Source organism: Leucoraja erinacea, chromosome 2 (assembly GCF_028641065.1).
Source record: "Leucoraja erinacea ecotype New England chromosome 2, Leri_hhj_1, whole genome shotgun sequence".
Lineage (NCBI taxonomy): Eukaryota > Metazoa > Chordata > Chondrichthyes > Rajiformes > Rajidae > Leucoraja > Leucoraja erinaceus.
The window spans coordinates 100,602,846-100,674,934 of NC_073378.1; the positions used below are offsets into that span (position 1 = coordinate 100,602,846).

Genomic DNA, 72,089 nt, shown 5'->3' on the forward strand with positions numbered 1-72,089 from the left:
GCTAAGGTTGATACAGGCACGAAATGCAACATCATCTCGTTATCAGAGTTTTTTTTTTAATTGTAATGCTGAACATATTGAAAAGGCCTTGGCCATGCATCGGGCCTACGGGAGAGATGTTCTACACCCACTTGCACAAACTAATTTAAAATGCACCATAGACACACAGCCCCATACCCTAAGGTTTTATATCATCAAGGGGGATTCAGAGACTTTGCTCGGTATCAATGCATGCCACGATCTAGGCCTGGTATACTTTGGCCGCGCTGTCCATCAACTCTTTCTCGCTGATGGACCCACTCAGCAAGTACTCTCTCAATACAAAGAACTGTTTAACGACAAGCTTGGAAAGTTGCCCCTCAAATACCACATTGCCGTTGATCCCAACGTCACCCCTGTGGTCCGAGCTACACATAGTGTTCTGCATGCCATGGTGACAGAGTACGCAATGAACTCAAGAGGATGGTCTCCATGGGTGTTATTGCTGAAGTTACCAACCCACCTGACTGGGTTTCCACCATGGTGGTTGCAACGAAAAAAACCCAAGGAGGAGATCCATATCTGCATAAACCCCAAAGATCTTAACACTGCTATCAAACTCCCACACTACCCTATGCGAACAGTAGAGGATGTTGCTGGTCAAATAGGCAACGCATCAGTGTTCTCCGTTCTGGATGCCAAAAGCTCGTTTTGGCAGATTCCACTGGAACCGGACTCGTCCAATCTTACTACGTTCGGCACCCCCTTCGGCCGCTACAAATTTCTGACTCTGCCCTTTGGCATCAACTCCGCGAGCAAAATTTTCCAGTGCACGATGGAACAATTGTTTGCTGAGTATCCCTGCGCCATCATTTTTGATGACATTCTCGTCTACTGACACGACTTGGCTGAACATGATGCCAATCTGAAGAAAGTACTAGACTGTGCCAAAGACATTCAGCTCAAACTCAATCCCAGAAGTTACCTACGTCGGACATGTTTTCACAAGTGGTGGTCTCAGACCAGACCCATCAAAAACTGTAGCTAACAACGAAATGCCGATTCCTACTGACGTTGCGAGTCTACAAAGGTTCCTTGGAATGGTCAAATTTATTCCCAACCTTAACGACATATCTGCCCCCCTGCAAGAACTGACACACAAACACGCTGCATGGTCGTGGCATTCGCTGTACCAAAGAGCTTCTGACACTCTCGAGTTGCAGCTGGCTAGCGCACCTACTCTCGCCCACTTTGCTTTGGAGTTACCAGTATCGCTTACCGGCGATTTATCCCAGTACGGACTTGGCGCTGCTTTCCTGCAGACCGCTACCAATGGCGAATGCAAGCTTGTTTCTTACGCCTCTCACACTAACTGACACTAAACGTTACGCCCAGATCGAAAAATAATTGCTCGCAGTGGTTTTCGCCTGCACAAAATTCAAGGACTTTATTTTTGGGAAGTCTGTGACTATAGAACTGAAGACCAGCCGCTGGTCACTATTTTGAATAACCCCATTCACATTGCCCCAGCCCGCCTACAACGAATGATGATGCAGCTGCAGCAGTATGATTTCCACATTGTCTTTAAGAAAGGCAAGGACATGCACATAGCTGACACGCTATCAAGAGCCCCACGCAAAACCAACGAAGCAGCCTAGCAGAACACACGGCTGCTGACGAGACTTTACAATTGCTGTCTGCAGTCATCCGGCGTGGCTGGCCAGATAAACAACACAACACCCCACTCGCAATCCGCCCATACTTCCTGGTTCGCGACGAACTGGTGTCACTGGACGGAATTATTGTTAAGGGCCACAAGGCAGTTGTCCCAGCTGTCCTCCGGGGCAAGTACTTGGATGCCGTTCGCACGGGGCCACCCCGACGTGGAGGCAACCTTACAACGGGCACAAAGAATGTTTCACAAAGCACCTGGTATGACCAAGTATATACGCGACAAAACCGAAGACTGCGCCGTCTGCAAAAACATCAGCAGAAGCAGCCCTTACTGCCGCACAGGAGGGGGGAGGGGAGAGGAAAGGTGAGTGGCAACTAACATCCCTACCCCCTCCTCTCCCTCAATCCCCTTCCACTACCTCCTCACCCCAGGATCTTTCCCCTCTCTACCCCACTCCGCACCCCATCTCCCTCCTATACCCACTCCCAATCTCCCTCTTCCACACCCCCTACCATCTCCCTCTACCACCCACTCCCCCCCCCCCCCCCCCCCCCCCCCATCCCTCCTTCCCTCATTCCCATTCCCTGCCCCAACACCTACCCAGGTCAGAGCAGCGCCAGGGCATGGAACTCAGCCTGGTTCTCGTACTCAACCCGGCCCTGGCTGTAAACTCCAGCCGTCAGCTCGGCCATCGCCTGGACTCCAGTCCAGGTCCCAACTTCATCTCCGGGCTCGTCTCTGACGCCGGCTCGTCGTTGGTTCCAGCTGCGGATTCTTTATTGGCCCCAGTCACGGCCCCATCCCAAGCCCTGGGCTCAACCCTCACCAGCTCTAGCAGCAGGCTCAGCTCCAGCACAGGCCCAGTCCCTGGGCTCAGCACGTGGCACACCCCTTCCCAGGCGGCCGTCGGGCACGGGCAGCTACCGCCACTACTTAGAGCACTGGAGTGCCGCTCCCTCCCAGAGTGTCCCGTCCTGCCTTGCGAGTGCATTGTGACATAATTCGGATTTTGTTCCCCCAAAAAGGGAGTTTTTGGGGTTGATTTTATAATTTCAGGGATTAATAAATCTAGAAATATAGGTGGCAATACGACGGGGAGATGTTTATCGCCACCACAGGAAAAATGTGAGTAGAATGTGTGAAAATAGGAAGGCTGTGGCCTAGCGTTTGGAAGAAGATAGGAAAACCAATTGACACAGAGACTCAACTTGGGCAGGTTGTGGGCACAAACAATAGGAAAATGTTTAATATTATAGAGATTACTAATCTGTACATTTTCCAATCAGTCACTATAGGTGCACAAGAATAATGTCAAATCCTTTTTGAAAGATGAAACAAAAATTCCTGACTTGGAAATTTTGTATACAAAATATTGCAGGAATATTCAGGGTACTATAGAACAGAACTACTCCTGAATTGTGCTCATCTTCTAATCATCATATCTATCTATTATTCCAGTCTTAAAAGCAAACTTAATTAATTCAAGGAAGAATTGATTATGATATGAAGTATGACTCTAATGGTTTTAGATAATGGTCTGCATGGGGAGCTACACTCTGGGAGAAGAATCCCAGAGATCCATAGCCTTGGGGGAGAATCATTCCAGAGATCCGTAGCCCCAGGAGAGGATTCCAGAGATTCACCGCTACCTCTGGCAAAAGGACGACTGCCCCTCCCCCATCACCAGTTTAAAGACTCAAACAGTGCCTCGGCCCCGACTCTTGCCTCCCAGTTGCATAAACCCCTCACACACAGACCCCTCCCACCATCCCCCATTGTTGACGCAGCACCTCCCTCACACCACCTGAACTCACCCCCTTCCCCCGGCACCTAACTTCCTTCCTCTCCTGACCACCACCTCAAATCATTAGATTCACATTTCATACTTCGTATCATAGAAAATAGGTGCAGGAGTAGGCCATTCGGCCCTTCGAGCCTGCCATTCAATATGATCATGGCTGATCATCCAACTCAGTATCCTGTACCTGCCTTCTCTCCATACCCCCTGATCCCTTTAGCCACAAGGGCCACATCTAACTCCCTCTTAAATATAGCTATCATAATCGATTCTTTGTTCAATTACGTTTGCTGAACTTTTAAGACTGGAATAACCAAGTTAGGATGCATGCATTGCTGGTATAGCAAAGACAAGATAGCTAGTAGATGTACAATATAATGTTTTTTTGGACAAAGCACAGGACCATTTATTGATAAATTATAATCAAATAGAAAAATGGTACTCTTGGTTAATAAGGAGTAAGAATCTGTAATTCAAAGAGACAGCACAATGAAAAATGGCACCTGAGATAGTAACATCTAAATGTAAAAAGTTACATAAGTGTTAAGCAAAGTTTATCTGTGGTAGTGGTGAGGTGTTACGCAAAAGAAGAATGGGCGTTCAAACACATTAGACTATCAGAAAGCACCAAATATTAAAACAAAAATACTCTTGCTACATGGCGTCCTACAATAGAGCCTACTTTCTTAGTAATAACTTGACAGAATTTCAAGTTAACATGAAAAAGTACCCACATTTCAAAGATGAAATGCAATAATAAAGACATGCTAATATACTCAAATAGACTCAAAATGAAAAAAACATGTATTTTTGGAAAGTAGTCTGTAAAGGGAAGAGATTGAACTTTTTTTTTGCTTTCCATCACAATGAAGAGGAGTCAATGTGGTGGGTTTTCATGTTAAAATGTATTTGGCTTGTTGCTTTTTATTGATATGACTATGGCAAATCAAATCCCTCACATTTTGCAGAACATACTTGGCTAATAAAGTATGATTATGATTAAAACAAGCCAATATAAATAAGAATGGAATATTGTTTTTGATGGACAGAAGAAACCCAGTGGCCTGTTAAAATGGCTTAATCAAATTCATGCAATGAAATAAAAAGTCTTAATTTATTGGCACAGGAAACATTTATTTTGGTCACAACCATCACAAATGAGCTTCAGATAAAGATGCAAGTATTCAAAAAAAAAAAACAGTAAATGTGCAACTGTCACATTGTGAACACAACTTTGCATGAATGGCAAAATATTCTACTTTGAAAGCAAAGGGGGAGAAAAAGGTCAGTCACAGCGTGGAAACAGGCCCTTCTGTTCAACTTGCCCTCACCACCAATATGTCCCATTCACACTAGTCCCACTTACCTGCATTTGGCCCAAATCCCTATAAACCTGTCCTGTCCACGTACCTATCTAATTGCTTCTTGAACATTACAATAGTACTAATTACCTCGCCCGGCAGCAGCTCGATCCATACACCTACCAGCCTTTGCGTGAAAAAGTTATCCCTCAGATTCCTATTAAATTTTTCCCCCTCAAACCCATGCCCTCTGGTTCTCGATTTTTTGACGTTGGGCAAGAGATTGTGCGGCCACCTGATCCTTAAGTCTATCTGCCAGAGCCATCTCGTCCCCCTTTTGCCTTTCCGATTTCCTTTTTTTGTTTGCTCCTTGGTCCCTAAAATTCCTTTGGATTCACTTGATCCCAGCTGCATATACCTATTCCATGCCTCCTTCGTACTCTTGACCAAACCACCAATTTCCCTTGTCATCCAAGCTTTCATACGCTAGCCTGCCTTGCCCTTCAGTGTATGTGCATATCCTGAGCTCTTGTCAGGATTCTCCTTAACCAATAATACAACACCCTCACCTCTTTTATCCACACATCTGTACTGTGGAACATGGAGCTGCCAGTCCTGCCCCTGCCAGGTTTATGTAATAGCTACAACATCCCAGTCACACATACCTATCCATGTTTATTGTTGTTTTATTGTATGGTATTATATGTATGACTGCTGCAATTTCGTTCAGACTTCGGTCTGAATGACAATAAAAGGCTATCTATCAAGCTCATCTGCCTTACCCGTCAAGCCACTTGCATTAAAATACATGCAATTTAAATCAACATATCTTCCATGCTCTCTGCCTTTCTCCTGTTTATTCTGTCATCTACTTTCTCTTATCATGGGTACCAGTAGTTTCTCTAACTTCCCAAATCTTGCAGGAGCGCTGCAACAACTTGCCTGCCATTAACACCGCAGGCAAATCAAAAGTCTTATGACCAGACCAAATCGGATCCACCTCTATGATAGCCTCCTTGCCTCAGTGCTGCACACCCACAGCGTTGCTCCCAACTAGGCTGCTCCACTAGACCTTGCCTTATTTTTGTTACTCAATTTGCTCATTTGCATGCTGCACCAAGTCCAATGGTTAACTTTAAATGGTCCCGTCTCACCATAACTGTCTTCAGCTGACTTCGCTAATGGCTGTTTTCCAAGTCTCCCGCTCATTTCATACAGGAGGTAGCACTAGAACCTTACAATGAAGAAATTAGCTTTCACATGTAATGCAGCAAAATTTGTTTCCAATCAGAACACTTGCCATAAGTTGTGAGATCACTACATTATTTTTTGTAAACATGTATTTTAAAGCATTTAAATTAGGAGGGTAACAAGTTCAGAGTCCGCATATTGCCAAGAATTGTAAAGTCCTATTTGGCCTTAATTTACATTTGGACTAAGTTGGAGTTTTTTGAAAAAGAAAATTACACTAAACGCTTGATATAACATAGGTATAAGATCTAGTCATAAATACACAGTGGAAACAAAATCCAACACCAATCAGGTTATGAATTATTCTTTAAAAGCATTTTATTTCGAACAATGGATGCAAAATATCCCTTTTCTAAATTTAGAGATCTTAAGTCACAATTGCAAAATTCAAGCTTAATATTAGCACAATATTATCAAAGTAGTACTATTCAGATGTTTATGTTGGGAATCCAGGCTACCTGCATGTAAATGTGACAAAGCACAATAAGAAATCAGTGTAAAGAACTATCAATGTGCCAGAGGAGAAAGTGCGACATATGCAAATCATTCACAACCCAATATGAATATTAAAACTTGTAATTTAAGAAAAGTTTCAATCAACAGTTAAGCATTTTCCATATTACAAGTTTGGATTTCTCTAGACTAGTGGTGACAAGACTGATGGATTTATTTACAAACATGGTTTTCAGCAAATTTACTGCAAAATAATTACCAATGAAAAGAATGGGATAATTTTTAATACGTAATCCAGCAATATATAATGAACATCATTTATAATTTTAACAGAAAAAACAGCAATTAAATCAGTGGTTACATGGCACTCATATCTCAGTGATAAGTCATTAAATTCAGACGGGATGCAAAACAAAAAATCAGAATGCGTCTAAAATGAGCATCTTATCCCCAATGGTAGTTTATTCCCTTCTCGGATGTTAAAAGTTACCTGCCTTGAACTCCTTAATTCCTGTTCAGAGATTAAAACATGGCTGTATAGCATAATGCAACAAATTAAATTTAACCTTGCACTCATTACCCACCAAGCCATTATATGGTTGGCTTTACTCAAGAGTCTTAGTATCGATAATTTACAATTTACTAGTTTCATCACTGGTGACTGCTGATATATAGGATCCTCAGTTATCATAAGTTGACAACAAGAATAATTAAAGTGCGCAGTGTATTAAATAACTGGAGTTTGTTAATGGATTTAGAAAAACAGTAAATTCACTTGTACAACTAGGAGTCAAGGATCCTTATATTCAAATGTTTGTTCAGATATAACAAGTTATGCAAATCCCCTTTACTGCAAAATCACAAATTAAATTGCAAAAAGGATGTTTAAAAGATTTCAAACATAATTCCAATTGACCTTTCAACATCCAAATTATTTACTTGCCTCTAATTTAAAGCAGCAAAACTATACACTGTGTGGTTATACAAGTGGTCGTGAGGGGGGGGGGGGGGGGGGGAGGGGGGTAAGAATGGTGCATGACCAATTAGAAATTTGTGATGCATACAAGGTTTTTTTTGTTGATTATTAAATGAAGGTAAGTCACAGTGTCAATAGCAAAAAGTGTCTGTGTCCATAATACATTAAAAAAGATAATTTCAATTTGAATTAAAAGTAAAACAGTTGGTATTATTTACACTGAACTGAATCATCTTTAATGTGACAATTTAAGTAGTGTGAGTGAATAATAGAATTTAAGCAAACATGACAACTAAATTTACAAGTTGAGATATATAACCATAGTTCTCTTTAGCCAACTCACATCTACATCATGACCCATCTGCAGTTACATTGGCTATTTTCAATTTCAATTAATTTAGTTTTGAACACTTTGCATACCTAATATTACTGCAAGGTGTTGTACTCTAGGCAGACAGACAAGGCAAGTTGTGCAACTGTGCAAGATTGAGATTTGATCGTTTGTGATAGGTGGTATTCTTTCCACAATCCACATACTGATATCTTTCTAGTGAAACTTGCTCTGTGTGTCCAAAATAAGACGTGGTAACAGTTGCTCTGAAAGGAAGACAAATATTGTTTTAATAATTTACATTTCCAAGGAAAAACATTGACAGCCGCAAAACACAAGCCATAATGAAATAGAGGAGCAAAGTCAGATACAAGAACTGAAGTAAAAACCAGAGTGCTGGGATTACCCAGCAGGTTAGGCATCATTTGTGGAGAGAAATATAAAATAGCCTTTGATCAGCCTGGAAAGACCAGAATAAAGTTTGTAATATGTCAGAAACCAAAACACTGTTGGTGCAGTCCACAAGGTGATGAGTGCTCATAAATCACGGGAGATGAACGTGAAGTAAACGTTGACACTAAGAGATGTAAATGTCCCATTAGCTGCCAGGAATAGTCAAATATATAAAGCTTAGTGGAAAGAAAGAGAAAAAAAAATCAAGTTAATATTACAGGTGGATAACCCGATAAATGACAAACAGAAGAGTCTTAATTTCAAATTGTTGAATATAGTCCTAAGAGTTAAAGTATCTGAGGCAGATGAGGCGCTATTCCTCAAAACATTTGTTTAAACAGCATAAGAGGGCAGAGGTCTGAGTGGGATGAAAAGTTGGTAAAAGTTCATGGCTAGATTTGTAAATTGATTGGGGGTTTCCTGCAAAATTATCATCAATTTCACATTTGTTTTCTTTAATGTATATTAATGTCTAGGCCATCACATTTTGAACACACAATCCAATACAATCAATTGGCAATTCATGTGAATTGTTATTTTATTTCAAATATTGCAGAAAATTCAAAGTGCCAAGAGAAGAGGAGTGGTTGATGGGAAAAAGGAGAATGAGCTATGGAGCTGAAAATTGAATTTTCCTTTGAAATGCTGAAAGGGGAGGCAGAGAGCTGTCTGGTAATCTGTTATTATTGAGGGTAGCAAAAGTCCGATGATTAGCCATAGGATTCTGAGACATGTGGGGAGAAAGGCAAAGACCAAAAGAAACCTTCGCTGAATAGGGAACGTCAGCAGAAATTCAAGTTGCAGAGCAGCCAGTCATGAACACTCAATTATTGTGACACTCACAATTAAAGAAAGAAACCGATGCACTGGTGAAGAAAAGATCACAGTTATTATAGATTTGATGGACTTAGATGAACTAGAATGAAATGGAACCCTTGCATTAAGCAGGTTGCGAGATGTAGTTGTCCATGCAGTTAAGAGCTTGTAATGGAAATTGGTTGCTGACCTATCCCCTTTGATAAAATAGTTAGAGAGAAAAAGAGGGAATGCCAGATATGACATTTGAGTTCTGTACGGCTGCAATAAGCAGCACCATTGCAGCCAAGTATTGCAAAGTAAATTAGGATGGGGCATGAATTAAAGCAGAGGTGGCTAAACCATGCATCCCACAGAGAAGGGCATAGTTTTGGCCCTAGCAAGTTGTCTAAAGTACATCTTTGACAAAAATAAGCAGAATACACTGCATTGGCATAGTATAACACTACTTCTTGAGATAGTAATTTAGCATTTACTAGTCACAGCAGCCAGCTGAAACATGTTTATTGATCTAAAGTGGTAAACAGAAACATAATTCTTTTTGGCCTCCAACTCAGCCAAAAGCCAATTTACTACATTTAATTTACCCCCTCTTGGGATTAACACAGCCTCCACTGCCATATGCAGTGGAATGAATAGCCTGGAGTTGAAGTCTAATGGGCCTGCCCCACTTAGGTGATTTTTTGGGCGACTAGAGGCGACTTCTGCAAAGTTTTTCGGCAATAGTGGCGACAATTTTTGCTGTCGTAGGTTGACGTAGGTGATGTCGTAGGTGCTGTTGGAGGTTGGCGCAGGTGAATTCCATTAAAACTGGTCCCTGGCAGTCGCCTAAAGAGTCACCTAAGTGGGACAGGCCCTTTAGGCTCAAGCACAATTTCAAATTGTATGTACAGGTATAACGTTTGAGCTTGGTAGGAACAAATGCTGCATTAACAAAGATGTAGCGTTTTGGAAGAAATGAACAATCACAAGGTAGAGCCAAAAATCCCATGGAATAATCCAGTCATCTTTTATTGTTTAATACACATCCTACAACTAAAAACAAGGCACATTTTGCCCATTTAACATACTGGTGCTTGAGAATTGTGATAAATGATGTGGCACTTTACCTATAACACAATCATGCTGACAAGTATGAGTATAGAAGCTGGGATGTAATGTTAAAATTGTACAGGGCATTTGTGAGACCAAATCTGGAGTACGGTGTACAATTTTGGTCGCCCAATTATAGGTAGGATGTCAACAAAATAGAGAGAGTACAGAAGAGATTTACTAGAATGTTGCCTGGGTTTCAACAACTAAGTTACAGAGATAGGTTGAATAAGTTAGGTCTTTATTCTCTGGAGCGCAGAAGGTTAAGGGGGGGACTTGATAGAGGTCTTTAAAATGATGAGAGGGATAGAGTTGATGTGGACAAGCTTTTCCCTTTGAGAATAGGGAAGATTCAAACAAGAGGACATGATTTCAGAATTAAGGGACAGAAGTTTAGGGGTAACATGAGGGGGAACTTCTTTACTCAAAGAGTGGTAGCGGTGTGGAATGAGCTTCCAGTGGAAGTGGTGGAGGCAGGTTCGTTGGTATCATTTAAAAATAAATTGGATAGGCATATGGATGAGAAGGGAATGGAGGGTTATGGTATGAGTGCAGGCTGGTGGGACTAAGGGAAAAAAAGTTGTTCGGCACGGACTTGTAGGGCCGAGATGGCCTGTTTCCGTGCTGTAATTGTTATATGGTTAAGTACATCAAGATCCTGAAAAGTGATATTTAAATTATTCATTTCCCATCTTCAGAGAGGCAGATTTAGTTTCTCACACAAAATATCCTAACCTTTCAGTGAAAACTGCACCATCTCTGCAAATTTAAATTCCCCAAATTATAAAGATGTGCATGCTCAAACTCAAAACAAAATTCACAATTTGTTCCTACCTTTTTCCTTTAAACATTCATATAGTGCAAGCACATGCCAATTCACATTTTTTAATATACTTCAGGGCTTGAAATTAACGGTTGCCCGGGTGCCATTGACCACTCAAAGCGCCGCCGGGCAACTAAACACCGAATCATTTTGCCCAGCTTGGCAACCAGATACTGGTTTGTGCCGAAGATAGACACAAAAAACTGGAGTAACTCCGCGGGTCAGGCAGCCTCTATGGAGAAATGGAACGCAACGTTTTGTGTCGGCAGTGACGGCTGTATTGCGTGAGAAAGATACTAGGTGCGTGGTGACGAAGGGTCGCAGCGAATGACTGGTCCCGCACAGCAACAGCAGCAGCCGCGACAGCGGCTCCATCTCTTCCTCCCCCCGCACCGTGCCCGCCCTGATAAGGGCCGCTGCTTGCAAATCCACTACCAGGCGCTTTTAAAAAAAAACTCCCGCACGCCGAGGCCGGGGGAGGGAGAGGCCTCGGCGTGCGGGAGGGTTTGTTTTGACAGCAGTTATCCCGTTAGCGGGTTTGTAAGCGGTGGCCGCTATCAGGCAGGAGTTGGTGATGGAGCCGCTTCCGCTACCGCTGCGCGGGACCCGTCATTCGCTCCGACACTTCTGAAGCAGCTGCACCAAAGATACTATAGCTATAGGATCTTTGAATTGCACCGCTCGGCACCGTTGGCTGGCGGAGGAGGGAAGCGTTGGGTAGGAATTCCCAACGGCCAAGGCAGCGGGCGATGTTGTCCGAGGAGCGCTGACCTTCCTTCCTCCCTCCCCACCTTGCCCCCCCCTTCTCTCTCTCTCCCCCTCCCCTTATCCTGGAACATCTCCTCTACATCCCACACAGATACCCATTCCCGCCTCCATTCAGTCCTCACTGACATCCCCTGTGCTTCCCCCCCCCCAATCAATTCATCCTGCGCTGATCACTCTATCCACCTCGCATTAATTCTCCTGCCACCATACCCCCCCCCCCCCCCCCCCCAACACTGGTTTCCCAATCCACCCTGTACTTACCCCTTTCCCATCCATCCTGCACCTCCTCCATCCATCCTGTACTGATTCCCCCATCCATCCTGTACTAATCCACGCATTCATCCCGTGCTGACACACCTCCATTTACCCTGCACCTTCCCCATTCATCCTGTAGTGAAATCCCATTCATCCTGCACCGACCCGCCGATCCACACTGTACTGAACCCCCATGCATCCTGCGCTGATCTCCCCCCCCCCCCCATCCATCCTGTACTGATCCTCCCATTCAAGAATAATGGGGGTGGAACAGTCTGAAGAAGGGTCTCGACTCGAAGGGTTGCCTATTTCCTTCGCTCCATAGATGCTGCCTCACCCGCTGAGTTTCTCCAGCACTTTTGTCTACCCCCATCCATCCCGTACTTAACCCCCCCCCCCATTCAACACCACTGACATCCTCCGTGCTCTCCCCTCACAATTTTACCTACTTCAACCAACACGTACTAATTCACCTGCCTCAATCCGTCCATTCTGCACCGACTGCCTCCTAACCACCACCCCCCCCCCCCCTCCCCGCCATCTATCCACCCCGCACTGATTCCCACACATCCCCTTCCCTGACCCTACTGTCCTGGAAATGTCTTCAGAGCGAATATTGACTATGCTTGATAACAGAATGTAATCAAATGTGTTTTAATTCCCAATGTTATTATTTGTTTTAATCCATGAAGATGGATTAATTAAATTGTGAACACGTGAAACATTAAAACCGCAGTGTTCGATTGTCACTGCTACCGTTGACATGTTATTACAGAATTCATTTTAACGGCTCTTAATATGGAGTATCAGCACTGTAGTTATTTAATGAGCAACATTCACGACTATACGTACGCGTATATGTTACCATGGTCCAGGATTTATTGACACAGGTTGATCATACGCTGACTAATCCAATCACATTTTTGTTTGGAAGTGGAAAGAACTAATAGAAATTGCATTAATTGCAATATGTAAAAAGAGTTGAGATACTGTCTTATAATTTTGCTGCATGTCATTGTGGGATATATCATGTCTTGACTGGTGAATGTGTAGTTTGTGACTTTATTTGAAGCAGAAATAATATCCGACTGGTAACTACGCGCTTCGCACGCGTCATGCAAGCCATCTTAAATTACCACTTAAACCTTCATTTGGCAACCTAAAAAGCTGCCAAGGTTGCCCGATTGGCAACAAGGAAAAAAGAGTTAAGCGAGAGCCCTGTGTGTGGGGGGGGGGGGGGGGGGGGAAGGGGGAAACTAATTTTCAGGGTCCCTACCTGGTCGGAGATGCAGCTTTTCTCCGGGCTGCAGCTTCGACCCGTCCCCGCGGCCTACCAGCGGGCCTGGAGCGGCGTCTCCTGAGGGGACTGCCTGGAGCTTCGGCATCGGCTCGGCGGCGGCACCGACACCAGTTCAGAGGCGGCACCGGCTCAGCAGCGGTGGCGGCATCAGCTTAGCAGCGGCGGCAGCACTGGCGGCAGCAGTACCGGCTCGTCATCGGCGGCGGCGGAGCTGCGGGTCGGAGGACGACGGTGCAGCGCTGGAGCGCCATTGCGGGGCTGGCGGTGACTTCGCTGAAACTCCGGTAACTGGAGGTGGGTCCGTTGCGGAGCTGCGGGTCTGTGGAGCGGCTGTGGGCGGCGGCGCTGAACTTTCCATTGGGAGCCTGGGATCTCCTGATGAGATCGCCAGTTGAGCTCCATTAGGCGCGGCCCTGTCGGCTCCGGAAGCCACGGTCTTGAGTAAGGAGGCCCGACTATGGGTGGATATGGGGATGGGATTGGACTTTGTGCCTTTGTGGGAACCATTGTGGGGGGATGTTTTGATGTTGAAACTATCTATTACTGTCATGTTGTATTCTTTTTTAATGTGCTGCATGGCAAAAAGAATTTCACTACACCTAGGTGTATGTGACAAAATAAATTTGAAATTTGAATTTGTACTTACTGCATCATAATCACAATATTATGTACTTTGATTGATGTCAGCGTGCAGTAGTCACTGTAACAAAAACAGTAAAACAGGTATGTTTGCATATATTTCAGGTAAATGTTATCACAATACCACATTCTAAAGTGAAACAGAAGTGTTTGTTTTCTAATTGCACTTCTTTAGTACTGACTCAGCTCGTCCAAATTGGACTAGTATGCAGCCAAATCCAGGATCATGTTTATTGCATTCCATCACTAGCTAATAGTTCCCATTTTATAGCATACTAGACCAAGCGCAGACCCGTTGGGTCTGCTCCCCCAATGGTGTGATTCCCCCAACCCAATATTCCACCATGCACCCGTCTCCTCCAATGGACCTGATGCCGTTGCCAAATGTAAGTTTCCAGCACTCCCCTGCCTCCCTCAATTGCACCTCCCCTGCCTGCTGCAGCAGTGAAAAGTTCAGTGTCCCTGTCTTGCAACTTTGTTTCGAAGTGTGTTGGAAGCCTGCTGCAGCAGTGAAAAGTTCAGTGTTCCTGTCTTGCAACTTTGTTTTGAAGTGTGTTGGAAGCTGAAAGGAAGGAGCAGCCGTCAACGAATCAAAAGGCAGGAAGGGATCCGTACTGCAGGCGGACGTCGGATGGATTTGAGTTTTATATATTAACTAGACCAAGTGCAGACCCGTTGGGTCTGTTTCCCCAACAGCGTTTGCGGGGGGAGGGGGAGCACTCATATTAACCACCGCCCAAACTCACAGGTGGGGGGGGGTGAGAAGAGGGGAGGGAGGGGTGAGGAGGAGGAGGAAACGGGACAGATTTGGGAGGGAAAGAAGAGAGGGGGTAGGGGGTGAGAGAGGGGGATGGGGAGAGAGATGTGTGGGGGAGGGGGGATGTGGAGGGAGGGGAGTAGGGAGGGAGTGGGAGAGGGGTGGGGGGAGAGGGGAAAGAGTGGGGAGGGAGAGTGGAGGGGGGGGGGGGGAGACATGGAAGAGTGGGGGGGGGGAGGAGGGGGGGGGGGGGTGAGAAGAGGGGAGGGAGGGGAGAGGAGGAGGAGGAGGAAACGGGACAGATTTGGGAGGGAAAGAAGAGCGGGGTAGGGGGGGGTGGTGAGAGAGGGGGAGGGGGAGAGAGATGTGGGGGAGGGGGGATGTGGAGGGAGGGGGGAGTAGGGAGGGAGGGGGGGGGGGAGGGGTGGGGGGAGAGGGGAAAGAGTGGGGAGGGGAGAGTGGAGGGGGAAGGGGGAGACATGGAAGAGTGGGGAGGGAGGAGGAGAGTTGTAGGGGGAGTGATGGAAGAGGGACAGAGGGGTAGGAGGAAGGGGGTGGGTGGAGAGAGGGGGGGTGGGTAGAGAGGGAATGGGGGGGGAGGAGAGTGGGATGGGTGGGAGAGGGAGAGGGGTGAGGAGAGGGAAACATACAAATTAAGTGCAGTAGTAGGCCATTTGGCCCTTTGAGCCTGCACCACCATTGAATATGATCATGGCTGATCATCCAACTCAGTAACCTGTACCTGCCTTCTCTCCATACCCCCTGATCCCTTTAGCCACAAGGGCCACATCCAACTCCCTCTTAAATCTAGCCAATGAACTGGCCTCAACTACCTTCTGTGGGAAAAATTCCAGAGATTCACCACTCTCTGTGTGAAACATGTTTTTCTCATCTCCGTCCTAAAGGATTTCCACCTTATCTTTAAACTGTGACCCCTTGTTCTGGACTTCCCCAACATCTGGAACAATCTTCCTGCATCTAGCCTGTCCAACCCCTTAAGAATTTTGTACGTTTCTATAAGATCTGCCCTCAATCTTCTAAATTCTAGCGAGTACAAGCCGAGTCTATCTTGTCTTTCTTCATATGAAAGTCCTGATATCCCAGGAATAAGTCTGGTGAACCTTCTCTGTACTCCCTCTATGGCAAGAATGCCTTTGAGCATTGGACATTGTGACATCACACGATGGAACGTTCAGCGGGTGCTGGTGCTGATTCTATGGGTGAGATGCCAGTTTTGTATTTGAAATATATGGGGGGGGGGGGGGGGAGAAGAATTTGATTAAAAATGTGTACATAAATACGACAAAATGTAATCAGGAGTTTCTATAAGATCCTCCCTCAATCTTCTAAAATCTAGCGAGTACAAGCCGAGTCTTTCTTCATATGAAAGTCCTGACATCCCAGGAATCAGTCTGGTGAACCTTAACCATATAACATATAACAATTACAGCACGGAAACAGCCATCTCGACCCTTCTAGTCCGTGCCGAACACATAATCTCCCCTAGTCCCATATACCTGCGCTCAGACCATAACCCTCCATTCCCTTCCCATCCATATAACTATCCAATTTATTTTTAAATGATAAAAACGAACCTGCCTCCACCACCTTCACTGGAAGCTCATTCCACACAGCTACCACTCTCTGAGTAAAGAAGTTCCCCCTAATGTTACCCCTAAACTTCAGTCCCTTAATTCTCAAGTCATGTCCCCTTGTTTGAATCTTCCCTCCTCTCAGTGGGAAAAGCTTCTCCACGTCAACTCTGTGTATCCCTCTCATCATTTAAAAAAACTCTATCAAGTCCCCCCTTAACCTTCTGCGCTCCAAAGAATAAAGCCCTAACTTGTTCCACCTTTCTCCGTAACTTAGTTGCTGAAACCCAGGCAACATTCTAGTAAATCTCCTCTGTACTCTCTCTATTTTGTTGACATCCTTCCTATAATTAGGCGACCAAAATTGTACACCATATTCCAGAATTGGCCTCACCAATGCCTTGTACAATTTTAACATTACATCCCAACTTCCATACTCAATGCTCTGATTTATAAAGGCAAGCACACCAAAAGCTTTCTTTACCACCCTATCTACATGAGATTCCACTTTCAGGGAACTGTGCACAGTTATTCCCAGATCCCTCTGTTCACCTGCATTCTTCAATTCCCTACCATTTACCATGTAATTCCCTACCATTTACCATGTAATTCCCTACCATTTACCATGTAATTCCCTACCATTTACCATTTACCATGCAATTCCCTACCATTTACCATGTAAGAGGAGAGAAGTGTGAGAGTGGGGAGGAAGGGGTAGAGAGACTCGTGGAAGAGGGACAGAGTGGTAGGGGAAGGGGGTGGAGTAGGGAGGGAAGGGGGGTGGGGGAGAGAGAGATGGGTGGCAGAGGGAGAGGGTTGAGGAGAGGGAAACAGAGAAACATAGAAATTAAGTGCAGGAGTAGGCCATTCGGCCCTTCGAGCCTGCACCATTCGCCATTCAATATGATCACGGCTGATCATCCAACTCAGTATCCCGTACCTGCCTTCTCTCCATACCCCCTGATCCCTTTAGCCACAAGGGCCACATCTAACTCCCTCTTAAATATAGCCAATGAACTGGCCTCAACTACCCTCTGTGGCAGAGAGTTCCAGAGATTCATCACTCTGTGTGAAAAATGTTTTCCTCATCTCGGAATGACAGTGAAGAATTTGAATAATCGCTGAGCGTTCTCTATGGCAACAATGTATTTGAGCATTGGGCATTATGACATCACACGATGGAACGTTCACCATGGGCTGGTGCTGCTTGTGTGGGTGAGAATCCAGTTTCTTTTTGAAATATTGAGGTGGTGGGGGGGGGGTGAAGGATTTGATTAAAAAAGTGTACTCACACACGCCGAAATGTAATTAGGAGCGGATACTTAGAAAGAAAAGCGAAATCTCTACCGAAATGGAAAAGACGTCGGCGATTCTGCGTCCGGTTTCGGAGTTGCGGAGAATCAAAGGAAGAAACGCGGCCGGAAAGCCGTACATGCAAATGGATCCATTCCGATTGGACGTCCGCGAGCATCGGGCATTGTGACATCGCACGGCGGGAACGAATCGAAAGGCAGGAAGGGATCCGTACTGCAGGCGGACTGATTTGAGTTTTATATATTAATAGATAGATAGATAGATAGATAGATAGATAGATAGATAGATAGATAGATAGATAGATAGATAGATAGATAGATAGATAGATAGATAGATAGATGAAATCTAGTTGGATTAGGATGCAATTGTCTTTGGATTTTTCTAATTTCTTAAAGGCCAAAGACAATATTGAAGCACTCTTGACAATCTTTGAACCGTAACCTAGTGCAAGTCGTTTCTTCAACACTCGAACTTGAGCTTGGAGTTTGTCAAGCACTTCCAGAATATTATATTTTGGTTGACAAAACAGTAGGATGTAAACTGAAGCTAGTAATTGGTTAACTCACTTCACTTTACTATGTCAGGAAATCACTCTTTATACAGAAAGTATTATGTGTTGAAACCTTAAAGCAATTTACTTACAAGGACTTAATCTATATTAGCTATAATACTCAGATCAAAGTAGTTTGTCTGATAAAAATCAGAATTGATAAATTATGTAAATATTTATGAAGTTGACTAAAAAAGTTATGAATGTGTTACTTACTACATGTAACTCATTTGATCTCCTATCACAGTATGAACCGAGTAGTCAATCTGCAAAATAATTAGATAGTCAATGCTTAAAACACAAGAACTAGTGCAATGCTTATACAAAAATTCTGCCATAACTGGCTTTAATCTTCAATAGGTTAATTTACACACAGAGAATTAAACAATGCAAACAGATCTCACCTCAGTAATTAAAGAAAATGCCTTTAAACCCCCATCACTACCTGCGAACTCCTCCCTACCCCCACTGTCCTAGGTTCAAAAATGCATTTAAATTAACTGCAAAAAAGCTGAAATTGCCCATTCATTAGTTACAATTACCTGCTTCATATCCAGAGGTCCAATTTTTGTAATGTTGCTTATCCGTGATTTCCCAATGACAGTTTTAGAAAACTGCACCTGAGCACTTATGTTTGCCACACTGACTGAATAGAGGTTGTTATTTGTGATATTTAATGTACTCTGCAAAAAACAAAATAATGGCCAGAATGAAAAGCAATTTCTTTGCAGACACCAAAACACATTTGTATTACAGATTTCCACACACAAATGCAAATCTATTGCAATACAAATATTAACTTCTACAATTAAGTAAAATTACAACTTCACCTTCAATCTCTTTTATGCCCGTCCCACTAAGGAAACCTGAACGGAAACCTCTGGAGACTTTGTGCCCCACCCAAGGTTTCCGTGCCGTTCCCGGAGATTCCCAAAGGTTTTTGTCAGTCTCCCTACCTGCTTCCACTACCTGCAACCTCCGGCAACCACCTGCAACCTCCGGGAACCGCACAGAAACCTTGGGTGGGGCCCAAAGTCTCTAGAGATTTCCTAAGTGGGACAGGGGCATTAGTCTTCTATTACAAAAAACACCCTTCCCCAACTTAATATCACCTGATCAAGTACTGACCCAACACTTAAAATTAAAATCTCTGCAGTCATTGCTTTTGTAGAGTATGCCATATTTTCAACCTCTTCAAATGCAGAGTTTTAAACGTGCCACTTTTTTCCCCTCATACAATTTCCCACCTCCTCCAGACAATTGAGCATTGCCACATATCTCCACCCTAGAGTTATCAATTCTGAACAATCTACCACACAAAACCAATCCTTATCATAAATGTGAGCAAATCAATGAGCAACTATTATCCTTTACATTAATTGACAATGAATGCACACCATTTCCAACCAGCGGTGCTTCAACATCATTCAAATGGGTGGTATTGTAAATACACTCCTAAAGCTTACCCCTAGACTAGTTCAGATAAAACACCGAGTCAAGCACTGGAAAAACTAAACTTTATTTTTGGTCGAACAACAAATCCCCCTATACGATACCTAAACCACCGCGGGTTCGATCCTTGCCTCTGCCTGGCCAAGACTTTCAGCCTTGTGCAAGCAGACACTGCCCAAAAGGACACGCAGTCCCAAGCGCCCTTCCAGAAGATCGACACCAATCTAAATGGGGGCTACCTTTTATAGGTCTACGAACCTTGAGGGGCCGAACTACATAGGGGTTGTTCCCCTTACAAACCAATCAGACATATCTATTACATCAAAGTATTATTGACAGTTCCCAAACCCAATTACAAAGAGTCCCAAACAATATTTCTTACAGAAGTTTCTGGAAGGAAGTCAGTTTAACTGAATAATGCAACTTTTACCCTGGAACACAAACAATTCAGCCAGGACTTCACATTGGCCAATCAACAAACAGCAGGGTAACTCTTGCAACATTTACATTATTTACAATCCCTTTGCAGTAATCTAATCAAACTCATGCATTTACAATACCATATAGTTTCCTTCCAAAGTTCTCATACATACTATCAATTGCAAAGACATTTGGACCTTCCTTATCTGAGATATTGATCTGGGACCTAGACGTCCCAGCACCAGCTAGCAGCCAGTATCCCCATACACAGAAAGGGGCTAACAGGCCTTGTAAATGCATAAATCCTCTGCTTTATTTTGGCTCTATTTTGGCCAGGGTTTACAGTATCAGTGTCATCTGGTTCTAATCAAACATAGCTCAGATGCCAAATCTCTTCCTGTTTACAGAGTACTATGTTTACATATTCTGTTGTGCCGCTGCCAGTAAGGATTTCATTTTTCTAACTGGGACGTGAGAGAATAAAACACTCTTGACTCACATCGCTAATGTGTCGTATAGAACGAGTGTACGGGTGATCGGTGGTCAGCGTGGACTTGGTGGACCAAAGGGCCTGTTTGTGCTGTATTTTTAAATTAAACTAAAAACACTTAAACCAGAAGGAGTCAAAAGAAAGGTCTCTACCCGAAACGTCGCCCAATTTCTTCTATCTAGAGATGTTGGCTGCTCCATGGAGCTTCCCCACACAATTAAAGCATGGAATAGTCTTCACCCTACCATAGTTACCCAACCAGACGCAACTAAATTTAAGATGGACAAAAATCCCGGAGAAACTCAGCAGGTGAGGCAGCATCTAAGAAGGAAATAGGCGACGTTTCGGGTCGAGACCCTTCTTCAGACTGATGTGGGGGTGGGGGCAGGAAGAAAGGAAGAGGAGGAGACAGTGGACTGCGGGAGAGCTGGGAAGGGGAAGGCAAATAGGAGAAAGCAGGGACCTCCTGAAATTGAAGAAGTCAATATTCATACCGCTGGGGTGTAAACTACCCAAGAGAAATATGAGGTGCTGCTCCTCCAATTTACGGTGGGCCTCACTCTGGTCATGGAGGAGGCCCAGGACAGAAAGGTCGGATTCGGAATGGGAGGCAGTTGAAGTGCTGAGCCACCGGGAGATCAGGTTGGTTATTGCGAACCGAGCGGAGGTGTTGGGCGAAGCGATCACCAAGCGTACGCTTGGTCTCACCGATGTAGAGTAGCTGACACCCAGAGGAGTGGATGCAATAGATGTGGTTGGAGGAGGTGCAGGTGAACCTCTGCCGCACATGGAAAGACTGCCTGGGTTCTTGGATGGTCAAGGGGGGAGGTAAAGTGACAAGTGTAGCATTTCCTGCGGTTGCAACGGAAAGTGCCAGGAGAGGGGGTGGTTTGGGTGGTAAGGGACGAATTGACCAGGGAGTTACGGAGGGAGCGGTCTCTGCGGAAAGCCGAAAGAGGAGGAGGGGAAAATGTGGCCAGTGGTGGGATCCCATTGGAGGTGGCAAAAATGTCGGAGGATTATCTGTTGTGCTAGACAAAAATGCTGGAGAAACTCAGCGGGTGAGGCAGCATCTATGGAGCGAAGGTAAAAGGTGACGTTTCGGATCAAGACCCTTCCTCAGACTGGTCTGAGGAGCAGTCCAGACCTAAACGTCACCCATTCCTTCTCTCTCGAGATGCTGCCTGTCCCGCTATTACTCCAGATTTTTGCGTCTATCTTCGGTTTAAACCAGCATCTGCAGTGCCCCCCTACAGGTTAATAGCCAGTGCTTTATAAAGCATTGAATTTATCCAAAGACAAAACTAGTTAATTAATCCTGACCAATATTAAACCCACGATACGACCACATATTAAAAAGATCACACTGCAAAAGCCTACTATGGCAGTATTTTCACCACCAATTTTATTAAAGCAATTTCATACAATGGACAATTTGAATAAATGGGCTGCTGCAACAAATTGCTTGAATGGTAGAATCAAGACACTAATGAATAATCTTGAGCATGTGCTCATTTATCTATATTACTAAAAGTAAAATCTTGACCGCTTTTGGCTCGCTGTGCTTTGATCTCCGAGAGAACGCCGCCACCTACGGCCATTATTTTTGGCCACCTCACTCAGAGCCCCCCTCCGCCTGCCTGGAACAGAGATCTTTTCTCATCGATGAAAAATCAGAGAGATATTAATGTCTTTTTTTTTTAATTGCCTTTCTCTCTGCTGCCCCTGCTGATGGGAGGGGGAGGGACTATAAAACCAGGAAGTGGTGTGCCTCACACAGTCTCTGCAAGATGGAGGAAGCCAGAGGGTCACGTCTCTGAGCTCTGAATAACACTGAACACATGTCTACTCATCTGTGAGTGCCCTTAATGCGATTTGAAAATGAAAATATGGTTGGTTTGAAGTAAAAAGGCACTGCATGCAAATGGTTGTTTGGGAGGTTTGGGTTGAAGTAAAAAGGCACTGCATGCAAATGGTTGTTTTGGGGTTTTGGGTTGAAGTAAAAAGGCACTACATGCAAATGGTTGTTTGGGGGGTTTGGGTTGAAATGAAAAGGCACTGCATGCAAATGGTTGTTTGGGGGGGTTTGGGTTGAAGCGAAAAGGCACTGCATGCAAATGGTTGTTTGGGGGGTTTGGGTTGAAGTGAAAAGGCACTGCGAAGGGTTGTTTGTCTAAACGTGACAGCTTCCAGTTTGCACTATATTGATTTTAGATAAAACGCTACCACTTACGGCTGTGATTTTTGGCCATCTTACTCAGTCCCCCTCCACTCATCAGGTGCAGTGGAATCTTCCCATCAATGAAAAACAAAAGTGTTATTAGTGTCTAAAAATGTTGAGAATCTCTCTGTCAATCACGCCATAAAGGCCACATCTTTTCTGGTGGGAGGGGGAGGGATTATAAAACCCGGAAATGTGGGTGTGCATGCAGTCTCTGCATGATGAGGGAGGAAGAGGTCACAACACCGTCTGAGCTGTGAATCAACTGAACACACCGAATGTCTACTGAACTGTGAGTGTGGTGTTTTATGTGGTTTTATGGTGGTTTCACCCTGCTGGAAATAGTATGAAACTGCATTTCAATGTGGTGGCCTTGCACGAAATGGTATGAAACTGCATTTGAATGTGGTGGCCTTGCAAGAAATGGTATGAAACTGCATTTGAATTTGGTGGCCTTGCACCCTGCTTGAAGTGGTATGAAACTGCACTTGAATTTTGTGGCCTTGCACCCTGCTTGAAATGGTAGGAAATTGGATTTGAATTTGGTGGCCTTGCACTCTGCTTGAAATGGAATTTCAAGGAATAGCCGTGAGTCAACTGCCAGCCCACCAGCCGTGAGTGAGCTGCTAGCACATCAGGCTTTGAGGGACTGAGCTGCCACCCCAAGAATCCATTTGCCCCACAATGCCCATACTAGCCCTCTGGAGACCAGCAGTCCCTGCAGCCAACACCCATACCAACGGGTCCTACAGTCTAGTAAAGTATATAAAGCTGCAGATCATGGATATAAATGAATGTCAAACGGAGCCAGCTCCATCCGAATGCAGGATCCTTATTGCTGATCTCATACAATAAACAATGCAATTGATTCAACATATAAACCTTACGATGCATGATCCACATGAGTTACACTTGGCAGTCGCTGATCATTATCCGGACAAAATTATGAGAGTGCCCTTATCCCCCAAAAAAATGTGGCACCTAGGCCGGGTCTCAACCTCATCGGGACTTCCGCAAAAAACAGGAAGGCAGATTACTATCTAAATGGTGTCAAGTTGGGAAAACGGGATGTATAATGGGATCTGGGGGTCCTTGTTCATTAGTCAATGATAGTAAGCATGCAGGTACAGCAGGCAGTGAAGAAAGTGAATGGTATGTTGGCTTTTATACCAAGAAGAGTTGAGTATAGGAGCAACGAGGTTCTTCTGCAGTCCTATAGAGCCCTAGTGATATCACACATGGAGTATTATGTGCAGTTTTGGTCCCCTAATTTGAGGAAGGACATTCTTGCTATTGAGGGAGTGCAGAGTAGGTTTACAAGGTTAATTCCCGGGATGGCGGGACTGACATATGCTGAGGGAATGGAGCTTGTATACTCTGGAGTTTAGAAGGATGAGAGGGATTCTTATTGAAACATATAAGATTATTAAGGGTTTGGACATGTTAGAGGCAGGAAACATGTTCACGATGTTGCGGGAGTCCAGAACCAGGGGCCACAGTTTAAGAATAAGGGGTAAGCCATTTAGAACGGAGACGAGGAAACTCTTTTTCTCAGAGAGTTGTGAGTCTGTAGAATTCTCCGTCTCAGAGGGCGGTTCTCTGGATACTTTTAAGAGAGAGCTAGATAGGGCTTTTAAAGATAGCAGAGTCAGAGGATATGGGGAGAAGGCAGGAACAGGGTACTGATTGTGGATGATCAGCAATGATCACATTGAATGGCAGTGCTGGCTTGAAGGGCCGAATGGCCTACTCCTGCACCTATTGTCTATTCAGCAATCTAGGAAACAAAAATCAGCTTACACAACTGGAATCATAACTTTAGCTTTTGAAGAAAGGTTTCGACCCGAAACGTTGCCTTTCCTTCGCTCCATAGATGCTGCCTCACCCGCTGAGTTTCTCCAGCATTTTTGTCTACCCTTGATTTTCCAGCATCTGCAGTTCCTTCTTAAACATCTTAACTTCAGCATTGTCTCCTGAAAAGTCCAAGTTGTCAGACTACATTTCCAATATGAAACCAGAGTAGTTTCCTTCAACTAACAAAGTCTTCAGCCCTGTCATTTGTCCCATTCCACAACATTGTCAAATCTCTCATGGAGAATGGAAGTTTGACATATAGGTTGCAAACTCAATGTCATCTGATTTAGTGATAAACACGCAATGACATTCTTACCATCACCAAAATGGCCTCTTGCATGCAACTATACTTTGCATATCTGATAAAGTTCCCATTTTCCACACAAATTTCAGATCTCAAATACAAATATCTTAAATTCCTTCCCACAACTTCCTACCTTTTTCCTCAAACAATATCCTTAAAACATACCAAAGTTAGTCCCAATATGGCTCTCTGGCAAGTTTGACTTGGTAATGCTGTGGTGCAACTTAAGATTTTCTTATTTTTAAACGTACAACTATACGGCATTATAAAAATGCAAATTGTGTAAGAAATTCAAAAACAAAGCTAAAAGTAACTTCAAGATTACATGTAGAATAATACAACTGTCAATCTGTACAGTAAATCAATTGCAAAACCTAGCACCAATAACAAAAGATTGTAATGGGTCATAGACCAACGTTGGAAAATCTGTAACAGTTATTAGATTGATTGTTTGAAGATGTTGGTCTCTATTCCAAGTTGGCTAATCATTTATTGATATAGGCGGTTCTGCAAACCCGATTTGGTAAGTTACTGCAGTTTACTTTGCGGGGAGTTGACATTGGAGCCAGTGATGAAATTAGCAAAATAAATAAATTCAGGGCACCAAAATGTTATCTCTATTCTGGGTGTGAACAGGATTTTCAGCATTGGTAAAGAGCATGGCATTACAGAGTTAACATACTCTCTATAGACGGCTTTGCGGAAGTTGCAGATCATTGGCTGAAGGTTAATGGTGAACCCCCTGATTTTAATGCTGCGCAAATCAATCAGGGTAATTCCATCAAATGTCAAAGAGCAGTGGCTAGATTATTTTTCATCATTGTCTGTCCTCTGTATGGCACAGAAGGTGATTTGCCACCTATCAGCCAATTTCCCCCCATCATGCTGGGATATTGCCCATTGTTTCTAAATGTACACATGCACCACATTATTAGGGCTATAAATGGCATTTGGTACCAAGTAATCAGCAAAAACTATTTCCAATAATGGCATTAAGAAATCAAGGACACCTTAAATTAAACACCAGTTAAGTTGTAGTAGTGACCAGGTTTGACAGTTGGTACATCTTTCACCAGGAAACAGCTTACAAAAAAGCCTTCAATACTAAAAGGAATGCAGTACTTCAAGGCACCAGAATTTTATCAATCTACGTCAGAGTAGATTCAAGGGAATGGCTTTATCTTCTCTATAACTAAAACTCTCATCTTGTTATCTGCAGGTTTGCATTGTTTTTCCATTTGCGCAGAAATGGTACACAATAGTGCTACAATTTTGCCCCACCTTAGTCACCATTGTCCTGTGCTGTAAGTGGAACACGTTTTGTTCAGATCAAGTGGTATATTTTAAAATTAGGTTTAAAATCCTTAAAAACCACGTATACGCAGTTGGGAGGCGAGTTCCTAAGCGCGTCTTTACTGGCGTCGAAAATGGCACGCAATGGGTCCCCAGACATGCCTGCGCAGTTCCAGAATTGAGGTCGCGGCGGCGACAAGAGGCCACACCAACGATCCGTGGCCTGGGCGCCAAGGCTGGCGGCTGAGGCCGCGCCAAGGATCAGAGGCCTGGGCACTGAGCCTGGCTCTGAGGCCGGCGGTGCTGCTGCCTCCGGGCACACAAGGGAAAGCTGCAGCACTCTCGAGATCCTGGGGAAGTCAGGACTGAGAGGGGGGGGGGGGGGTTTGAGGGAGAGGAAAGGGTAGGGAGGGAGTGGGGGATGTGGGAGAGACGGAGGGGCCAGGAGGGGGCCAGAGAGGAAGTGGGGGGGGAGTGTGGAGGGTAGGGAGTGGGGAGGGGGAATACAGGGAGAGGAAGGATAGGAGGGGAGTTGGGATGAAGGGGTTAGGTGTGGGATAGAGATAGGAGGGGGGGTAGGGAGGGAAGAGGAGTTGTAGGAAAGGGGGGAAGGGGGAGTGACGAGGGTAGGGAAAAGGAAGAGGGTGGGATGTGATGAGGGAAGGGGAAGGGAGGTGTTGGTGAAAGATTCCAGGGAGGTGAGTGAAGGTAGATGGAGATTGAGAGATTGGGACGCGCGGGGAGTTAGGGGTAGGGAGGGAGGTGAGGATGGAGAGTGGGGAGGAGGGTGAATAGAGGAAGAGGAGGAGGTAGGGTGTGGGGAATAGAGGGACAAGGGGCAAGAGGGGCAGTGGGGAGGAGAGGAGAGATAGGGGGGGGGGGGGGGAGATAGGAGGTGGATAGGGAGGGGGAGAGAGTTAGGAGGGAGGGAGGGAGTTGACTGAGGGATGGAGGGGTGGGGAGGGGAGGGAGGAGAGGGGAGAAAAGAGGGCTTGGGGGTGGGGGGGCTGAGAGTGAACGGGAGTTGGGAGGAGAGTGATAGGGATGGGGGAAATGAAGCCACGCGCGAGAGTGAAACAGGAGATATGGTGTGAGTTGGTGGAATATTGCGTTGAGGAAAGGGTTGCTTTGGGGGCAAGGGACGAGTTGTGAGTGGTGAGGAATGTTGGGTGTAGGGAACCGGATCTTGTGCAGGTGGTTGTAATAATTGTGTTAGGAGCATACCCAACAGGTCTGCACTTAGTCTAGTTACAATTAAGAGCAAATTGTTAAAACATGTTCACTGTTAAAATAGATAATCATACTTGCAATAAACAAAATTGGGAAGGCCCTCATATAGATAGCTCTGCTGCAAGTCATGTTTCCATAACATAATTGGATATAATGCAAGTGATGAATTGGGGAACACTATTTGCATTACGCGAGTCAAATTGGTGAAAATGTATTTTCGATCAGGAAACAATCACTTAAGTTACGTATGAAATATGGCAGACAGAAATGTGCCATCTTTGATTTAAAAGGTATAGGGGATAGACATGCTTCCCTTACGAGTTCTCTGTAGTATTCAGTAACTTTAACAACAGGCAGTAATTGAAATTAACAAGCAATCACTTCTATTGACACGTGCAACCATTGTTAAACAATGTAACAGTCTGTAATAAAGAAAAACTTATTGCTATTGAAAAGCCCATAATTTTTTTTAATCTTGTGGGGAATTGTGGATAAATTCAAGGACAAAGCTGAATCAAGAGGATTTTTTTCTAGCAATTGCCTGGACGAGCACAGATAATTAATTGAGAAAATTTTACTAAAGGGATGTCCCACTGCGGGGACCTACTTTGCGAGTTTAGAAGAGTTTGCCCTCGACTCATACTCGCAGCAGCAGCAGCTGCGTGCTTGCGCGTGCGTCCGGCTCGCGGTTTCATCGCGTCGAAGACAGTCGCATTAGTGGGAGAGGCCCTTTATTTAGTGAAATGCCGCAATCCTTAAGGAATGGTCAGCGTTCTAATCAATCAATTTAACAGTTCAGAGTTTTCTGCAATGTTGAGATAAACTACTTACCGTGATGTTGAGATATACTACACGATTGCTTTGGTCATAACTGACATAAATGGATTTCACACCAACGTAACTCACATCAATAGATCGTGGAAAGAGAAAAAATACTGCTAATCCAGAAAGCAGCAAACAAAGAATATTACTGATGATGGTTTCACGTAAAACTTCAAAAAAAACAACACAAATATTCAAAATGCAATTAAGAAAAACACGGTGTTCATAATTTGATAGTTGTTTTCATCAAATCCGTGAAATTTTGTTTTTTTTCAGTTTTGTCTGCCAAGTTGTTTTTTTTGTTGTTATAAACTTTCAACAATGGCAGTGGCTGTGGTCATTTATAAACCTAGTGGTCAGGCCAGTCACTCAATGTTGATTCGATTTGCCCGTAAACCACGGATGAGGTCACGTAAACTTTCTCATGCAACCATTAATTAACTGTTAAAATGTTGTTTCATTAGAAACAATGTTTAGGAATTTGCAGTGGTGGATTAACAATCCATCCACCATTTGCAGTAGTGGATTAACAATCCACCACCTAACCTACAATCTTTGAGCTCTTTTCCAAGTATTCCATTCCAAAACAAATAGCAATTCCCGAAAAGACAATGAAGCCTGTGGCGGTACCTGGTGGCTAGCCAGGGGTAGCGAACCCTCGGATCAGGAGGGAGGAGTTAAGCGCATCGGAGTGGGAGGCGTTGGGTCATGGAATCGGAACCGGGGTATTTAAGGTCGGGTCACGCCCGGTCACAGGGTTGGAGTTGGAAGCAGCACAGTGCAGTAACAAACATCATTTCGTTCACACAACTCGTTTTCACCTCATTCTTGGCTGGACTCCTGGCGTCCCCGCTACAAACCATTCATAAAAACAAAAAAAGCTTCCTTTATAAATGCATTCAAGGTGTTACTTGATGGCCTCCATCAAAGATCAGAGAAGACTAAGATAGACCACTCCTGCAAAATTCAATGGATTGACATGCAGTATGCAACGGAGCGGAATGTCCATCATTTTGGGAAACACGACTGGCAGTGTAATCAGTGTTGCGGGGGAACAGTATGTGTGAGATATAGCTCATCTACCAAATTCATAATTTTTTTTTAATGTTTTCCTCCCTGCTTAATCTATCTGTCTCTACCCATTTCCCTCCCATCCTTCCTCCCCACCCCCCTCTTTTCTGCAGTTTCCCTTGTATTGCTCCAACACACACTAGGCACAAATATAACTTTATATACATATATAACCATCTTGCTCTAGTATCTTTGGCCTCAATCCCTCCCAAAAGTCTGACTTGACAGTCATCAAGAGTGATGCTGAGCAGCCTTTAAGTAGTCCCAGTGAACCAAATATTTTATTTTGTCCACTTCAGTAGCATTGAGCCAACTACAAAATGTAATCAAGTTTCTCCAATAAAAGTCTTTCCTCAACTAACGCCACAAAAAATTCCAGCAATGGCCTACAATCATGCAGTGCGGAGAAAAAGTACTCCTGATAATACTGCAACCATGTTCATTCATGGGACGTATACAGAAGCCCTGCACAATGTGAGGGAATGCACCACTCACCAAAACACACCTGGCCTCCTCAGGCATTTGTCCATTTGCTTGTTCCGAAACTCAAATCAAAGGTGAACGATGCAGATACAAAACCAGTGGAAATAACCCACTCTACATTTTGAGGGATTAAACATTTGTTGGCTCTTGCATCACATGAAATAATGTTTTAATCTTTTGCCTCAAAATCACTCCCCTCCACCACACTGTTTAAGAAAGAACTGCAGATGCTGGAAAAATTGAAGGTAGTTGAGGCCAGTTCATTGGCTATATTTAAGAGGGAGTTAGATGTGGCCCTCGTGGCTAAGGGGATCAGGGGGTATGGAGAGAAGGCAGGTACGGGATACTGAGTTGGATGATCAGCCATGATCATATTGAATGGCGGTGCAGGCTCGAAGGGCCGAATGGCCTACTCCTGCACCTAATTTCTATGTTTCTATGTAGACAGAAATGCTGGAAAAACTCAGCAGGTGAGGCAGCATCTATGGATCGAAGGAATAGGCAGCGTTTCAGGGAGGACAGGGTGGAAAAAAGAAAGGAAGAAGCGGAGACAGTAGGCTGTGGGAGAGCTCGGAAGGGGAGGGGAAGGAGGGAGAAAGCAAAGACTATCTGAAATTAGAGGTCAATGTTCATACCGCCGGGGTGTAAACTACCCAAGCCAAATATGAGGTGCTGCTCCTCCAATTTACAGTGGGACTCGTTCTGACCATGGAGGAGACCCAGGACAGAAAGATTGGTTACGGAAAGGGAGGGGGAGTTGAAGTGCCGAGCTACTGGGAGATCAGGTTGGTTATTGCAAACTGAGTGGAGGTGTTGGGCGAAGCGATCGCCAAGCCTGCGCTTGGTCTCACCGATGTAGAGCAGTTGACACCTGGAACAACTCCGCCATTCAGTCTTGGCCAATCTATCATTCCCTCTTAATCCCATTCTCCTGCCTTCTAACCCCCAACTAATTAAGACTATCTATCTGTCTTACAAATATCTGCCTTCTGTGGCAATTATTTCTACAGATTCATCACCCTCTGACTAAATAAATTCCTCCTCATTTCCTTTCTAAAGGAACATCTTTTATTCTGAGGCTGTGCCATCTGGTCCTGGGCTCTTTCACCAGTGGAAATATCCTCTCTCCATCCACTCCACCCAGGCCTTTCACTAGTCGGTAAGTTTCAATGAGCCCCCCCCCCAATCCCTCTAAACTCCAGCAAGTAAAGGGCCAGTGTCGTCAAACGCTCATAATATGTTAACCCGCATTCTCGGAATCATTCTCGTAAACCTCCTCTGGACCCTCTCCAATGCCAGCACATCCTTACTCAGATATGGGGCCCAAAATTGCTCACAATACTCAAAATGCAGTCTGAGCAGCGACTTTATAGAGGCTCAGCATTACATTCCTGTTTTTGTATTCTAGTCCGCTTGAAATAAATGCTAGCTTGCATGATTACACAAGAGCAAGCTGCGTACAGAATGTTCCCTTTGTGCACAAATAATCTTAGTAAAATTCAGCAGCAAAGATGTTGGGACAATTGATACAATTATATTCACATCAAAAAATCTGTTTTACAACTAGATACTAAAAAAAAAATTGCACATTTCTTGATGTCAATTCATAGGATGTTATTCAGATTATGATGCCAATTGATAAATACAATGCCCTCCATAATGTTTGGGACAAAGATCCATCATTTATTTAGTTACCTCTGTACTCCACAATTTGAGATTTGTAATAGAAAAAAAATCACATGTGGTTAAAGTGCACATTGTCAGATTTAATTAAAGGGTATTTTATACATTTTGGCTTCACCATGTAGAAATTACAGCCGTGTTTATACATAGTCCTCTCATTTCAGGGCACCATAATGTTTGAGACACATGGCTTTACAGGTGTTTGTAATTACTCAGGTGTGTTTAATGGCCTCCTTAATGCAGGTATAAGAGAACTCTCAGCACCGAGTCACTCCTCCAGTCTTTCAATCACCTTTGGAAACATTTATTGCTGTTTAAAAACATGAGGACCAAAGTTGTGTCAATGAAAGTCAAAGAAGCCATTATGAGACAGAGAAACAAGAATAAAACTGTTAGAGACATCAGCCAAACCGCAGGCTTACCAAAATCAACTGCTTGGAACATCATTAAGAAGAAAGAGAGCACAGGTGATCATACTAATCGCAATGGGACTGGCAGGCCAAGGACGACCTCCACAGCTTATGACATAAGAATTCTCCCTATAATAAAGACAAAAACCTAAATGCCTGTCTGACAGATCAGAAACACTCTTCAGTAGTCAGGTGTGGATTTGTCAATGGCCAATGTCTGCAGTAGACTTCATGAACAGAATGAGACTAAGATTAACTTATATCAGAGTGATGGCAAGAGCAAATTATGGAGGAGAGAAGGAACTGCCCAAGATCCAAAGCATACCACCTCATCTGTGAAACATGGTGGTGGGGGTGTTATGGCCTGGGCATGTATGGCTGCTGAAGGTACTGGCTCACTTATCTGCATTGATGATACAACTGATGATGGCAGTAGCATAATAATTTCTGAAGTGTATTGACACATCCTATCTGCTCAAGTTCAAGCAAATGCCTCAAAACTCATTGGCCAGCAGTTTATGTCAAGTCAATCACCTGATCTGAGCACAATTGAGCATACCCTTTATATGCCACAGAGAAAACGGAAGGGGACTAGACCCCAAAACAAGCATAAGCTAAAGATGGCTGCAATACAGGCCTGGCAAAGCATCACCAGAGAAGGCACCCAGCAACTGTGATGTCCATGAATCGCAGACTTTAAGCAGTCATTGCATGCAAAAGATATGCAACAAAATACATGATTACTTTCATTTAAGTGACATTGCTGTGTCCCAAACATTATGGTGCCCTGAAATGGGGGGGGGGGGGGGGGGTCTATGTATAAACACTGCAGTAATTTCTACATGGTGAAACCAAAATGTATAAAAATGACCTTTATTAAAATTATGACAATGTGCACTTTAACCACATGATTTTTTCTATTACAAATCTCAAATTGTAAAGAACAGAGGCAAATAAATAAATGATGTGTCTTTGTTCAAACATTATGGAGGGCACTGTAGATCACTGCTTTACTGACAGAAGCACAAATTTGAACTAAAGTCAAAGCACATTATTTTCCTAAACGATTGTACTTAGCAAATTCAAGCTAGAACTACGCAAATCTACTTTAGCAGGCATTGATACAAGTTCCACCATTCTGTAAATTTCAACAGAACCTACGTTCGCCTGGGTCTTAGCCTCTGGTCACTGTAAGGAATTAATGCCACAAGCTGGTTTTCTTGACCTAAATGGAGAAATAAAAACAATTAGTCAGAGATTAAGGTATTGGTACTTAAAAAAAAAAAAAGTGTTCCAAAGAACTGGTTTGAAAGCTTTCCTGTCAACCAGGCTGAAATAGACAGTCTTCAAAGCAGCCAATCTTGAATTTGTAGTGGATGGATCCCGAGATAACCAAAGTCCCACAGACATTACGGGTGTTTTCTCATGGGATTATCGTCCAGGAACTTCTGTTTACTGATCAACACTCTTTAAAGTATTATTTTATAAAATACATACAATTTACAGCAAACAGGATGTTCTTTTAAGGAGAATGTCTTTAGTCAGAGGGTGGTAAATCTGTGGAATTCTTTGCCATAGAAGGCTGTAACATTGTCCTCACCTTCCAGCCATCACATACAACAATTAATCCTCTGACATTTTCACCACCTCCAACGGAATCCCACCACTGACCAAATCTTCCCATCTCCTCCTCTTTCGGCTTTCCGCGGAGACCGCTCCCCTCCGTAACTCCCTGGTCAATTTGTCCCTTCCCAACCAAACCACCCCATCACACTTGTTGCTTTACCTCCCCCCCTTAGACTCCATCCCAGGACCCAAGCAGTCTTTCCAGGTGTGGCAGAGGTTCACCTGCACCTCCTCCAACCTCATCTATTGCATCCGCTGCTCTAGCTGTCAGCTGCTCTACATCAGTGAGACCAAGCGTAGGCTTGGCGATCTCTTCGCCCAACACCTCCACTCGGTTTGCAATAACCAACCTGATCTCCCAGTGGCTCAGCACTTCAACTCCCCCTCCCATTCCGAATCCGACCCGTCCTGGGCCTCCTCCTTGGCCAGAGTAAGGCCCACCGTAAATTGGAGGAGCAACACCTCACATTTCTCTTGTGTAGTTTACACCCCAGCAGTATGAACATTGACCTCCAATTTTAGGTAGTCCCTGCTTTCTCCTTCTTTCCCCTCCCTTACCCAGTTCTCCCACAGCCCACTGTCTCCGCTTCTTCCCACTCCCCACCCCCACATCAGTCTGAAGAAGTCTCAATCCGAAACGTTGCCCATTTCCTTCGCTCCATAGATGCTGCCTCATCCGTTGAGTTTCTCCAGCATTTTTGTCTACCTTTATTTTATCTTAATTTTTCCAAATGAGGATCTTCAACAGAATTAGCAAATTGCCTCAACAGAAGGATAGTGGCCACTAGGCAGAATAAATATACTTGTTGCAAATAGAAATTCATCCATTTTAAAAATCAGCTATTTAGTAAAGCAAAAACAGTGGTTATATACGTCTCTAAACTGATATATTAAGAAATAACCACCTCTTGGAATCCTTCCTGTCCCTTGACATGTTGGACAGGTAACACTGTCGCGACCAGTGAATTCGACATATGGAAACTGCGAAACATCCCCATTTCTACTGTAGTCTTCACTGTGATTGGACGAAACATCCAAGTTATCTGTTTCCCTTTTGCTGGATTCATTGCTTTCGCTGAATGGTTTGTGCAGTGATAGACGTGATAGACTATCCCCCATGGTTGAATTACTAGGATAAAAGATTAAAATATGAACAAATATGGAATACAGAAACTTAATCTCTAAAATGCTACTAGCAAACGACTTTGAAAAGAGAAAAATACACAATAATCTAAATAAAAAGTAGATAATTCTCCAAATTTAAATGCAAACTGAATAATATTCAACCCAAAATGTTTAACTTTCCTCCTACAACTAGCTGAATACTTCAGCATTTTGTTTTTACGCCAGACTTGAAGCTTCTCCTTTATCTTGCACCTGTACAAATAATAATTGTAGGATTAGGAGCTCCCAAATACCAGGTAAAATTCAATCGAGATTTTCTACTGAATATAGTCATAGAATAATACATACTGTTATATTTAGAAGATTAATTATTCCAGAAACAAATATTTAAATGTTACATTTGTAGGTTGACCATGTCCAAAACATTTCAAGCAAAAATATCTATGGGTGCAGAATAAAATCCACGACGATGCTTATGCAGGTCAAACTTGAAATAAAGCTGTTGAAAGAAAACCCAGTCTACGACTGCAAAGAGCAACAAAATGTGATCTACAACAGTACCCAAATAGAAGATTGATGAAAATATCAGGAGTAGGATTAATTTGCATATTTCAAACAAAATAAATTGCAACGCTGTAGAAGCAAGGAACTGCAGATGCTGGATTACAAAAAAAAGTACTGGAGGTGACAATGGCAATTTCACCTATTGTACAATGTGTCTCAAAGTGCAAAGCTACTCATTTATTTCAGATTACCTCGGTCATTATGCAATTCTCAAACTAGTCAACTAGAATGGGACAAATGGACTATTTTACATTGCCATAAATTTGCACTTTGATTAAAAAAAAAGAGTAAATATCACATTCAGTTATTCTGCAGCTAAGAGGATGCATGAAACTTTAAGGTCACAACATGTTGCTCCATTTGAGAATTCAATTAGAAGATGATGAACATCAAATACAGACAAAACTAGATTATCAGCTGACTCAATTTCACTTGTATTTTTGCGACAATATGTTTGTTCACTGCAAACTTCAGTACAAAAGTGGCTCAAATGGGACAGGCAAAATTAAAGAATGGGGTATCAATGCCTTCCTCAAGAAATATTGCAACGTCCCCATTGACGTTTGTAGATCTCTATATCCCGCCATTGTTCAAAGCGAAAAGAGCAGTCAGTTATCAGAAGATTTCTGTCTTTGCATTAGAAGCACACAGAAGCCTTATCCTTATATTATTCGCACGAACGGTAAAATTCTTACATATTCTGGTAGAGATTTACCCATTGGCTTATCTGAAAATGTTGTGCTTTATTTCTTAAGTTATTAATAAAAATGTTCACAAATCCGATCAAACGTTGAAATCAAAACGCCGGTTTTTCGCTGATGACGTGACAATGGATCTACCTGCCTGCCGTCTACTCGCACTGCGACTGACGTCACCTCCCACCCCTCCCTTCTCCCCCCATTGTTCAAAAGTCGGCCTGTCAACTGAAGACCAAAGATCATAGCTGTAGACTGCGTCGGCCCAACCGACTGGTCGACACTTGCTCGCCCTTGGCTCGGGTCTTGCCTCGGGTCTCGCCCCCTCTCTCTCCCCTCCCCCTCTCCTACTCCCTCTCTCTCTGCCTCTACCCCCCTCTCTCTCACTCTGTGTCTCTGCCCCCTCTCTTACCCCACTCCCTCTCTAGAAGTGCCTGCGAGTTGGGGAGCTATGCGTGCGTGGATAGGGCAGGGATGGGGTAAAAGGAGCAAATGAATAATATTAATATATCAAGGGGGGTATGTGTGTGGGAGGTGGCTAGTGTGTGTGTGTGTGTGTGTGTGTGTGACGCTGCAGACCACCCCCCCCCCCCCCTTCCCCCGCGTTGAGGGGACAGCACCCAACGGGTCCCACTTGGTCTAGTAACCTTATAAATCTCAAAATTGACACAGTTACTGTGTCTCTCTTCGGTGTAAACCAGCATCCGTAGTCCCTTCCTGCACAGAAGCCACATACTTAACCAGCCTGTCCCAACAATAGAAGTTAAACACAAAAAGCTGGAGTAACTCAGCAGGAAAGGCAGTACCTCTGGCGAGAAGGAATTGGTGACGTTTCGGGTCGATACCCTTCTTCAGACTGGTTAGAGATAAGGGAAACGAGAGATATAGGTGATGATGCAGAGATAAAGAACAATGAATTAAATATATGCAAAAAAGTAACGATTATAAAAGAGACTGTCCATTGCTAGCGGTTTGATGTGTTTGCTGTTCCCACCGTGGCCATATCAGTCACATGAAGATACACAAAACCAGAGTGGAAGGAAGCCTGCAGAGCGTCTGTCAGAGATAGTCAAGTAAACCCAACCACTGATTACACGCTCAATGTTCTCTCTCTCTCGAGAAGAAGAAGAACATGTGCAGGTTGCACATGACTAATTTCAGGAAAAAAATACGGGCAGGATTTACGATATCATTGCATAGACAATGTTAACTCGTTATGTTAAACCTCTAAAATCTTAATTAGGAGGAAGTAAGTCTGAGATTTATGACACGATCACAGCCTCTGTTCAGAGAGAAATTAAGAGTAAAATCATAAATCTTCGGTCGAGGGGGGAAGCAGCTTTAGAATACGCTGCACATCAGCAGGGCCACAAGGACAACCAGGGCCGGGCAGGGCCGTGCGGGCGGAGACGAGACGTCCACCGCTCACCCGTCAACGGAGCGCCGCGGACGCCGACCACTAACCACTAACCGATGACCGGAGGCCTTCGTCCCGTTCTCGCAGTGAAGACGTTGTTGGTGTTGCTGCCGCTGCTGTTGTTGCTGTTGTTGCTGCCGCTGTTGTTGTTGTTGCTGCTGTTGTTGTTGTTGCTGTTGTTGACGTTGCTGCTGTTGTTGCCGCCGCCGCTGCTGTTGTTGTTGTTGCTGTTGTTGACGTTGCTGTTGTTGCTGCTGTTGTTGTTGTTGCTGACGTTGCTGCCGCTGCCGTTGATAACGCAGCAAGTTCGTTATTTTTGAAAAAAGAAAACAAACGACGCTGACATCACGCGATCTCGTGTTTATCTCAATCAGCTCAGCCCCGCCCCCTGCTCCAATCCACGCAGGCGCACTTACTGCGCGGATCCGAGGTGACGTCACGGCGCTGCCTCGCGAAGCGCGTTGCGTCACTGGCGGAGCGCGGCCGCCGTAAGCAACTGTGTTTGTTTGCAAACAAGCATCTGCAGCGTATAGCGCTATAAGATCTTTGATCTGCAGTTCGTTGCAGTCCGAATAATGGTCTCGTAAACCCTTTTTACCTGTTGGTCAGCGATAGATTTACGGAGCAATTTCTTCAGCCCAATTGCAAACAAGCTCTTGCTACTCTTTTCACCAAGGTATTTAAAAAGACGTAGATTTTAAGTAGAGGATAATATAATACATATATTCCTGCGGGCATGAACATTCAGTTCTCCCAATTTTGTTAGCCCTAGCTGTCTCCTCCCATCCCTCAGCCCTCGGGCTCCTCCTCCTCCCTTTTCCTTCCTTCTCCCCGCCACCCCCTATCAGTCTGAAGAAGGGTTTCGGCACGAAACTTTGCCTATTTCCTTCGCTTCATAGATGCTGCTGCACCCGCAAGGTTTCTCTAGCATTTTTGTGTACTATATAATACATATCATTCAGATAGCCCTTGCTTTTTCTCTCCATTCCCTTTCCAGTTCTCCCACTAGTCTGAAGAGCTATCCCACTGCGGCAACCTAATTTGCGAGTTTAGAAGAGTTTGCTCTTGACTCAAACTCGCAGCATTGTTGACACATCCAAGGAGGTCACTGGAACTCTCCTTCATGCTCGAGGGAAGTCCCCGCATACTCGCCGACTCAGTTTGGTCGAAAGTATTTCAGCATTGAAGGTGGAAGATAGTCGCTGAAAAGTCGCGTTAGTGGGACAGGCCCTTTACAGTCTCCGCCTATGTTCTACCTTTGTCCCACCCCCCCCCCCCCCCCCCCCCCCCCCTCCCCTCTCATCAGTCTGAACCGAAGATACTAGAGCGGAGGTCTGAAGAAGGGTCTCGATCCGAAATGTCGACCATTCCTTTTCTCCATAGATGCTGCCTCAATCGCCGTTGTGCATTGTGTGCCTACCTTCAATAATACATCTCCAGCTGTATTAAGAAACAAGGAACTACAGATATGGAAAAACACTGGAGTAACTCAGCAGGACAGGCAGCCTTTCTGGAGAGAAGGAATGGGTGACGTTTCGGGTTGAGATCCTTCAGACCGATGTCAGGAGAGGGAGATACATAAATAAGGTATGATAACAGGACAAAGGGAATGGAGATCAAGGAAAATGTAGAATAGATCATTGTTAGCTGGGAGAAGGTACCAAAATAGCAAGCAGAGATAAAATGTTGACGGAGACAGTAAGACTAGTCGGAGAACTGAAAAAGGGAGGAGTGGAGAGAGAGAGGGAAAGAAAAGAAGCTGGAGACATCAATGTTCATACCGCTAGGGTGTAAGCTGCTGAAACAAAATATGAGGCGTGGCCCAGTGCAAATTGGAGGAACAGCTTTCGCTTGGACAGCTTACAACCCAATGGTGTGAACATTGACTTCTCCAACTCTGAAAATGCCAGAGGATTATGTGCTGTATGCAACCACTGATGGGGTGAAAGGCAAGGACAAGGGGGACTCTGTCCCTGTTGCGATTGGGAGGATGGGGGAGCAAGAGCAGAGCTGTGGGATACTGAGGATACCAGTGCAAGGGCCTCATCTATGACGAAAGAGGGTAACCCGCATTCCCTAAAGAATGAGGACATCTCCGATGTTTGGTATGGAACACTTTATCTTGGGTGCAGATGCAGCATAGATGGAGACATTGGGTGTAGGGGATAGAGTCTTTGTGGGAGGCAGGGTGGGAAGAAGTGTAGTCTAGATAGGTGGGTGTTAGTAGGTTTACAATAGTCAATCAATAGTCTATCTCCTGTGATGGAGATGAGATCAAGTAACAGAAGGGAGATAGACACAAAATGCTGGAAAACTCAGTGGGACAGGCAGCATCACTGGAGAGAAGGAATGGGTGACATTTCAGGTCGAGACCCTTCCTCAGACTTACCACGGGAGTGGGTGGTGCATAGATAAGTGTATAGATAACAATGTTCAAGGTGTGATAACAGGACAATGGGAACAGAGATCAAGGAAAATGTAGAAAAGATTGTTAGTTGGGAGAAGGTTACAACAAGCAAACAGCTAAAATCTAGTTGGAGACATGGGAAGGGATGGAGAGGGAGGCAAAGCAAGGTCTACTTGAAGTTTGAGAAGTTAATGTTCATACCAAACCAATTTAGTTTTTTGTTCATAAACAAACAAAAATGCTCTCCAACAGAAGGGTGGTCAGAGTATGGTCTAGTATGGTCCGGTGGGCGGCGCGACTCGCGTCGCAGCGGCCTCTGCAGTCCGTCTGTCTTTTTGTGATTTTTTTTGTCCCGTTTTAATGTAGTTTTTATTTTTTTTAATGGGGTATGTGTGTGTGTGTGTGTGTGTGTGTGCGCGTGTGTGTGTGGGGGGGGGGGGGGGGGGGGGTACTTTTAAAATCTTTCCCTGGCACAGAGAACCCGACCTTTTCCCTGTCGGTTCTCTGTTGTCATTGGGGCTGCAACGTGGAGCGGCCTACAGCAGGAACGACCTAGGGCTCCAGTCGCAGAGCTGCGGACCTACTCACCATCGTAGGGCTGGCCGAGTTCGGAGCGGGTGGAGCGCTGCTGCGACCCGACACTGGGGATTCGGAGCCTTACCGCAGGTCCGGTGGACAGTGACACTGGGAGCCTGCGGGTCCCTGCTGGGAGACCGCTTTTCGGGGCTTCCACAACGGCGACTTCACCCGCCCGAGTCGCAGGGTCGAGGAGTGCCTGGAGCGGGGCCTGACATCGCCCGGCGCGGCTTCAACGGCTGCGGGACTTTGCTAGCGCCCGCCGGGGGCTCCAACAACAAGACCCGGAGCAAGGCCTTGCATCACCCGGCGCAACGTTAATGGCCGCGAGACAATTGCCATCGCCCGCGGGGGGCTTTGACTCCAACATCGGGAGGAGAATGGGAAGTGCAGGGGAGAGATAAGTTTTTTTGCCTTCCAGCACAGCGAGGAGGAGATGCGCTGTGATGGATGTCTGTGTAAATTGTGTTGTGTCTTGGGTCTTTTTTTCTTGTGTGTATGACTGCAGAAACAACATTTCATTTGAGCCTCTATGAGGTTCAAGTGACAAATAAATTGTATTGTGTATTGTGAGATGGTCCAAGTGAATTTGAGTGCAGGATCAAAGGTTTCAAAGGTTTTTTATTAGTCCCATACACCAATTGGTGTAGTGAAATGTGTATTGCCATTGCAGCACATTAAAAAAAAAAATGGAACTTAGTAGTAAAGTTAGTGCAGAAACTGCAGATGCTCATTTACAAAAAAAAAATGCCAGATTAACGCAGCAGGTCAAGCAACAATTCTGGAGAATATTGAGAGATAGCATTTCGATTCAGCACCCTTCTGCAGATTGCAAATTTCAGGTGGAACCCTTCTTCAGACCCAAACAAAAACGTCACCTGTCTATGTTCTCCAGAGGTGATATCTGATCCACTGAGTTACTCCAGCACGTTGTCTTTTTTGCAGCTGTGTTGAAATTTGAGGTGCAGTACCAAAAAGAAACTACTTAAACTATTTTTTTTGGATATGGCCAATTATATCAAGGTTTGCTTGTAATGCTCATCCCTAAATACTGTAGATAGTGAACCACCTTGAACCATAATAGTCTTAGCAAAAACATGCTTACAGTATAGATGACGACAGCACGTTTGAAAGTGTCATTCACACACATCTTGTGGGCTGCCCAATCTCTCAGGATCTCTGCCTAATGACGGCTCAGAAAAATACATTTGCGTTTGTCTTGGTAACCGTATACAAGCAGAAGCCCTGCATGAATTGGACTAAAGATTGGACTACCTGACAAATTGTCTACCTAGCTGCTCCTTAAGTCAACAACTAAACATTAGCCACCGCAAGTCACCATTGATCCAAATATATCACTTGGAGAAAAAAAAAACAATAGTAGGTCAATTGGTCCATCAAGCCTGCCCACCATTCACAACAATCCTGGCCAATCTGCTGCATGCTTCAACTCTTTCTTCAGTTCTCTGTTGCCTTCAATTCCTCAATTTTCATTTCAAATTATTCTTTATCTCCAGTGATCTAGTCTTTACAACCTGGGGTAGAAAAATTCAGAAATTCAGGTAAATAACTGTACTCATATCATGCAACCATTTTTCCATTGGGAGGAAAGTCTCCAACAACAGGACTCCATCATTTTAGGATCCTGCATATCAAGAAGATCAATCCTCATTTAACAAACTCGAAAGAATAAATTGTATCTATCTATCTATCTATAGCAGTTCACAACACTCTCTTACCTGCAACTGGATTAGTTAGTCTTTCCTAGTACCAATAATAATAGCATATTCTTTATTAAATAACATGGCCAAAAGTACAGTCGAAACTATTATCCAAGTTGAGCAATGTGTTCTCATTTGAATAAAGAATAATTGCACATTAATTAAACTATAAGAGATAATGAAATATTTATATGTAATAAAATAAATTTACAATAATTAGCAAAAACCTAGAAGTGAAGGAAGATTAAGAAAATAGTTTGTTCAACTATCCATATTAGGCCAAGAGTTTAAGTGCAAGTTTTCTGTTTGCAATTTTCTTTATTCAATGTTGGACCAAAATTCTCAAAACATTGCAATGGCTTACTGCTGTTTGCATTGCAAGGAAGAAATCAGGATTAATTTATCCACCAAAATAATATTTTGCATCAATTTGGTACTTAAAAGTTAACAACCAAAGCCAAACTTGAAATTCACCAAACAGCAAAGATGGACCAAATTGCAACAGTGTTGAATCAAGGAACTGCACATGCTGCTTAATACACAAAAGGGCACAAGCTGCTGGAGTAACTTGGCATCTCTGGAGAACATGGATATGTGTGTGGATGCTGAAGAAAGGTCTCAGCCCGAAATGCCACCTATCCATGTTCCCCAGAAATGCTTCCAGACCCACTGAGTTATTCCAGGAGTTCGTGTCATTTTGTGCAACAACATTGTTGGGGATAGCATTGTACAGGAGCAGAAGTTTTCCCAGGAAAAGCAAAACTTCCCCAAGTGATAGTTTTGACTTTAAAGATTTATTTTGATAGGTTCCCTGTTATCAAATCAGCCTAATTGGTAGTTTTGAGTTCCAGTTGGATGTAAAAATGCCTGGATGATTTGAGGGGATGGAGTGTACTATCCAACCCTCACTTTGAATAAATGAACAAGTTTATTTTGTGGGATGAAGGAAGGAAGAGATGGCATCTCATCACAGCTGTCCTCTTCTTTCTTCAATGTCCAGGAATTCAAAGCTCTGCAAAATAGCTCAAAATAAAGGGCCCGCAAATCCTTAGCATGGTAAGTCTCTTTAAAGTCTTCATCTTTTGACATAAAGATTTGTCATTGTTGCAAGCCACGTCTATAGACCGATGTGGGATGTAACAGTAACAGGTTAAGAGAGTTCCTAATTCCAACATGACAGACTCTCATTTTATTTAATCAAAGTGGGATTGTAGGAACAAAGAGGGGGCAAGTTTACCAGCCAACTTCTCATCTATTGGGACAGTCACTTTCAGGATTATTTTGAACCACATGGGAAAAGTTTGTTTAATTGATCAGTCATGGTCTAGGTTGTGTCAGACCCTTCAACTAATACTGAAACAATCTTCAAATTTACTTCAAGGCCCATCTCATACTCAAGGCTCATGATTTCCAAGCTTGTATACTAGATAGAATTTCACACAGGTGTTCCAAAACAAGCATTGTCGATACTGCTTGTGCTCAGTAGCATCCAAGGAGCCGGAAAATCCAAATATGTACCACTGCCACACAGAAGATAGTATCATACAATCCAAGATAATTTACAAATTATGAATAAATAGGTTGTTTTAAATTGTTGAAAAGGAATAGGTCTTTTAAGGTAGTAGGCGTAGCGAGGAATAAATGATGATATTTTGGCAAGCAGGGTCAGTCAAGATATTTTTGTTAAAAGTTGGATATTTTCCCTTGGATTCATTGTTAGGGTTACCCATAAACCAACTTGTTTCATGAAGTAATAACAATTTTAATTAAAAACTGATGCTGGAAATTTTAAATACAAACAGAAAATGTAGGAGGTCAGACAACACTTATGGAAAGAAAAACAATTAACATCTCAGATCACTTGCATCCAAGAAAAATCAAGGAAGAATGATTGATGAATGGAGATTGATCCAAAACACGAATTCTATTTCTTCAGTTACAAGTGTTATATAAGTTTACTACTGTATTTAATGGAATAAATTGTACTCTCTCAAATGGCAGAATCATTTCACTACGTGGAAGAAACCGTTCTAGCTCTGGTAATATACCTCATAAACAATTACATTTCTCGGGAGTTCAAAAGTTATGAATTTTACAGCTAAGGAAATGGTCAATGAATGAAGTTGCTGCATTAAAAATATATTACCATAACACAAGTCACTTTCTCAAAACTTCTAAAACCATGACAATTGACATTGTTTTAAATGGTTTTTGAAGTGGTTTCTTTCATGACTGTCAACATTTGAATACTTATTCTCACTTACCTCTGGGGTGTTCAGAATGCATGTTATCTAGTAGCAATACAATTCACAAAATAGTTCTCAGTTATTTAGGTGGTCAGCTATGTAAGGGATATAAAACTGCAATGACCCATACAAATACAGGTGCCAAACACGAATGTAAGCAGTCCCAAAGGATGTTTGCAATTGAACAGAGTGGCTTGACCTATTGATTAGTTGCAATCATTACAATGACCTGTTAAGTGGAGTCCAATGCCAAAGCAATCAAAGCAATAAACCCACACACATCAACCAATATGGTATGAGTATTCTATGCTGACAGTGGAAATAGATAACAGGAACCAATTTCAAACCTTCAGAGGTAAAGTCAAACCTTGTAACATGCTTTTTTCAGGGACAGCACAGTCGCTTAAGACACCAAAACAACAGTTAGGAATCACAAAATTTAAAATGTAGCACTAACACTCGCCATTTATAGACAAAGACAAACAAGAGGCACCTTCCGTTGACACCTGAAGCAACATACGACTAGTTGCAAATCCAAATAGAGTCTAACAAGAGTCAGAGTATTTAATTGTCATATGTACCAACAACAGAACAATGAATTTCTTCATTGCAGCAGCATAATAGCCTTGAAACACAAGCACATAGATAATATATAGTAAACAAAAAATCAATAAATTAATAATGACAATACTAATGCAAATAACCTAAGTCCTTAGTGCAAGCAAAGACTATCCTTGGAAGTTCATGGTTGACAATGTGGAGTGTTCAAAAGCATCGATGGTTATTGGGAAGAAGCTATTCTTGAATCTGGTAGTCATGGCTTTCAGACTCCTATACCCTTTTCCTGATGGTAGGTGTGAAATGAGTGCGTGGCTGGAGTGATATGGGTCTTTGATGATATTGACTGCCATTACGAGGCAGTGCCTGCTATAAATTCCTTCGATGTTGGGGTGATCAATACCTGTGATAGACTACCGAGCAGGTCTCTCTGTAATCTCCTTTGTTCCTGTCAAACCAGGCCATGATGCAACTAGCCAATATGCTCTCGACAGTACACCTGTATAAATTCAAGAGAGTATATACAGAATATCCTGAATCTTTCAAGGAAGTAGAGGTGTTGATGGGCTTTTTTTTTCTATTCCATCAATGTGCAGTGCCCAAGACACAAATTCAGAAATATGCATGCGCAGGAACTTGATATTGTTGAAATAAGGAACAGCAGATGCTGGTTAATACACAAAAGGACACAAAGTGCTGGAGTAACTGTGGTACATCTCTGGAGAACATGGATAGGTGGCATTTCAGGTTGAGACTCGGTCTGAAGAGGTACTCCAGCACTTTGTGTCAGCTTGATTTTCTTGATTTTCTCCATCGCCAGCCCATTGATGAAGACTGGTTTGCGGATTCTCAGCTTCTCCTTCCTGAAGTTAACAGTCAACAACACAAAATCCTCTAAAATCTCTGCCTCCTCCAATGGGATCCCACCACTAACCACATTTTCCCATCTCCACCCCTTTCCGCCTTCTGCAAAGACTGTTCCCTCTGCAACTCCCTGTTAACTCATGCCTTCCCAACCAAACCACCCCCTCCCCAGGTACCATCCCCTGCAACTATAGAAGATGCAATACCTGTCGCTATACCTCCTCCCTCGACTCTATCCAGGGACCCCGATAGTCCTTTCAGGTTATGCAGCGGTTCACTTGCACCTCCTCAAACGATACAATACGATAGAACTTTATTTATCCCAGCAGATAAATTAATTTGCCAACAGTCATAAAAAATACAAAGTACATGAAACATGAAAATAAAGTGACTAGTGGAAAGACTTTGAGGATGTGTAAAGATTGAGGGGAGAGGGGGGGGGGGGGGGGGGTTTGGTCAGTCTCAGTCTCAGTGTACCCCATGACAGAAGGGGGAGGAGTTGTAAAGTTTGATAGCCACAGGGAAGAAGGATCTCCTGTGGCGTTCTGTCCTGCATCTTGGTGGAACCAGTCTGTTGCTGAAGGTACTGCTCAGGTTGACCAGTGTGTCATGGAGGGGGTGAACTGTATTGTTCAGGATGCTCTGCAGTTTGAGGAGCATCCTCCCCTCCAAGACCACCTCCCAAGAATCCAACTCCATCCCCAGGATGGAGCTAGCCTTCCTGATGAGTTTGTTGATCCTATTGGCGTCCGCAGCCTTCGCCCTGCTGCCCCAGTACACGGCACGAAGAAGATGACACTGGCTACCACCGATTGGTAGAACATCTGCAGCATCTCACTGCAGATGTTGAAGGAGCGGAACCTTCTCAAAAAGTACAGGCGGCTCTGTCCCTTCTTGTACAGGACCTCAGCGTTCCTGGGCCAGTCCAGTTTACTGTCCAGGTACACTCCCTGGTAAACTGCACATCCACACCATTGATGGAGACGGGACAGAAGTGTTCCTCTCCTCCTAAAGTCTACCACCAACTCATTAGTATTGTCAGTGTTGAGCTGCAGGTGATACAGCCCATTCCACTCAACAAAGTTGTTGACTACACTTCTGTTTTCAGCTTCCCGCCCTTCACTGATGCAGCCCACAATTGCAGAGTCATCTGAAAACTTCTGGAGGTGGCAGGTTGCGGATTTATATCTGAAGTCCGAGTTGTAGATAGTAAACAGTCTGAGACACAGTTCTGTAGCTTGGCATATTGTGGTCGTCCAGTCAGGTATTTGGTGATCCAGGGCACCAATGGAGCATTCACCCGCATCTTTGTCAGTTTGATTCCTAGCAGTGTAGGCCGGATCTTGTTAAAAGCACTGGAGAAGTAAAAAAAAAACATGCTTCGCGGCTTATCCAGGTGAGCATAGGAACAATGGAGCAGGTGGATGATGGCGTCCTCAACCCTCATCTTTGCTTGTTAAGTGAACTGCAGGGGGTCCAGATAGGGTTTAACCAGGTGAGTGAGCACCAGCCTCTCCTGGGACTTCATGATGTGTGAAGTTAGCACTGCACGACTGTAGTCATTGGAGGAGCTGGGGCATGTCCTCTTTGTAGGTATGTTACAAAACCTACCTGAATCGTCATTAGGAATCTGCCCTCAGCCAGGCCCGCGATTTTGGCGCTGTTTGGAGGGGGCGGGTTTAAAACGCGATTTTTACTAGGCTGTACTAATCGCACATGTTCAGCCTAGTAAATCATTAACGAAAAATCGCTGCAAGACCCGGTCGCAAAAGGTATTATTAGTTTTATAGGCCTCGATAATATAGTTCTAATAGTTTTAAAATTACTGTTTCATCTCGCAACCTCTCGCAGCCCCAGGGTTTTATAGAGCAAACAATTAAAGGTATGTACCTTATTTTTACATTAAATGGGGCATATATATAACCCTATATATCAAATTATCTATAACGAATAGCTCATTTTGGGCTTTTTATATCCCGCAGTATTTTTCTCGGCACTTGAGGGCACTAATCCAGCGCTATGTCAACGTTCTAAACCGGCGCGTTCCACATGAACCCACTAGAAAGCCGATTTAAATGGGCATTTATTTACAGCAATTGAACACTAAATTCCTTCCATTTGGCCTATAAATTAATGTAAATTAGATATAAAAATCATGTTATATTGTGAATTATTTGTGAATAATCTTTGGACACTTAGGCTATTTAAAAATGTTAATCTTTCCTTAAGAAATGGGCGTTTGATTATCCAAGATCACAGCTTTTTTGTAATGTCCATTGAAAATCAATAGGGAACAAGATGCTAATTTCCGAGTATGAAAATGGTCATAACTTTTTTAATACTTGAGATATGAAAGTGAATTTGGTGTCAAATTAAACTTATTGTTATGCTTTATCTGATGGGATAAATTGCAGACTTGATTTTTTAAATCTCAAAATTTTGTAACATTGCTACTCTTTGGTACAAGAACCAGTCAGGATGTCTTCCACATCACAGGAATGCTCTCCAGGCGCAGGCTCAGGTTGCAGATATGCTGTAGCACTCCACACAACTGGCTGGCACACACCTTGAGTACCCCAGGGCAGACACCATCGGGACCCGTGGCTTTGCCTGCAAGGATTCTGCTCAGCTCCTTCCTCACTTGCTCAGCCTTGATGGTCAGGTGCGACACAGCAAGGGCAGAGGAAGTGGACCAGGGGGATTGAGGGGGAGAGTCTGTTGGGGAGCAAGGGAGAGTGTGGGCAGAGGCGTCTCGTCTACTGTATCTGTTGCTCAAGATGTGGACTCTTATACATCGGTGAGACCAAATGCAGATTGGGCAATCGCTTCGCGGAACACCTTCGCTCAGCCCGCCTGAACCTACCTGATCTCCTGGTAGCTGGACACTTTAATTCTCCTTCCCATTTTTTACACTGACCCGTTCACTCCTCGGTCTCCTCCATTGTCAGAGTGAGGCTAAACGCTAATTGGAAAAACAACATCCCATATTTTGCACAATGAATTGTATCCCTGTAAGTATGCTATGATCAGAAATACAGAAACCAGAAGTATAATCCATCACTAAAAATATTCGAGCAACAAACAAGTATTTAGAATATATATTTTTTTCTGCTTAATAAATTAAATATAAAGATTTTCTCTGCTGGTAAGGCAGCTTCTATTTTATCTGGAGCAATCTTTGTGTTGCAATATAACACAAAGTACATTTAATAAAAAATAGTTAGAACATAGAATAGTACAACACATTTACAACTCCACAAAGCTGCTACTGACTGGCTAATTTAAACTAATGTCATCTGCCTGCAAACACAAAGTGATGGAGGAAATCAGCGGGTCAGGCAGCATCTGTAGAGGGAATGGACACATGACATTTTGGGTCAGGACCCTTTTCGGATTTATTTTAGTAGGGGGTAGAAAGCTGGAAAAGGGAGATGGATAGACAATGCCTGGCAAGTATGTTGTATATAGTCCCCAGAGATGCTATCTGACCCGCTGAGTTAATCCTGCTTTTTGTGTCTATCTTTGGTTTAAACCAGCATCTGCAGTTGTAGATAAATGTGAGGTCATCCACTTTTGTGGCAAGAACAGGAAGGCAGGTTATTTTCCGAATGGTGTCAGATTAGGAAAAGGGGTGTGCTTGTATGTCAATCACTGAAAGTAAGCATGCAGGTACAGCAGGCAGTGAAGAAAGCCAATGGCATGTTGGCCTTCATTGCGAGAGGATTTGAGTTTAGAAGCAAGGAGGTCCTACTGCAGTTGTACAGGGCCCTGGTGAGACCACACCTGGAGTATTGTGTGCAATTTTGGTCTCCTAATTTGAGCCTTTGGCGCACCAGAGAAAGCAACCCAATGTCTTCTTATGGTTAATACTCTTCATTGCAAGCAGCCTCTTCTGCACCCCCTTCAGAATATCCACATGTAACACAGCAATGAGAACTGCATACAATTTTCTAGATGTTGCCTAAAGACATTTTTATACCATTGCAACATGACTTTCCAACTTTAATACCCAATGCCCTGAACGATGAAGGCAGATATATATATGTATTACACCTTCCATTCCACCCTACCTACTGTGTCAGGCAGCTGTGAGTGGGCTAAACCAGGCAGCTGTGAGTGAGCTATTGTTCAGTATATGTCACTTGATAGCCCTAACGGCAACAGTTTATTTCACTAACGCATCCACTACTTCAAATTTTTATTTCTATAGATGAATCTAAATGCCAGTATCTGGGTGAGCATTATTGAAAATATGTGGAATGGACGACACTAATTATTGAGATAACGCTTATGGGCTTGACTTCAATAATCCAAAAGTAAAACAAAATATTTATTAATCTGTAGTGGCCATTTGTCTTGTTTTTTGTGTCATTAATTATGGTATGTGTCTTTAAATTTTAGTCAGCGTTATGTGGGTGGGATTGATGACGTATTCTAAGGCATGTTTGGAGCTAGGTTTCTTGCGCAGAAGCTTAGTTTTTAGTTTAGTTTTGGACCCATGAGGAAGGCATACCCTTTGACCATGCGAAGTGTAACTGAGACACGAGGAGTTTTCTAACCTTTAAAGCGATATGCTGGGGTTTGACGAAGATTATAGAGTATGAGTCAGAAGAAGGTTGGATGTATACCTTATTGTTTTTCATCAACAATAAAGAATCTATTAATCAAAAGACTGTTATGAAGATTTATCTGAAGAAGAAGCTCTGAAGGTCTCATAGAAAGCTCACATGCGTATTACGACATTCTCCGTAATCATGTAGTCCACTTAGTGGCTAGAGGGAGTAATCTCTTGAACGATACAAAGATCTGCTGCTACATTAAGTCAAAGGATACCTCCGATGGGGGGTGAAACCCAGTCCCAGAGAGTGGGACAGAAGATTTGGCTAAGATCTTGATTGAGGTTTTGGCCAGAAGACCGGTTCCAGCCGAGGAACTGAAGACACTAGATCTCGGCCAGAGATGGCCTAGCAGTTTATTGACAGCGACACAACTGATCTGGACATTATCAAAATCGTGGATAAACTCGACTATTATTCTTTTGAATTTTGAAGGTGAAAAGCTTTAATTTTAAATGGCTTCTGTAAGAAGAGCCAGAAAGCTAGCCACTAGCTTGGAAGATAGCCAATATAAAAGTGTTTTTCCACTGTCTGGAGATATCCAGCCCGTTCGACCTTGAATTGTTTTGAAGTCTTGATAACACACATTCCTTCTGAACTAATGTCACTGCTAGCCCATGGATGTTGATGAGATGTTCGCAACAATCTCAGTTTGTTATTGTTCTGATGAAAATGTTGACAATCCAAAATTAGAGCAACCAGAGTTTGTTCGTTCAATTTAAAGACTTGGCAATCTGCCAAGACCTCTTTAAACTCACGGAGCCAGAAGATGAAGAAGAAGCCAAGCCTGAGGAACCACAAGGTGGCGAAGTCAAGCTCAGTCAAGGACACGTTGCCTACCTGAAAGAAACTGAGAAGGAGAGATACAAATTATTGAAACAGGTTACCAGGTTAATTGAAAAACAGAAGAAAATCATGGAATCAGTGCAGAACGCAATCAAAGTGAAATCTAATATGAGCAAACTATGGAACCTCTGTCATGTGGTTGGAAAGAAACAAAATGTGCTGCTGTGTTCACAACCGCCTCGGGAAGAACGTGTAAGACACAGCCAGTGGTGGGACGAAAGGGTGAAGATATTCAATAATTTCATGGATAAGGCAGAGGAGTGGTTATCTGAAATTATACCACAACTTACGCGCTTAACAGTTGGAGGTGAGATGCAACAAGGTGCTGGAATGGAAGATGAAATGACACCACGAGATAGTATCTTGAAAGTATCTACACGAAGATCAGGACATAAATATGGTTCTATAGTCAGTTCGGAATCAAGGGTTTCTGCTCAATTGGGAGTTGAAGCTGATCTAGCCGCTCTCTCAATAGATGCCTTGAAGAAGAAACATGAGATTGAGCGAGAAGAAGAGCAGATGAAAAAAGAGAAGATGCGACAAAAAGAAGAGATGAGACGACAAGAAGAACAGATGAGGCGACAGTAGGAGCTGCTGAGGTGACGAAAGGAACAACTGGAACTAGACACAAAGATGGTGGTGGCCAAATCAAAGAAGGAGATACTGGAAAGAGGGTTCAAGATGCAACTCTAGATCAGTGACGACGATGAGCACTGGACCAAGAGGAAAAACTGCTCCAAGTGAGTTAGCAGTTGGATCAATTCCACAATCAAGGTCCACCGGATGTCATGGCTTTGGAAACCCATTGGAACAGAGTAAGATGGGTAAAACTTCATCTCAGCAAATGAGTGCTAGGTCGAAACAAACTACTTATGGAGCATCTGTAGATTCTCGGTACAAACCAATAACGGAGCACACTTTTCCAGGGCCTGATGCGCAGGCTTGAGCAAGCCAGTTTGAGCCAAGGCCTATCTAGCGTTCGTTGGAGTCAAGCCAAGATTATTAGGATGGATTATTGGCATTGGTGAAAAGGCAAGCTGGTTTCAACCAGATCTTAGCTCGACAAAATACCTCTCTCATTCTACCACCAGCAGAAGCAGATGAAGATCCTTTGCGGTATGAAGCTTTTGTAAGGGCATTAGAAGAAGTATCAGAAACAAAAATTACGGATAAAAAGGAGCGCTTATGATTTCTGGTGAAGTACACAAGAGGAAGTGTTCAGGTACTTGTAAAAAGTTGTCAGAATGAGCCTGACAGCCAAGGCTATAAAGAAGCAAGAAGGTTACTTAAATAACATTATGGTAATGAACAGAGGATTGCTAACACATACATGGAGAAGGCCCATGCTTGGAAAGAAATCAAGCCAGAATATGGGGAGGCATTGAGTGATTATGCAATATTTCTGAGAGGTTGTTGGAGCTCGATGAAAAATCTCGGCCACATGGAGGAAGTGAATCTTGCGAGTAATGCTCGAGTCATCATTAGCAAGTTGCCCAGAAGACTGAGAGAAAAGTGGAGAGATAAAGCAGGCAAAATATTGGATGAGAGGAACCAAGTAGGCATGTTACCAGGCCTGGTGGATGTTACAGCCACACCACAGGACTATTGAAGATCATAAACCAATTGCAACTAACAAAGGTTCTACCTTTACCAAAACTGAAGAAATATCAGAACCTATGAGAAGTAGTTTTGCTACCACAACCATACCTGTGGAAACGACAGATGGAATGAAATTAAATGTATCTACAAGCAAGCAAATAGTAATTTGTTTGGTATGTGATGGTTGGTCAAACCATAAGATAGTGTCGAAGATTCAAGATGAAAGAATATGAAGAAAAGATGGATTTCTTGAAAGAGAAGGGAATCTGTTTTGGATGTTTGAAAAAAAGTACATATGGTGAGAGACTGTAGGAGTCCTATAATTTGTTTTAAGTGCAGGCAATATCATCATAAAGTACTTCACACTGAAGAAGAGTTACCAGAGCATTTGGAAGAGGAAGAACCAGAAAAAATAGATGAAGAACTACCAGAGCAAATAGAAGAGTAACTAGAGCAAACGGAATAGAAGGAGAAGCCAGCTACTAGTGATGCTATCACCTTGCCTCAAGTAACTGCTCATATTGGGGCCGGAGTTGAAGCTTGTATTTTTTCTATCTTACGAGTACAGGTAAGGAATAGTAAGATGAATACAGTGTTGTAAACATATGCTTTTTTGAATCAGGGAAGTTCGACTACCTTTTGCACAGAAAATCTGATGAGAAGACTGAACATCACAGGAGAAGAGACTAAGATTCGATTGCGTACCATGACTAAAGATAAAGAGAGCAGGAGTCATTACATTACGAGTATGGACATATCTGGTTTGGATGAGGATAATTTTATACCAATATCTCAAGTGTTTACACATGGAACTATGCCTGCTGGTCGTCAAAATATATCAGGACATGAAGACTTGAAACAATGGCCTTACCTGAAGGATGTCAAAATATCTGAAGTAAGTTCTAGTGTTGATCTACTTATCGGAATGAATGTTTTGAAGGCATTGGAAACTATACAGAATGTGAGGAGCCAAGGTGATGTATGCTACAAAGGTGACCGTATGCTACAAAAACACGACTTGGATGGGTTATCTATGGCTCCTTGAAAAGGAACAACGAAAACGAGAATCAGAAGAACTATCCTACCATTGCTGTTAATCAAATATCAACTGATAAATTAGAAAAGCCAGTGATGAAGCAATACAATCATGACTTCACTGAAAGTATCAATAAAGAATCTGAAGAGATGTCGAATGAAGAGTTGAAGTTCATGGATATTATGAACTACTCAGTAAAGATTGACGGACACTATTGTCTGGACTTAACTTTCAAACAAGAAAGTGTTAATCTGCCGAATAATCGTCGTATGGCAGAGCAACGTACCCAGACTTTGAAACGCTAGTTTGGCGAGAATACTAAATTTCATTAAGTAATAATCTCTTTGAAGAATAATAACTACGTGGATGATTGCTTAAAATCCATGTCTACTGAGCAGGAAGCAATTTAACCAGTTAAACATTTGACTTTCCTCTGCTATAAGGGAGGATTCACTTTCTAAGTGAAGATCCACTTTCTAAGTGGAGTAGCGATAATTGTGAAAGCATTCCACCAGATGATAGAGCCAAAGAAACCAGAGAGTTGGATTTGGACAGAGCCAATCTGCCAATGGAAAGACCATTGGGAGTTACTAATGTTGCACAATTGAAATATGTTAACACAAAAGAAAATCCTGCAGATGAAGTTTCCAGAGAACTGATGGCGAACCGCTTCTTAAGCTATAAGAGATGGATCAATGAACTAAAGTCTCTCTGAAAGCCAAACAGAGAACGGCCAAAGCTTGAGCTGGGATTTGAAATCTCTGCTAATGATCCGGAAATTAAATCAAACCTAACGGTGAGCTTTATTGCTAAAAATCCTGTTATTCTCTCAAAGGATTTTCACACTTCAACATTGTTGTTACAACACATCCATGAGTTGATCGGTCGTTTCATGCTATCAAAGATGTTTCATGCTATCAAAGCTTTGGATTGTTATGTTTTGGACTATATACTGGGTATCATGCCTGATTTTAAGGGTTTGGTGCGCACGGTACGACTTTAAACTAAAACCAGTGTTTTAATAAGATTAACAATCAAGTTATGCTTGCTTCTAAAAGACGAAAGTGAAGATGGAAGAGTCGATGAAGAATTCTGATTGCGGATATATAATGCATGCTATTTTCCTCGTTAGTATAGTGGTTAGTATCCCCGGCTGTCACGCGGGAGACCAGGGTTCAATTCCCTAATTTTTTGCTTTTGATATATGTTAAGCCTTCATGGCTACTTTTTTGATGTTTATTAATAATTGCCTCATTATATACTCAGAACAATTAGCGACCGGTATGTAATGGCCATTTGTCTTGTTTTGTGTGTCATTAATTATAGCATGTGCCTTTAAATTTTAGACTGCCCGTTATTATGTGGGTGGGATTTATGACGTATTCTGGGGCATGTTCCCAATGTTGGGCGCCTAGGTTTCTTGCGCAGAAGCTTAGTTTTTAGTTTAGTTTTGGACTTGCATGAGGAAGGCATACCTTTCACCATGCGAAGTGTAACGGAGACACGAGGAGTTTTCTAACGTTTAAAGCGATATGCTGGAGTTTGACGAAGATTATAGTGTGCGAGTTGGAAGATGGTTCGATGTATACATTGTTTTTCATCAACAATAAAGAATCTATTATTCAAAAGACTGTGTTATGGAGATTCATCTGAAGAAGAAGCTCTGAAGGTCTCACGGAAAGCTCACATGCGTATTACGACATTCTCCTTAATCATGTAGTCTACTTAGTGGCTAGAGGGAATAATCTCTTGAATGATATAAAAATCTGCCGCCACATAATCAGCTGCCACAAAAGGTAAAGTAAATCCTCATTCAAGATTAAATGATAGTGTCCATCAATTATAGACTTCCTTCTCTGTGGCATCTCATCTATAATTATAGATGTTCACTTGTGTTTTGATAACTTATTTTATTTTTGAAAACATTGCACATCAGTTTTATATTTGTTTTATATTGATTGTAAATTACTTTAATTTGTGTAAGCCTTTAATCCTGTTATAATGACGAGCAGATGTTAGAATCATCCCAGAATTGATTAGAAACATAGAAAATAGGTGCAGGAGGACGCCATTCAGCCCTTCGAGCCAGCACCGTCATTCATTGTGATCATGGCTGATCGTCCCCAATCAATAACCCGTGCCTGTCTTCTCCCCATATCCCTTGATTCCACTAGCCCCTAGAGCTCCATCTAACTCTCTCTTAAATCCATCCAATGACTTGGCCTCCATTGCCCTCTGTGGCAGGGAATTCCACAAATTCACAACTCTCTGGGTGAAAACGTTTTTTTCTCACCTCCTCCCCTTTATTCTAAGACTGTGGCCTCTGGTTCTGGACTCGCCCAACATTGGGAACATTTTTCCTGCATCTAGCTTGTCCAGTCCTTTTATAATTTTATATGTTCTAATAGATTCCCCCTCATTCTTCTAAACTCCAGTAAATACAAGCCTAATCTGTTCAACCTTTCCTCATATGACAGTCCCACCATCCCAGGGATCAATCTCGTGAACCTACTGCCTCAATCACAAGGATGTCCTTCCTCAAATTCGGAGACCAAAACTGGACACAATACTCCAGATGTGGTCTCACCAGAGCCCTATACAACTGCAGAAGAACCTCTTTACTCTGATCCTGAAATCCTCTTGTTATGAAGGCCAACATTCCATTAGCTTTCTTCACTGCCTGCTGTACCTGCACGCCAACTTTCAGTGACTGGTGTACAAGGACGCCAGGTCTTGCTGCACCTCCCCCTTGCCTGACCTAACTCCATTGAGATAATAATCTGCCCCCTTATTTTTGCTGCCAAAGTGGATAATCTCACATTTATCTATATTACTAGACTAAGTGGAACCCGTTGGGTCCCAGCATCACACAGGAAGGCTGGTCATCCAACGCAATATTCTACCTCTCCACCAATTCTAATATTGGTGGCTAGTTGGAGCATTGGTGGGTTTCTGGAGCGCTAGTATGGGTGTTGTGGGCTGAAGGGACTGGTTTCCAGAGGGCTAGTATGCAAATTGTGCGCCAAATGGATTCTTGGGCTGGAGTCTCAGTCAATCAAGCCTGTTGTGCTGGCAACTCACTCACTCACGGCTGGTGGGCTGGTAGTTGACTCACGGCTAATCCTTGAAATTCTATTTCAAGCAGGGTATAAGGCCCCCAAATTCAAGTGCAGTTTCTTACCACTTCTAGCAGAGTGCAAGGCCACCAAATTCAAGTGCAGTTTCATACCATTTGAAGTAGGGTGCAAAGCCACTAAAGACAGCGAGTCATGACCTCTCCCTCCTCCATCTTGCAGAGACTGAGCCACACCCACATTTCCGGGTTTTATAACCCCTCCCCCCCCCCCCCCCCCCCCCTCACCGGTAAAGGTGTGGCTTTCATGGAGTGAGCTAATAACACTTTTATTTTTCATTGATGGGAAGAATTCTCTGCACCTGCTCAGCAGAGAAGGACTGAGTAAGATTGCCAAAAATCACAGCGGCAAGTGGTAGCGTTTTATCTAAAATCAATATACAGTGCAAACAGGAAGTAAGTGCATTTGCAGTCGTACCTTTTAGCTTCAAGCCAAAGTACCCAAGCCACCATTTGCAGTAAGTGGTGCCTTTTGAACTTCAAGCCAATGCACCCACGCCCCCATTTGCAGTAAGTAATGCATTTTAACTTTAAGCCATTGCACCCAAGCCACCATCTGCACTAAGAAGCGCCTTTCAACTTCAAGCCACACCCAAGCCACACCCAAGCTACCATTTGCAGTAAGTAGTGCTTTCAACTTCAAGCCAAAGCATCCAAGCCACCATTTGCAGTAAGTAGTGCCTTTCAACTTCATGCCACCATTTGCAGTAAGTAATGCCTTTCAACTTCAAGCCAATGCACCCACGCCCCCCATTTGCAGTAAGTAGTGCCTTTCAACTTCAAGCCAAAGCACCCAAGCCTCCATTTGCAGTAAGTAGTGTCTTTCAACTTCATGCCACCATTTGCAGTGCCTTTCAACTTAATGCCAAAGCACCCAAGCCACCATTTGCAGTAAGTAGTGCCTTTCAACTTAAACCACGATTTGCAGTAAGTAGTGCCTTTCAACTTCAAGCCAATGCACCACACCCCCATTTGCAGTAAGTAATGCATTTTAACTTCAAGCCATTGCACCCAAGCCACCATTTGCAGTAAGTAGTGCCTTTCAACTTCATGCCACCATTTGCAGTAAGTGGTGTCTTTCAACGTCAAGCCACACCCAGGCCACCATTTGCAGGAAGTAGTGCCTTTCAACTTCAAGCCAAAGCAACCAAGCCACCATTTGCAGGAAGTAGTGCCTTTCAACTTCAAGCCAAAGCTCCCAAGCCACCATTTGCAGTAAGTAGTGCCTTTTAACTTCATGCCACCATTTGCAGTAAGTAATGCCTTTCAACTTCAAGCCACACCCAAGCCCCCCCCCCCATTTGCAGGAAGTAGTGCCTTTCAACTTCAAACCAAAGCAACCAATCCACCACATGCAGTAAGTAGTGCATTTCAACTTCATGCCACCATTTGCAGTAAGTGGTGTATTTCAACTTCAAGCCACACTTTTTAGAACTAATAGACATTTTTTGCAAGCTTTAGAACCAATAGACATTTTTTTGCAAGCTTTAGAACCAATAGACATTTTTTTGCAAGCTTTAGAACTAATAGACATTTTTTTGCAAGCTTTAGAACCAATAGACATTTATTTGCAAGCTTTAGAACCAATGGACATTTTTTTGCAAGCTTTAGAACCAATGGACATTTTTTTGCAAGCTTTAGAACCAATGGACATTTTTTTGCAAGCTTTAGAACCAATAGACTTTTTTTGCAAGCTTTAGAACCAATAGACATTTTTTTTGCAAACTTTAGAACCAATAGACACATTCTGCAAGCATTTTAGAACCACTAAGGGCACTTACATTTGAGTAGACATGCGCTCAGTGTTATTCACAGCTCAGAGAAACGTGACCCTCTGCCTTCCTCCAGCTTGGAGACACTGATTGAGGCACACCACTTCCTGGTTTTATAGTCCCTCCCCCCCTGTCGCCAGCGGGGGCAGCAGAGAGAATGGGGAATTTTGTAAAAACATTAATATCTCTGTCATTTTTTTAATCGACGGGAAAAATCCTCGGCACACATGCGGCGGAGGGGGGCTCTGAGCGAGGTGGCCAAAAATGACGGCCGTAAGTGGCGGCGTTCTCTCGGAAATCACAGCACAGATCGCCAAAACCGGTCAAGAACAGAGTTTTAGTAATATAGATACTGCATCTACCACACATCTGCCCACTCACTCAACCTGTCCAGGTCACCCTGCATCCTCCTAACATCCTCTTCACAGTTCACACTGCCACCCAGCTTTGATTCATCCGCAAACTTGCTAGTGTTGCTCAAATTTTTCTCTTCCAAATCATTAATATATATGGTAAACAGTTGCGGCCCCAACACTGAGCCTTGCTGCACAGCACTCACCACTGCCTGCCATTCTGAAAAGGACCCGTTCACTCCTACTCTTTGCTTCCTGTCTGCCAACCAATTTTCCTGTCTGCCAACCAGTTTTGGTCACCCTGCTATAGGAAAGGTGCTATTAATCTTGAATGGATGCAGAGAAAAATTAGGAGGATATTGCCAGGGCTCAAAGTTGTGAATTATAGAGAGTGACTGGGCTACCTTGGACTTTATTCCATGGAGCACAGGAGACTGAGGGGTGATCTTATGGAGGTGTATTCAATTTTAGGGAATAGATATGGTGAATTCACAGACACATTCACCCAGGTTAGAGAAATCAAGAATTAGAGGGCAGAGGTTTAAATTGAGAGATTTAATAGGAACCTAAATTACAACTCTTTCACACAGAAGGTGTTGGGTATATTTGAACCTGCTGCCAGAGGTTGTAGTTGAGGCAGGTACAATAACAACATTTAAAAGACATTTGGTCAGATGCATGGATATGAATCACTCAGAGGTTTATGGGCCAATTATGGGTAATTGAGACGATCTTAGATGGGTCATGACAGATATACAAAGAAGGGGCAGAGACAGAGACACAGAGAGAGGGGAAAGAGGGATAGGGGGGTGGAGAGGAGGGTAAGAGGGAGGGTGGGTGAGGGGGGAAAGGTGGGGGAGGAGAGAGGGTGAGAGTGAGGGGGAGAGAGAGAGGGGGTGCTGACAGGGGGGGAGGTGGGGAGCGGGGAGGGAGTGTGGAGGGGGGAGGGGGAGGGAAGAGGGTAGGGGGTGTGGAGGGGGTTTAGGGGAGGGAGGAAGGAAGGGTGGGGGAGGGGATGGAGGGGGGGAGAGAGGGGGTGAGAGAGAGGGGGGGGGGGAGAGGTGGGGAGCAGGGAGGGGTAGGGGTGGGTGGAGGGGGGGAGGGGTTAGGGGGGGGGGAAGGTGGGGTGGGGGAGGGGATGGATGGGAGGAAAAAGGGGGAGAGACAGAGGGGGGGGAGAGGGAGGGGGGAGGAGAGGAGGGGAGGAGGGGAGGGGAGGGAGAGGGGGAGGAGGGGGGAGGAGGAGAGAGGGGGGAGAGGAGAGGGGGGAGAGGAGAGGGGGGGAGGGGGGAGAGAGGAGGAGAGGGGGGGGGAGAGAGGAGGGGGGGATGATAGGGGGGAGAGGGAGTGGGGAGGGAGAGAGAGAGAGAGGGGGGGAGAGGAGTGAGAGAGGGAGGAGAGAGAGGAGAGAGAGAGAGAGAGAGAGGGATAGAGAGAGAGAGAGAGAGAGAGAGAGAGAGGAAAGTGCTTTTTTAATTCAACCCAAACAACCATTAGCAGGCAGTGCTTTTTTACTTCAAACTAACTATATTTTCATTTTCAAACCAAATTAAGGGTACTCACAGTGCTGTAGACATTTGTTCAGTGTCATTCAGAGTTACAGAGACTAATTGACGGAGCTCCAGCTTGCAGAGCCTAATTGAGGCACACCACTTCCTGGTTTTATAGTCCCTTCCCCTGCCTCCAGCGGGGGCAGCAGAGAGAATGGGGAATTTTGTAAAAACATTAATATCTCTGTCATGTTTCATCGACGGGAAAAATCCTCGGCACATATACGGCGGAGGGGAGCTCGTAGTAAGGTGGCCAAAAATGACGGCCGTAGGTGGCGGCGATCTCTCGGAAATCGCAGCACAGATCGCCAAAACCGGTCAAGAACAGAGTTTTAGTAATATAGATAGATAGATACGATGACTGATGAAGGGCAGCATGCTGAAAGCCTTCTCCACCCTGTCTACTGGTGGCACCACTTTCAGGGAAAAATATACTCTGATATCCCTCTGTTCTACAACACTCCCCAGGTCCCTACAGATCACTGTGAGGAGCCTGCCCAATTTCTACTCTCCGGAATCCAACACTTTGCAATTTTCTGAATTAAACTCCATGTTCCATTCCTTGGTCCACTTGCCCTGCTGATCAAGTTCTTGCTACAATTCTTAATAACTATCTTCACTGACTACGATCCCATGTATTTCAGTGCTATCTGCGAAGTCAGCAATCATGCCTTTTATATTATTATGCAAATCCTTGACATGGTGACAAACAGCAATGGACGCAACACTGATCCCTGAAGCACACCAATAGATACAGACCTCCAGTCTGAAAAACAGATATACCCAACCATGGTCTACTTCCTACCATGAAGTCAATGGGATAACAAATAGGATAGTTAAGGGGCGGTCCCACTGACGCAAACTTTCAGCATCTGTCTTCGACCTTCAAGCTCGAAGTCACTCGCGAAATCCTAGGGGAAATCTCTCCCAAATGCATCAAAATTCATCTCAGTATGATTGTTAAACTTGTTAGTAATAGACATGACAATTCTTACTTAAGTATGGAATATCCAGGTTTAAATAACCTTATTTAGAAAGGCAAAACTCAGACTTTGATCACACTATTATCTGTGATCTTCTGCAAACCCCACCTTTGCCAGTGGAGTTTCAGATTATGATCATTGTCAGCTTCCTGGCTCAGGGACATTTTAGGTTGCATTTTAGTTTGCTGAACATTGCTGCATCTGGGAGGTCATCTGAGCAACATATTCAAGTAGAGAAGTCTTCACCTACTTTTCCTTCAGCCCACAGGAAGGAGCAGAGCAGACTTAGAATTGTACCTGCATTTCAGGCTTTCCCAAAAGGAAGAATTCATAGACTGAACTGTCTTTGTCCTTATAGTGGCATTCATGGCCATGCAGGTGTGCTTGGCTATTACCTTGGAAACTCTTTGTCGCACATCTCTGTAGGTAATGTTTTGCACCATTGCACTGGAAGAACTCTCCCGTTATCCTTGCACCATTGCAGCATATTCCTGTGCAGCTGGAAGAGTGCTGCTTAAAGCATGACATTTTCATGTAAGATTTGACTACAAGATTGTAACTAGTGGGCCACATTGCGACAGCTGCAAAATCAAATGGCTGATCAATAGAGTAGTGCACAAGACCAAACTACTATGAACTACTACAGTATCTACCTTTTTGATGTCCCTCAGACTGTCATTGACTGGACTTTGCTGGCTTTACCTTGCACAAAATGTTATTCCCTTATCATGTATTTATACACTAAATGGTTTGATTGTAATCATGTACCATTGTCTTTCTGTCTTTAGCAGTAACAAAAAGCTTTTAACTATATCCCGGTATACGTAATAATAAACTAAACTGAAACTGAAAACTTACAGAGTGTAGCATCCAGAATGCTTTTCTGTGAACTTCATTTTTGAAGAACTCAATTTTTTAACAAGAATTTTCATAAACATGTAAAGGTGTTCCATAATGCTGTTTTCACACCATTAAAATGTAGTAATGCAATTTCTGGGCATAATCATTTTGGATATGTCCTATTATCTACTAGATTTTAGGTAATTTTCACAGCTGACTAAGAAGGTAGATGGGGCTTGATGCTTTTTTAAATGGATTCATTTTTCAGGATGTGGGCATTATTGGGAAGGAGGCAGTGAACCAACGTTTTAAACTGCTGTGGTCCTTCTGATGATAGTAGTTTCACAACGCTGTTGGGGAATGAACTCTGAGGAAGTTGAGACCTTGGTGTGACATCTTGGCTGTCGCATCAAATGTGGTTGGTTCACAGTAGATCATTGGTAATATAAACGCCAAGGAACTTGAAGCTCTCAACTATTTCCACATCTGCACCATTGATGCTGATTGGGACATCCACCATGCTTCCTGAAGTCAATAAATAGCACCTGTGTCTTGCTGACATTGGGGGAGAGGTTATTGTCCTGACACCATGTCACCATATCCTTTATTTCCTTCCTGTACTCCGTCTTATCATTGTTCGTGATTTGGCTCACCACAGTGGTGTCATCTGCAAACCTGTGGATGGAATTAGCCAAATTTGGCTGTACAGCCGTGAGTGTCAAGGGAGCATCGTAAAGGGGTTGTCCCACTGCGGCGACCTAATCCGCGAGTTCTGACGAGTTTGCCCTCGACTCATACTCGCAGCATGGTCGACACGAGGTCCTAGGAGGTCTTTGTAATTCTCCTTCATGCTCTAGAGTAGTCCCCGCATAGTCAAGGCCTCAGCTAGGTCACTGCATATTTTTTAACATGCTGAAAAATGCCCGTGAGTAAAAAAAGGTCGCCCTGGAAAAAAAACGATACTTTTTTTCGTAGGTTTAGTCGAAGTAGGTCGTAGTAGGTCGGCATGTTATTCGTAAGTAATCGAAGGTAATCAAAGGTAATCAAAGGTAGTCGTAGATAGTCTACATAGTCGAAGGAGGTCGAAGGAGGTCTTCTTCATAGTCGAAGGATGTCATGTCTTCAACATGACATTTTTTTCAAACTCTCCTAACCACTTCTAAACTCGCAAATTAGGACGCCGCAGTGGGACAGCCCCTTAAGGGACAGATAATCCATCCTCACAGTCAAGGATCCAGAGGCAGAGGGGGGAACTGAATCCTGGAGCTTGGAAATGAGTTTGATGGGATTATGGTGTTAAAGGCAGAGCTATAGTTGATAATTCAGAGTCTAATGTAGGAATCCATGTTGTCTAAATGTTCTAGAGATGCGTTTAGGGCCAAGGAGATGGCATCTGCTGTGGACCTGTTGTGATGGTAATAGACAGTTTAATTTAGTTTAATTTATTATTGTCCTATGTGCCGAGGTGCAGTGATAAGCTTTTGTTTGTGGGCCATCCAGTCAAAGAAAAGACTAAACAAAAGCTATGAATTTAGTGCAGTTGTTGCTTGAGAACGCAAACAAAGCAATGTGAAAAAGTCCGAAATCTGGGCTGCAGGACATGCTCAGTAGGTAAGGTGGTGCTAATGGCGAGAGAAAAACTGAACCTTTATTGCAAATAGAACATGAAAAAAAAATGGAGATAATACCTCAATCGATTCCCCACCCCGAAGATAGACAGTAAAGCTGGAGTAACTCAGTGGGGCAGGCAGCATCTCTGGAGAGAAGGAATGGGTGCGTTTCCTCAAACTAAGGAAGGGGCTCGACCCGAAACATCACCCATACCTTCTCTCCAGAGATGCTGCTTGTTCCACTGAGTTACTCCAGGTTTTTGAGTCTTCGGTATAAACAGACATCTGCAGTTCCTTCCTACACTATTCCCCATCCCCTTCTCTTTCCTGGATTTAGTGTGCTCCCATTTTCTCACAATCCTACCCATTCCCCCCTCAACATTTTCTACCATCTGTATCTCTTCGAGGCTTCACGTTTCACTCCTTTCACGCCACTTCTCTCCTTATTAACCCCCTTTGTCTTATCTCATTTTTGTCTCCTTTAGTCCCTTTTGATTTCTAGCCTTTGTCCACCCATCTTCCAATCTAAAAACCAACCTCACCAATTTCCACCTATCACTTGCCAGGCTTTGTCCCACCCCTATTTGTTTTCCTGTTTTCCTGTTTTCCCTTCTCCACCACAATCGGCCTGCAGAAGGATCCTGACCGGAAACTTCACCTATCCATATCTTCCACGAATTCTGCCTGACCTGCTGACCAGCACTTTGTGTTCTATATTCGAGAGATGGCAAGATTCCAGCATATGCAGTTGCTTATATCAACTCTATAAAAAAATATAAAGTGTATATAAATGGAAAGAAAATGAGGCTGTGTGTTATCAATCTCTTTAGATTCTCTGTGCAAGTGCTGCTCTCTACTGACAGGATCAGTTCATGCAATCGTACACTTTAAAAGAGAATTCATCAATATTCTTCGGAATGTGTAGGTGGATGATTTAGAGCAGTAATGGTCAATCCTGATTTGGAGGAAACAGATTCCCTTAAATTCAGTATTGAATTGGAAGGCTGCAACATGTCCAGATGAAAGAGAAGCTGTTTCTCTACTTTACGTTGGGCCTTAATACAATACTGCATGAGCTCACAGACCAATAGGTCAGAGTGGGAGTGAGATGGAGAATTAAATTAAGCTGTACCCGCAGACTGAACACAGATGGTCAATAAAGCTGTCACCCCATCTGCATTTGGTTTCTCTATCAATTGTTCCCACACGACACACCTGAAAACAATTAACCTTTCATGCATATTATAAATTATTAGACCAAGTGGGTCCCCTCAAAGCGCAGTTGTGTGGGGAGAGGGCGGCCTGCAGCATCACACACACACTAATCAACCCCTCACACACACACACTAACCACACCCCACCCACACACACACACACACACACCAACCACCCCCTATTGATATTATCAGGGCTGCCAACATTGGGTGAGAGTTGGGAGTGAGAAATTACGAGAGACCAAGCCCGAGGGAGCATAGCGACCGAGGTGGGGGGGGGGAGGTTATGGAGCTTGTGCATTTTTCAGCTTGATATTGTGCAATCTGGTGCATACTGTTGCGAGCCTTTTAACTTACACTTGAATGCAATATTTATGCTTTAATTTGGATTAGCTATGAATAAGGCTATGAATTAGGCTAAATTACATTCCTAATTACGTTCCACAGTATCTGATCAACAGGTGCAGCACATGAATGATCTTAGTATATTCATATATGGAAATCAGATTATAATCAAACACTTGGCCCATGTTGACCAACCTGGGTCTCTCTGCACACCTGGTACTACTCCTGACCCTGACTCCAGTTGCATATCTTCTCTCATTCCTGACCCTGATTCCAGCCTTACACCTGCTCCCCTATTCTACCCTGATCATAGCGGCTTACCTGCTTAGGTTCCCAGTGCTGTACACTCCCATTGCCCAAGCTTTGACTGCACACCTAATACTATTCCAGACCTTGACTCTGGATGCACACTTGGCCTTACTCCTAGCCCCTCTGCACTGACAATATATCTGGCCCACACATAAAGCCCCAATATTTTCAGTATTTTGCTGTCTTCCTCTCAGCTGGGACTTTTCCAAAATGCAAAGTCCAATAACTATATGTTTAAGCAATATTATTCTATTAAATGTGATCTTGAGTACATAATACGTTCTATGATATTCATAACACAACAATGATAAAAATATATTTGTACTGATTGCACCTACCAACATGCATACATTATTATATTACAGTTACTATGTACCAAAGGCAAAAAAAATTTGGGGGGGCGGGGGAGGTGGGGGGGGTTAGAAATAGTCAGTGAGATAAACAAACATAATTGTTGAGTGGCAAATGGCAATAGTGCTGCCTTCCGAATATTTAACTGAAGGAAATAATGGGTTATCGGGGCTGCATGTTGTGACAGACAGCCTGACACCTTGCATGTTATTTTAATATTACACTTATCCCATTCCCCTGGATATTCCAGATTAATAAATTAAAGTATTGTGAACTCATTAAAAATCAGGCTAATTACAAATCAATAACATTAGTCAACTCCGAAACACGAAGTCTAAGCATTGGGATCCAGACATTACGGACAACTTGCCTCAGTTCCCCGCTCAAATCTGGCAGTGCGAGGAAGAAGGCAGAGAGAGGGACACAGAGGCACAGGTCTTGTGAGTGGCGCGGCTGGGCGACGTGACTCGTAGCGCGTGAACACAATGTGTAGCCATTGTGACGTCATCAGCCAACATGTTTTCATTTTCTAAGTTATTTGAAATTTTTGAACATTTTGATTAATAACTTGAGAAATAAACGTCTAAATTTTCAGGTAAGCTGATTTTTGACTTCATCAGATAAATCTGTACAGGAATATGTGAAAATGTTAGCATCAGGGCGTCGTTTTTTCGAGCAGTATGATTACACACACACACACACACACACACACACACACACACACACACACACACACACACACACACACACACACACACACACACACACACACACACACACACACACACACACACACACACACACACACATCGAACATCAGAGTTTTACAAGTATAGAGATTGTAAGTTTGTGAAGATTAGCTTTTATATTTGCTAAAGAAAAAGAGCAGTAACTACCTCAAATGTCATTTATTGGTTATGAAGAACATGGTCCTATGAACATGAAGATATTAATCCACATTGCAGCAATAATAAGGGTCAATTAATAGGTCAATTTGAATCTCCAGATTCAATGCAGAGATTGGACAGTATGAGCAAATTGTAAGGAAGAACATTCACGTGCAACTACTTAATTTCAACTCTGCTGCAACATGATTAACTGTCACTGCATTGGCAATTTAAGAGTTTTTAGATATCTTCTCAGGTTCATAAGTTCATAAATTATAAGACCAGAATGAGGCCATTTGACCCATCAAGTCTACTCTGCCATTCAATCATGGCTGATCTATCTTTCCCTCTCAATCCCATTCTCCTGCTTTCTCCCCATAACCCCTGACACCCTTACTAATGTCTGTGAATCTTCGCCTTAAAAATATCCATTGACTTGGCCTCCACAGCCATCTGTGGCAATACATTCCACAGATTAATCACCCTCTGGCTAAACAAATTCCTCCTCATCTCCTTTCTAAAGATATGTCATTTTATTCTGAGGCTGTGGGCTCTGGTCCTCAACTCTCCCACCAGTGGAAACATCCTCTCCATATCCACACTATGCATGCCTTTCACTATTCAGTAAGCTTTCTATGAGGTTCCCCCTCATCCTTCTTAACTCCAGCAAGTATAGGCTCAGTGCCGTCAAACACTCATCATTTGTTCACCCAATCATCCCTGAGATTATTCTCGTAAACTTCCTCTAGACGCTCTCCAACGCCAGCATATTACTCCTCCGATATGGGGCTCAAAACTGCTCACAATACTTGAAATACTTTTGACCAATGCCTATAAAGCCTCAGCATTGCATTCCTGTTTTTATATTCTAGTCCTCTCAAAATAAATGTCAGCATTGCATTTGCCTTCCTCACTACTGATTCGACTTGAAAATTAACTTTTTGGGAACCCTGCATCAGCACTCTCAAGTTCCTTTACACTTCCAATTTCTGAATTATCTCCCCATTTAGAAAATAGTCTACACCTTTATTCCTACTACAGAAATGCATGACTCCACACTTTGCTGTGCTGTATGCCATCTGCTACTTCTTCGCCCACTCGCCCATCTCGTCCAAGTCCTTCGGCAGAGTGCATGCTTTCTCTACACTACCTGCCCCTCCACCTACCTTTGTATCATCTGCAAACCTGGCCACAAAGCTTTCAATTCCCAGGGTTCAATATTGCCTTTCACTCCTGAGAGATGAAAGTGTTCATATTTAAATATATGAAATGTAGATAAATGGATTGAACATGAGACTGTGTTAACAATTTGTTAAGATCCTCCATGTAAATTATTAATTTGAAAATTATTTCATAAATATTCTTAATGTACATTTTCAGTTGTAAATTAATTTTTTTTCCTAAATCTCCTAAAATATTCTCAGTGATTAGGATGTTCAGTTTGGCTTGTTGTTTTTAATAGTGGTAACACTTAATAGCTGTATATGTTTGATTACCACCTGGGGCGCCACACGATTGGCAGCCCTGGCAACAGTCAGTTTGTTTTTTTCGTCTTTTTTTAAATTTTTAGTGTGTATTAAAAGTTTGTGTAAATGTTTCCGGTATGTTTGATGTGGGGATCGGGGGAATATTTTTCTTTCAGTTTCTTATCTTGCCGTAGATGCGATTAGTTTTTGAATCGCATTCTCCGGTCGCTCTGTGGCCAACCATCAATGGAGCTGGAGGCCTCCTGTGACTGACCTTGAGCCCCACCGCGGGGCATGGACTTACATCAGAGACGATCCCTTGCCTGGGATCGCTCCAACTGTGGCCTGTGGGACTTTTGATCGGGAGCTCGCAGTCTCGGGAGAGGCCGTGGATGTCCGGAGCTCCAACGTCGTGGAAGGTTCAACAAATGACGCGAGGTTCGATCGTCCGGCGCGGGGGAGCTGACACCCCCTTGATGCAGGAGCTGATCGCCTCGATGTGGAGGGCCAAAACGCCGCCGGCTACGGGAGTCAAGATCATCACGTTAACGGAGAGTTCGAGGTTCCCGGTCGCGGGAAGAGATTGAACTTTTTCTTTTGCCTTCCATCACAGAGAGGAATGTGGAGGAGTCTCTGTGATGGATGTTTATGTTAAAATGTGTTTTGTGTGTTCCGTTGCTTTTTATTTGTATGACTGACTTGGCAAATTAAATTCCTCTCATGTTGCAAAGCATACTTGGCAAATAAAGTATTATTGTGATTGAGATTGATACCTGTTGAACTTCACAGAACAAATTATGATACTGGTTCATCCAAAGTGTAGCTTATATATATATACTAGACTAAGTGGGACCCGTTGGGTCCCAGCATCACACGGTCACCAACGCAATATTCCACCTCTCCACCAATTCCAATACTGCTCGCCAGTGGGGGGGGGCTGTCTATTGCGCTAGTATGGGTGTTGCGGGCCGAAGGTACTGGTTTCCAGAGGGCTAGTATAGACATTGTGGGCCGTATGGAGGCTTGGGCAGGCATCCAACTGTTGCAACAATTTTAAAAGCCAAGCCAAGGCAAACAATTGGGCTGCAGCCACCCGACAACCAAAATTCATTTTGTGAACACAAACTTGTTAAAAAGGCGAGGCAAACAATTGGGCTGCAGACACCCGAGAACCAAAATTCATTTTGTGAACACAAACTTGTTAAAAAAAAATGCGAGGCAAACAATTGTTTTGCACTAATTAACACTGCTTAAGCAATTAATGAAACATTGACTTTTTTCGCTATTAATATAATTTACAAAGTAATGTCCAAATCCATGCATGCAGATGCACATGAGTTGATGCTTTGGGATGGCCAGTCCACTCATTTATATTGACTGTGTAGGGTGATTTCACGAAAGGTCTTAAAAACCGCAAAAACGGCCCGCATTTCATCAAAACATTAATAATGCCTTAGTTTTGATGAAATGCAGTGAGCAAACGCGATAATTCCCGATATTTTTGATCTTTATATCTGCACGGCCAACAACTTCTGCTGTTTTCCCTTCAGCGCTCTCTTGTCTTTAGCTTCGTTTTTCTTTATCTTCTGGACTCTAAAGTAAAATAACTGTGCCTCGCAGTCACCCTGACTGGCACAGTTATTTACAGCTCAAAAACGGGCCGTTTTCGCGGTTTTTAACAGGTTTGAAAGTACGCGTTTCTAGCATCAATAACATGTACTGGAAGTGACATTTGTACCCCAGTTGGATTTTGCGGTCACGTGGGTGAGGATCTATGATCCAGTGACCTTTCGTGAAATCACCCTATTGGAAAATAGTATGCTTCAAATATGCAAGCATTTTATTGAAGCGCTGATCTAAAACACTGGATATCCTGAACAGCAATTCTATTTATTCTGGGTTTCCAATGTAATTATACTCCTGAAAAATAGAATTACCAGCAGGTTAGACATTGATAAGTTTGACAAAAGCCATTGAAAGAACACAGCAGTATTCAATTGTGTTAGGAGAAGCGAGGTCAATCAAGCAGCATCAGTGTAACTTTGCGGCATAATAGGCAGTTAACGTTCTGAGACATTTGCTAGGAGCTCTGAATAAAGAATTGAGCAAGAAGCTCTGAAAAGCTGCTGAAGACAACAAAGGTCCATACTGTACACAGGTTTGACTATAATATAGAAACATAGAAAATAGGTGCAGGAGGAGGCCATTTGGCCCTTCGAGCCAGCACCGCCATTCATTTTGATCATGGCTAATCATCCCCTATCAATAACCCGTGCCTGCCTTCTCCCCATATCCCTTGACTCCACTAGCCCCAAGAGCTCTATCTAACTCTTTCTTAAATCCATCCATTTGCACACTGAATGGACACTGGTTGAGCAACGTTTTTTTGTTTCCTCTGGGTATGTGAATACTCAGGAAATGACAATAAAGATATACAATACAATCCAGTGACTTGGCCTCTACTGCCCTATGTGGCAGGGAATTCCATTAACACTCAGCCCCCTATTGTACTCTCTGTACACACATGACTGTGTGGCTAGGTTCAGCTCCAATTCAATAATTAAGTTTGCTGATGACACTGTGGTGGTGGGCCTGATCTCAGACAATGATGAGAAGGCCTACCGGGAGGAGGTGGCTGATCTAGCACTCTGGTGCCAGGAGAACAGCCTCCTCTTGAACATCAAAAAAACGAAGGAGCTGATCATGGACTTTAGGAGGGCACATCATCCGAGGACGTACACTCCATTGAGTATAAATGGGGATCCTGTGGATAGGGTGAGCTGTTTTAAATATCTGGGAGTCCACATCTCTGAGGATATGACATGGTCATCACACGCCTCAGCACTGGTGAGTAAGGCAAGGCAGCGCCTTTACCACCTCAGGCAATTGAGGAAATTCAGAGTGTCTCCGAGGATCCTCCAGTGCTTCTACGCAGCGGCGGTAGAAAGCATCTTGTCCGGGAACATTACCATCTGGTTTGGGAATTGCTCTGCCAAGGACAAGAAGGCTCTGCAGAGAGTAGTGCGTTCCGCTGAACGCACTATGGGAACTTCACTCACCCCCCTGCAGGAACTATACATCAGGAGGTGCAACTCCAGAGCAAACAAAATCATGAGAGACCTCTTCCACCCCTGCAACGGACTGTTCCAGCTGCTACGGTCAGGCAAACGCCTCCGTTGCCATGCAGTGAGAACGGAGAGGTTGAGAAGGAGTTTCTTCCCAGAGGCAATTCGGACTGTAAACGCCTATCTCACCAGGGACTAACTCTACAGAACGTTTTTCCTTCTATTATTTATTATGTAAAAGAATATGTGTGTTATGATTGTGTTTATAATTTGTTTGGTTGTTTTGTTGTTTGTCTTTTGCACAAAAGTCCGCGAGCATTGCCACTTTTATTTCACTGCACATCTCGTATGTGTATGTGACAAATAAACTTGACTTGACTTGACTTGACTTGACTTAACAGTGGGAGAAATTATAACTCTCAGCTTTACAACATTTGATTATTTCTAATGTGTTATAAA

General features: G+C 43.5%; 1 protein-coding gene and 1 long non-coding RNA gene across 3 annotated transcripts; one reads left to right on the top strand and one right to left on the bottom strand.

Annotated features, from left to right (window-relative positions):
- Positions 1-6,304: 6,304 nt before the first annotated feature.
- On the bottom strand, positions 6,305-37,449 carry tmem106ba (transmembrane protein 106Ba). Its single transcript, XM_055661964.1, is given in 10 exon segments — positions 6,305-8,030; positions 13,918-13,971; positions 18,340-18,389; positions 18,666-18,806; positions 28,219-28,357; positions 28,599-28,630; positions 33,014-33,081; positions 34,388-34,611; positions 36,673-36,722; positions 37,338-37,449. Coding segments are annotated over 8 exon segments (849 nt in total). The 5' UTR covers positions 34,602-34,611; positions 36,673-36,722; positions 37,338-37,449; the 3' UTR covers positions 6,305-7,879.
- An 81-nt stretch (positions 37,450-37,530) lies between these two features.
- On the top strand, positions 37,531-56,567 carry LOC129713140 (uncharacterized). 2 transcript variants are annotated; one of them, XR_008726185.1, is made up of 3 exons: positions 37,531-37,959; positions 38,667-38,870; positions 53,339-56,567. It is a non-coding gene; the product is annotated as an uncharacterized LOC129713140 (long non-coding RNA). The 2 variants fall into 2 exon arrangements; XR_008726186.1 differs by lacking the exon at positions 53,339-56,567 and adding an exon at positions 39,943-40,083.
- The last annotated feature ends 15,522 nt before the right edge of the window (positions 56,568-72,089 follow it).